We start from the raw sequence: 72089 nt of genomic DNA on the forward strand, positions 1-72089 counted from the left end.
GGTTTAATTGTTCCTTGAGATTTGAATCAATGATAATAATAGGAAAAAGCAATTAATAACAGAATTAAAATAAACCCACCAGAAACTAAAGAAAAACCTGTAGAACTTTCCAGTGATATTTCAAATCAGGAGATATTTAATCTTTCACTAAATTTTTCTAATCTCTCCCTGAACATTGTGTGAAACATTTAGAAACATCTTTTGAAGTTTAAAGAATAGCTTTCTGAGTACAGGTATCATTTTTTCTATTTGGTTTATAGTTATACCCTGAGAACCTAGAACAGCATGTGGCATGTAGTGGATAATTAATGTATTTGTTAAATGAATGAACAAATAGTAATTAATAGAGAAAAAAAAATATTCCACAAGGGACTGGGAATATCTTATTCTTGCAGTAAAACTAAAAATGGCTAACGTCATATATGGTAAACAACATGGCAATAAAATGAAAACGCATTCCGCTGCCAGCAAATACTACTGCAAAACCCAGAAAAAACACTGTTCAATAGCTGAAAAAACAAGTAATAGAATAAATGTAGAATGTTTGTTATCCAGCTGCCTTACAGATCACTTTATCCTGTTTCAGCTTATGGCATTTATTAGTTTAAAAAAATAAAATAAAAATTAAAAGACTATTTTGTGATCCATAAGAATGGATATATCATATATTTCATATAGGTTAACTGGCTTTTTTAAAACAAGTATTTTCTGGAAAAGTTGGGTAAGTACAATTCTTTTGACTAGGGTTTTAATAAAAGGATTCTGGAGGTAAAATCCAGAGAAAGAATTGCCAATGAAATTCATTATCTACAGTATACATAAGCAGAAACATTGCAGCAAAGAAGTTGAATATTGATAGGACTGAAATGTTACATGATGGCTTTTATCTGCTTATTATTTTTTAAAGATTTATTTTTATTTATGCAAGAACTGGGGTACAGGCATGGGAGAGTGAGAGGATTCACTCAGAGACAGCAGGGAGCAGAACAGGCAGGCAGACCGAAAGCACTGCTGAGGGGAGCAGCAGGCGAGACAGCAGAGGTCTGCCACGCCATGTGGGTATCTTCCTGGCCGGCTGGGAATCGAACTCACACTGCAGAAGCTGCGGGCAGCTTCACAGTTCTGTGCTCAACTCACTGTGCCACCAGATAGGCCCTGATCTGCTTTTTTTTTTCCTTCCCTTTTTAAGTAAGAGTTTTACGTATTGCATCTTCATGGTGTTTGCAATGAGAGAGAGAGTGATCATCAAAATAATTTTAACCAAGTGGAAGCTCATTCTCAATCCTGTGAGAAATTACCTTAAAGAGATGTGAATCTAAATGATGAGTTATATTTTACTCTTTTACAATGGAGCACAAATGCTCCAAATTTGCTGACCTTTTATATGGTAACCACTAGCTCCTTCAGTATATTACTTATAGGATATTTAAAAAATATACACTGTAATCAGTTCTTCAACAGAAAGGTGATATTTTAATAGCGAATGAGAAAGTAAATGCTTCTCCAGAGATACCCAAGTTATGGAAAGAGCATTTGGAAAAATGGCATTTGCAAAGTTTATAATTGTTATGTGATTTTCTTGCTATTACTGGTCTAAACAGTCTATTGATGTACTTAAATTAAGAAAGAATGTTTTGTGACTAGAATTATATTATGCATGCTCAAAACAATTAAAAAATAGGAATGCAACACTTTTCAATTTGTTTAGAAAAATGAATGCTTGAATTCAGGTGGGATAAAAATTTACTAGCCGAATGTCTATGTAAATCTTTGCCTAGTTGAAAAATATCAGATTTTAGGAAGCTGAATAGCCTTTCCATTTGGATCTATATGCCTTGTAAATGTAATTTTTTTGAAGGACCAAATATTGAAATAAATGAATTTAGAATCAGATTTTCTAATTGTTGTATCTCAAAAGAGTAAGCTTGGGTTTTCATTGATAATAACTCACATTGCTCTCACTAAAATGACCATTTATGTTATATTTTAGTGAGGGTAAATGTAGTTTTCTATCATTAAAAATAAAATATTGAGGGACTCCCTGGTGGCTCAAGGGGTTAAGATATAACCTGTGAAACTATCTGCAGCCTCTGCAGTATGAGTTCCATCCCCGGTCAGGGAGCAACCCACATGGCGCAGCAGATCTCTCCTATCTTGCCCATTACTCCTCTCGGCAGTGTATTTCAGTCAATCTGCCTGTTCCATTCCCCACTCTGTCTCTGGTGAATCCTCTCACCACCCACACCTCTGGCCTGTACCCTAGTTCTTTTTTTTTTTTTTAAGATTTATTTATTTACTTATACAAGCACTAGGTGCAGTCAGAAGCGCGGGAGGATGAGAGAATTCACCAGAGACAGAGCGGAGAGCAGAGCAGGCCGACTGACGAAGTACACTGCTGAGGGGAGCAGTGGGCGGCAGGAGAGGTCTGTGTGCCATGTAGGACCCTTGCCGGCAACCGGGGATTGGAACTGGCGCTGCAGAGGTTGCGGACAGCTTCGCAGCCTAGCGCTTAACTGCTGCACCACCAGGGGAGGCCCTGTACCCTAGTTTTTGTATGCATAAATAAATGAATTTTAAAAAATAAAATAAAATATTGAAATATGAATACAATTGAAGCATTAAATTATATGAGGCTTTAGTAATTGTAACTCCTGGGGGAGACTCTGTTATATTAGAATAAGAGTAGATAGTTAGCAGAGAAATTGGGAGGAAAACATGGAATAATATAAAATACATGATCAAGCTGAAATAAGGCATGAAGGGAAGAAAGAGGATAATAAAAAAAGTAAGAACAAAGAGAAAGCAAATCGTAAGAAGGTAGATTTAAGCCCAAATACACCAATGATTTTATTAAATGTAAATACATGAAATACTCTTGTGTTGACTGGCAGGATAAAAAACAAAATGTGGTATGAGAACATGCATTTATGGAGGCTAAAGCTATCCCCCAAGGACATGCATGATAACATGTAAGCCATTGTTACGTCAACGAAGATGAAAAAAGCAAATTAAAAATGTGTTATTTTATAAATAATAGATGAGAATACAGGGATACAGAAAGAATGGCACAAAAATGGGACATTCAAAATTTGTATGTAAGTTTTTGTGGCCAAAGTATCTCTGTCTTTGATCTCTATTTTTTCCTCTAATTATCTGTTTTTTGGTCTCTATATTTTCCTGTATGTCTGTCTTTGTTCTCTGTTTCCCTCTCTATATCTCTACACCACCGATCTGTCAATCTATCTACCTACCTGCCTATTTACCAAAGGCACATCCTTAAATGTAGAAAATTTTAGCATACTCTGTCGGAAGTTGAAATAGTAAAAGTTAAAAAATCAACAAATATATGAAAAATTTGAATATGTGTAGCAAATATGACCTAACACACATATATATGACCCTACACCCTGAAGTGACAGAATTTGAATTCTGTATAAGTGCACATGAATCATTTCCTGGGCTATAATCAAGCCTCAACAAATTTTAAAGGATTTAAGACATTTAAATTTCACAGTAAAATTAAACTAGAAATCAATAAAAAATAACTAGAAAATTCCCCATATATTAAATGAATGATTTTCACTATCCATAAATCAAAGAGGAAATCAAAATGTAAGCAAGGCAAGAAAATAGTTTAAATTGAATGATTATAGAACTATAATACCAGAACTTGTGGAACATAGCTATAGCCATATGTGAAAACCACAGTCTTTTTTTTTTTTTTTTTGGTGGGACCCTCACCAGTGGCCGGGGATCAAACTGGCGCTGCGGAGGCTGCAGGCAGCCTCGCAACCCAGCGCTCAACCGTTGCGCCACCAGGGGAGGCCCATCACATAGTCTTAAAGGCTTGTAGTAGAAAAGAACAATGACTGATGGCACAGTAAGCACAGGCACTCAATAAGTGAGGGGAAGAATAGCAAATTAAGCAAAAATTTAGAGTGGAGAAAATAATAGAGATAAAATTACTAATACATGAAATAAGAAAGTGATAATGTAGTTGAGAAGAATCGCAAAGCCAATTGTTTTTTTCGGTGGAATCTAATGAAAGTCATACCTGTCCAACAAACTGTCCAAGAGTCAAAGGACAAAACAAACAATAGCAGGAATGAAAAATGATGCATTCCTGGATACTTATTTAATGTAGTAAATTTGAAAATTGTGATACAATGTTCAGTTTTTTGAAAAACACTGCTCTGACACTAGAGGAAATAGAAAGTTCGGCATTCATCAAATGTTGACAATATCAACAAATGTTGACAATATATGGAAGATTTGTGTATATATATAGTACTATATTGTGCTAGTGATTAGAGGATTCATTATTATAAAGACATCAGTCTCTTCCACTTGATCCACAGACTGAAGATGAAATTTGTCAAGAACCAGAATGTTTTTCCTTTTATTGTGTAATTGTGTGGAAATTAAGAAGCTGATTCTAAACTAACATTTTTATGGAAATGCAAAAGACCTAGAACAGCAGGGACAATGTTGAGTAGACTAGAATAATTTTATTTCATATGGAAACTTATAAAGGTATATGATTATGACAATGTGTGTAGGTATGCCTATATGTAAATACTAATGAATTAGAATACAGTCGAGAAACATACCCACAAATAAATGTTCACTTAATTTATTCAAAGTGTGCACTTAAGGTCTGTGGGGAAAGGACAGTTTTCAATAAATGGGTCCATCAATAAAATATCCACATGCAGGCCTCCCCCGGTGGCGCCAGCGGTTGAACACTGTGCTGTGAAGCTGTCCACAGCTTCTGCAGTGCTGGTTCGATCCTGGCTGGCCGGTGAGGGTCCCACATGGCGGGGCACCCTTCTCTTGTCTGGCCTGCTGCTCGCCTCAGCAGTGTATTTCGTCATTCTGCCTGTTCTGTTTCCCATTCTGTCTCTGGTGAGTCCTCTCATCCTCCCACGCATCTGTCCTGTACCACAATTCTTGTATAAATAATAATAAAAAATATCCACATGCAAAACATAGAATCCTAGCTTCTACTGCACGCAACACAAAATCAATTAGGTGATGGTAGAGTTACATGACAAAACAATAGAAGACAACTTAGAAGAATAACTTCATGACCTGGGAGTACGTGGAGGATTTTAAACAGGATATGAAAAACACGGACTAAAAAAACTCAAGGGACAGTTTGATAATTTAACACAGAGATAACCAAATTAGGGGTTGTAAAGTAAGGTGCTACAATTCAATAAGAAAAAGATCCTATAGCAGACCTTCAAAAAAGATGGCATCAAATGGGCAATAAAAATATAGAAAAGTGCTGAATCCCATTAGTAATTAAGAAAATGTAATTAAAAATTGCAATATCTCAAACATTGTGCATATTTTAACATCATGATTCAAGAAAAATGGTAAATTTAGAAACTAATACCAAAGATAGTTCGAGAGAATGTAGAGCAGTTAGAATTCCTACGGGTTCTGGTAGGCATAACTGAGTTAGTCAACCACTGTGGAAACTATCTGGCAGTGTCTACCAGTTTATACTCCCCACTAACCCAGCAACTTCACAAAAATACATAGGTATGTTCATAAAGTGTTGTATAAAATAAATGTTCATAACAGCATTTTTTTTTGGTAATAAAAACTAGAAAGAGCCCAAATGTTTATTCATAGTGGAATATAAATACACTATTTAAAAAAAAACATTTATTTATGCACACAAGAACTGGGGTACAGGCCAGAGGTATGGGAGCTGAGAGGACTCACCAGAGACAGAGTGGGGAATTGAACAGGCAGTTAGACCTAAGTACACTGCTGAGGGAAGCAGCGGGTGAGACAGGAGAGGTCTGCTGCGCCATGTGGGTTGCCTCCTGGCTGGCCAGGGATCAAACTCGCGCTGCAGAGGCTGCGGACAGCTTCACAGCGCTGCGCCACCAGAGAGGAGAGGCCCTAATATTTTTCTTAAATGGAATTCTGTCCATGTAATTAAAATGAACAAAGTGCTACTACATGAGCTGTGGATTAATCAGAAAGACTTAAGATTTGGCAACAGAAGCTAGACTCAAAGAGCATGTGTTGTATGTTCAAGAAGTGCTAATCTGTGGCATTAATAGGCATCAATTGCTTTTTAACCTGGTCTTAAGCAACACTCAATTCATTTGTTGTGGCTGTCCAGTGTGGATTTGAGTTCTTGGAAAAATGCTGTACATTGGTGGTAGTGGAGGGGCTTCCTCTATGGCCTGATGGAGCCATAGATCCTATAGGAAGATGTGCTGAGACTTCTGTTGGGAGAGAGCAGGAGTATCCACAGAAGGGAGTAAGCTTTACATGAAGCTGGTCTTGGAGGAGCTGCACAGGATTTTGGCATTGTTGCCTAAATAATACCATATGGGGATCGGTACAGCAACTACAGTATTTTTAAAATTTGTCTTGTTCTTGTTCAGGAGTTTTTAATCAGTTTAATGCACATTGTTATTTAAGAAGAAGAAAACAGCTTGCTATAAAACTTGCTGAATAAATCAAAGATGTAAAATTCTTGACAAGCTGAGTGAGCCTTATTAAAAAATGAGTATGTAGCCTGGAATCATCTTTAAATGATGCCAGCCTTGAGATATTGTCATTAAAAACTCCAAGTCTAGGGAAATGTATGAAAACCTAGATATAATCAATTTTGTAATTAAGCATGAGATATACTTCCTTGAAAAAGATTTGAAAAAGAGAAATCCAAATTCTCAGAATGCAATTACAAGCATGAAGGGGACATAAAAGCCATTACTCAATGAATGACTTTCCCAAACAGAGTACTTGGCAGCCAGCACTTTGCCTGTGGTCTCTCCCCAACCCAATGAATGAGTTGATCTTCTGGAAGTAGAGCTTCCCTCTCTTCCATTCAGACTCTCACTATATGTTCACTTGCCTCCCTCCCCAGTATGAGGTCCAGTGATGTCAGTGTATCCAAGGAAACTGGTATAGGGGAGGGGACTTTCTTCTGAGTCCCATCCTCCACCAATATACTCAGATCTGAATTTCCCACAATGCAAAATTACTTCCCATACCTTATCTTACCTTAGCAGTAAGAGCTGACTATCCAACAAGAAGTTTTTCCTCATTGGGCATTTTTTTGACTATTATAATCTAAATTTAGAAATGAATTTCTAGCAGTGTAGATCTAATCTTCAAATGAACTAGTAAGTGTTCACCAGAACTCCAACAAGAAACTTGGCATTTTTTGGTCTTTAATGTTTAAATGATTTCCCTTCAAAAGTGATTTTTCCCTTTTGTCTAAATAAAATACCTAGAATTATAATCTCCAGTGTAGTTATATTTTATATATGCTTTATATATGAATCATATTTTTTTCATACTCTGTATTATATAAATATCTATTTTAACCAATTCACTATAACAAACATTTTGCTATATTTTGTTTGTGTGATGAGAACATTTAAGATTTATTTGCTTAGTAACTTTCAGGTATACAAACAGTATAGTTAACTATAGTTATCATGCTGTTTATTAGATCCCCAGAACTTACTTATCTTTTTTTTTTTAAATTTTTTTTAAAGATTATTTATACAAGGACCGGGGGACAGGCCAGATGTGCGGGAGGGTGAGAGGGTTCACCAGAGACAGAGTGGGGAACAGAACAGGCAGACTGACTGAAATACACTGCTGATACACTGCTGAGGGGAGCAGCGGGTGAGACAGGAGAGGTCTGCCACACCATAGATCTTACTTATCTTATACTGGAAGTTTGTGCCCTTTGACCATTTTCGCCCATGGTGCCCTATCCCCACTACTTCCACTACAATTACCAATATATTCTTTGTTTCTATGAGTTTATTTTTTTTTAGATTCTATATATAAGTGAGAACACATAGGATATATCTTTCTCTGTCTGACTTACTTCACTCAGTATAATTCCCTCAAGTTTCATCCACATTGCAAATAGGATTTCCTTTTTGAATGGCTGAATATTGTTTCATAATATATAGGCTACATTTTCTTTATCCATTTATCCATCCATAGACTTTCAGGCTATTTCTATGACTTGGCTATTATAAGTACAGTCATGGGTTGTTTTATGTTTCAGTCAATGATGGGCTATATATATATGTGGTCCCATTCATCTACCCTATATGGCGAGGTGTGTAGCATGCTTTACCACTTAGGTTTGCTGGATATACTCTAAGATGCTTGCACAATGACAAAGTCATCTACAGCTTTATTTCTCAGTAGATAGTCCAGTGATGTATGAGTCTAACATGGAGGTAACATGAATGTATGAGTGTAACATGCTGCTGTGAACATGGAGGTTCAGATAGCTCTTGTAGATGGCAATTTCATTTCATTCAGATGTGTGATCAGTAGAGCATATGGCAGTTATGGTTTTGTAGGTGTGCTCTGCAATCAGGTATTACCACAAGTTATACCCCAGTGTTGAGTGGACGTCTAGCTATACCCCAGAGTTGGGTGGGGTTGCAGATTTGCTTATTGTCAGGTGTTAAGAATGATGTATGTTGCCATCTGGATGACATTGCTCCAATGTTTAGGAGTTTATCAAGCTTGTTGTTTAATATAGCCATTATTAAAAATTACATTACGTTAACACAGTTAAATGAGTTATATTTAAAATGTAATTAATTTTCAAAACTCATTTTTGTAATTATTTTACTATACTTTATGATTATTTGTGCCCTGTGGTTATTTATACCCATTGTACTGCTATGGTAAATATACTATACATTTTCATGCTGCTCATCCCTTCCCTGCTCTGCATCAGTGATACCTTGCTCATAGTTTGAAATTGAGCATGGGGAGAATATTTACACCATAGGAATCAGAAGATACTATATGTGGGGCTAGATTTATTTTTTTTTTTTTTAATTTTCTAGAGGCATGTCTTATTTATCTATTTGTTTGTTTGTTTGGTTTATACATGCACTGGGTACAGTCAGAAGGGAGGGTGAGAGAATTCACCAGAGCCAGAGCGGGGAGCAGAGCAGGCAGAAGGACCGAAGTACACTGCTGAGGGGAGCAGCGGGTGGCAGGAGAGGTCTGCGCACCATGTGGGATCCTCCTCCGGTGGCTGGGGAGCAGCCGGGGATCGAACCGGCGCCGCAGAGGCCGCGGGCAGCTTCGCAACCCAGCGCTCAACCGCTGCGCCACCTAGGAGGCCCTGGGCTAGATTTATTGTTGTCCTGATTATCTAGACTTAAGAAAGTGAAGGAGGTAATGTTAGTATTGCAAATTAAACTTAAAAGTGTAGATGTTACATTGTGAAAAGCATGACAAATTGAAGAAATAGTATTCCAAGTTCAAAACTATCATCTGACTCAACAGAAATTTTCTAAAAACGTTTTGACATACCACTTGCTTGTTTCAATTTTGTCTTGCTCAAAGAAACAAAATTATCAACAAACATTCAGTTTGGAGTTATATTTGCTCATTATTTGCACCCACAAGTTGCCTACAGGAGTTAGGCAAAAATCAAGGAAAACACTCAGTGAGAATTAATTTGCCATATGTAATTTACAAGAAAGTATGTATGTTTAACTATCACTTGTGTACTGATGTCATTTATGAGAAATTTATGCTTGTACATACATGAATATATGGCTTTCCCCTCAGATTGATGGTTGTTAAAAGTTCGCCAGCACTTCACTTATTAAACATGACTTCTCATTATTTACACACAATAATTGGAATTGCTTTCCATTCTCTACCTTTTTCCTGAAAGGATATATAGAAGTGTCGTGAGGTGTCTTGTTTTAAACATAGGCTATATTTCCAACATGGCCGAGATCATCTTGGAGATTCACAGTAACCATCTAAGAGTCCTTCAGCAAGAAGCCAATTTAGCTTTATATAAGCACAGTGTTTTTTTAAAAAAAAAAAAGTGACCACTGGCTCTTTTCTCTTTCTCTGTAAATAATGATGTGCCAGTTTAGAAAATGCTACTTTAGAGATAGATTAACCAGGCTCATTTGAATGCTATTTTTTTCTTTTATGATCATTCAGCATGGCTTCAAATATAGTCCACTATTAGCTGTGAGGGCAAAGGGAGTATTTTTTATATTTTTATATGTATAAAATGTTTACTATAGAATTTACATCAAGAATTCTCTAAGTAGGCATTTACTGAGTTAAAACTCTTCATGGCAATTTCTTTTGTAGTCCAGAAGTAATATGTTAATCTTAAGCATATCCCAAAGCTTTCTTTTTCCTTTTGCCTTTGTGTGTATGTGCTGTTTCAGTTTTTAATACCACTAATGACTTTGAAATGGGACATTGACTCAGAATTAGTGACAATCAAGTGTTAATGGTCCCTGCCTCTGTGGCCTATCAGCAACTCATCTCAGCCCATCATTAGTTCCCAGAAAATAAGCTGGATCAGGCCTTCCCAAGATGTGGCTGCTTAGAAAAGATTCCTGATTGTCATTGGAAGCTCTCACTCATTTTTCATTGCTATTTCTATTTTTATATCTTCTTGGTTCTGCCTTGGATCGAAGGGGGAGCAATCTATGCCAGTTTACAGTGGGTAGTAAATGAGAAGAACAAAAAAGGGGAAGAGAAATAGAATAAAGTATTGAAACAGAATTCACATACACCATAATAAAATTGTGGAACTTAATTGCCAGAAACGACCTTAGAGATTATCTAATTAAAACCCCTCATTTCTCATTTTATAAATGGGGAAACTGAGACCCAGGAAGGATGAGTGCATTTCCCAAGGTTGGTAACAGAATAAAACAAACCTCATGCAAATACAGTTTGCTTATCTAAGCATTTCTGAATCCTTTCTGTTAGTGGGCCCTTCACCATAGACTTATCTTGATGAATCAATTTGTGAAAAAATGTGGTAGTATGTGAAAGCAATAAAAATTTCATTAGTGTAAAATCACTGGTACACTTTGCACTTCTTGATCTATCACACTCTGGAGAGTGTCATCATCAAAAGACAATAGTAAATAAAGAAAAAATAAGACAGACAAAAAAATTGGAAATGATATGACTGAAACCAGTCAATATATATTTTCTCCTGGAAAGTATTCTGTGAACCTAATTCTGAGTCATCTAATCAGGGTTTAGCCAGAATTCAGTTATAGAGATGCTAAATTCTTTCTTGTAGGAGAGACTTAAGAAATCCTTAATCTGTTTGCCTTGCATTGATTTATAATGTACATTTCTGGATCTGTTTGCCCTCGGCTTCATTCCCTGCTCCTCCCCTGCTATCTTCTGTATCTTAGCAGTTGGACCGCTTTTAAGCAGCTTTTTCTAGTCTCCCTTGTTAGTGAGATAGGGTTTTCTGGATGACTCTTATCAGTGTGTGAGCACTGCTTGTTAAATGTTCAGAATCCCATGAACTGATGATCACGCTCTTTAACGTGATCATTAAACATTAAATGATCAAAACTTAGAGTTAAATATGTCGTATTTAAAAGCAAAATCATCATTTCCTAATTATTTAATTCCCCTTTCTTGACTGTCTCTGATCTTGCGGTGGTTTATGGCATTATATCTACTATGGGGAAGCACTATAGTGTTGTGTGATTGTGCATCTCTGCACAACTTCACCTTCAGTGACGGTATAAGTTGTAGATTTGTGATTACCCAGGTGAGATGTAATTACAATAGGGAAATCAATAAATGCCAAGGGCTTTTTTTTCCTTTTTGAGACTCAGTTCTTAACTGCTGTTTTCCTCCTGACTTTGGCCAGTCGGAGGCACCAAGCCTAGCCTAGAGGGTGGAGAGTAGGGAGAAGTCAGGGTGTCTGTCCCTCCTTCTGTTGCCTGGGGACATCACCTCCTTTACTTTTTGCAGCTGTATTTCTGTTGGAGGATGATAGTGGCTTCCCTTCCTGCTATTGTTAATCTCTGGGGTGTTTCACTTTCTGCCATTCTCCAGTGAGTTTCATGGCTCTTGTATCCCTGGTGTAATCAATTCCCTGTGTTAAATTCCTTCAGCTTGAAATACTTGAATGATTTCCTTTTTTCTGATCAGATCTTGTCTGATCCACATAGCAAATTTATATAAATAGGTGTCTTTTGTTTTCAGTAGCATTTTTATGTTAGAGCTTATTACATAATTAAAGAAAAAACTAGTATTTACATGGAAGCCATTCTCCTTATTCAGGTGAAGAACTAAATGTCCAGAAGGGCTAAATAGTTCATCCAGGGACTCATAGTAAGTCGGTGACTAGCAAGTCATGTATCTCCAGCATATGCTGAGGTTTCTGAGCCACACATAAATGTCTTGAACTTGTGCATATGGAAAATGCATTAGAATTGCTGAATTCTTCTAGGACCTTTGGAGACATGGTCCCTTCCTCCCCATAAAATAAATGCAAATAAACTAATTTCAATTTTTGACTTGCTAGTTCACATACTGACTTTAGTTTTTTATTTGGTTGTTTATTGTACCATGGTGGTTAAATAATGCCTGAATGGAAATTTGGTCAAATCTGCATGATTTTAATATACTAAATTGATTTTTGAAATCTGAACTGACAATCACACAGCTCTTTTGCTGTTTTACAAAATAACCTGTGGATATATGGTTTTATATAATGTCTGGGTTTTATTTTTATTTATGAACATCCATTAACTTGCCTTTTTTTCCTATATTGATGAAAATCCACCCACTTCTTGGGACATAGAAGGAGGCAAATGCCAGGGAAAGACACTTTTATCCTTTCTTTATGGATTTGAAGAATCGAGAGAAAATGGATTTCATTGAGGGAATAACTGAATGGCTTTATATTTCATTTCATAACGAAACAGTGATTTTCAAATTCTATTGAATTGGCTTAGTTTATAAACACTACTCATGTAACTTTATATCTTGTAGGTCTCTTTTAATGCTCTGTTATTAAAATATTATGAAAGAGAAAGAGTGCTGATTAAATTCGCCTACATGGATACATTTACATTAATGCATAATGATTAGTTATAAGTTAATGCGCTTCATTCAAAAAATATTTTAAGGTGGCATAATGATAAGACTGCATCGATAACCTTGCACAGCCCCTTATTAGCTTTATCAAAATCCAGATGTGAGGCTGTGAAATACATTTTGGAGTGGTGAACTGGCAAGCATTCTATAAGTGTCATACTTAACTTTCACCACAAGATGCCGCTCAATAATCCATTATGATTTAGATCTTTTGTTAGGCGTCAAATGACATTTCCATTTATTTTACATGCTATCCAATTACATATTAAAACTCATTGTGGGTGGTTTGAGGGAGGAAGACCCCCCCTCCCCCGGCACTTTTTAACTATGTGTGAGTAATCAATGAATAATTTCCTTAAGATATAGAAATTCAGGCTGAGAACTCAGATCTCATAGATTTGTTGCATCCCTGGTTTCTGTGCTTGTGTGTGTTAACATCTACACCCGCCCTGCCACCCACTCAGCCTTTTCTGTTTAGTCACCAGCACCATCTGCCCCTAAATGAAATAATTTCCTGTTGGCCCCTGCTGACAATACACAAAACAACCTATTTATGTAACTCTTCCAAATGTCAAAGGATTACCTTTAAATGAAAACATAAAACCAGTTTTCTGTGTTTCAGGCAGCAATTAAGTAGTCACAACATGGCAGTCCAGAGATGAAAGCTCCAGAAGTTATTGTTTGCAAAGATAATCACTGGGAGAAAATAATTTTAATTCCCAAGTCTTTGTCTTAAGCTGGGGGAAAATCATGGTATGAAGATTCTGTTTTTTAGGGATGGCTATGTTTAAATTTAGATTTCTTATTTTTTGAGATAAGGAAGCAGAACTCTTCCATCACTACAGTTTTTGTTTTTTTTTTTTTGTAATGACTAGTGTCTATCTTAATAAAGACCCATGATCAGGTTGATCAAAAACATTCTCTGGGCCAGTCTTAGATAAAAAGCAGTTACATAAGGGAATCTCCTCCTTGAGTGTCTGGCAGGAAGGTTACTTTGTCCTTTTTTGGTGTCAACTTGGCAGCAACAGAACTGATCCCGCCCCTAGATCAAGTGGACTGTCTGGGGTCATGCTTTTGGTGGTGTTAAGATATAACCCTCAACATATTAAAATCTTAGCAATCACTTTTATTTTAATATGAGTTGGCTTTCAGATGCTTTGGTTTCAGCTGGCTGAGCGCAGGGTTTAGGAAATGGAGGTTGATGACCCATGGAAATAAAACATATGAGACCCTGGCTGGTAGGGAGAGAAGAGAGAATAAGCAGCAGAAAATAAGGGGATGCTCTAGTTGAAGCCCTACCTACTGCATTGTTTTTCCTGTGATCCATCCTTAGGACTGGATCGACTTGACGGTGAGCATCTAGTTAAGGCAATAAAAAATGAATGGAGAATCTTATTCTCCACTGAATCCTGTAAGCCAGCTTTCCCCTTTTATATCAGCTTTTCCATTTTATTTCATTTATATTAAGGACATCTGGTTGCTTGTAACACTGACAGATTCATTACATTCCTATCTTCATCCTCATTCATTTGTTCTTTTAAATCATCCATTCATCAATTCTTCATCATGTTCTTACCATGTGGCAAATACTGGGTTAGATACTGTAGATATGGAATGAAAAGCTTTCACTTGTTAGATCTAAAGAGAAAATCAGTGGAACTGTTAAGTAGAAAAATTCATTTTTTCCCCTTAAAAAGTCCTAACCCATATAAGTAGAAGTGTTAAATTTCACTTTATTAGGTATACAGTTTATTTGTTATAAAAACATAACAATGAAAAGAAAAAGTTTCTTTAGACCAGTGGTTCTCAGACATTCATGTTCAAATGCAGATTCTGACTGAGTAGGACTAGTGTGGCAGTAGAATCTGCTTTTTTGACAAGCTCTTGGCTGATCTGCTGGTCTGGGGACCCCACTTTGAGTAGTAAGAAGGCTTTACCCAGAACTACTGTCTGTGGATGATTCGATACGAGGAAGAGAGACGTTTCTTATAGTGAAACAAGACTCTTGGACATCAAAGAGGGAGGACATCAAGGTGTTAAGGCAAGCCTCTGTAAGAGAAGGACAGGGAGGATCTTTTTATGATGAATCGTTACCTGCCACCTGACTTTCTGTGTGGTCTTCAGGATCAGACATAAAGTAAGTCCTGCACACCAGGGTGCAGGTTCTCTCCTCAGAGGGGTACAGATCATACCTGCATCGCTGTTTTGAAACATCACAAGTGAAATGGCTTTTATGTTCCTAAAAGAAGAAGAAGAAGAAAAAGGTACCACTTTTGAAGAGAAAAAATAGTTTTCCGATAACCCCCATTAACTATAGGGGTCATTGTGGGCAAAATGAATGGGATTAGAAATCTGCTAAAAGCTGCAGTATATGGTATGCTGTGACTGACAAGGCTTTCGCTGAGTAGTTACAAATGGGACTAATGGTTTAAACTTGTTAGTCATTGTCAGAGGCTCTGATCCTTGAGTCAGCCATGGAAGCTATGGCAGAAATCGATAAGGCACCACTTTATGCAGTGAACTGCTAGACCATATAGATTGCCTGGAGGGAAATGCTGAGTTCCCTCCCAGGCTGCCAGATGAAAGCAGGCTGCTAAATCTGCAGGAAGATTGACCACATTGCTCGGGGCAATTAGGCCTTTGACCACTTTGAACGACGATTATAAATGGGGGAGAGGGCTGGGTGAATGAAGGGAAGACACTGCATGACAAACTGAGAGCCGGAAGCCATTTTGGGGAGCCTCCTCAGTTTCTTGGTCACCGACGGTATTTTTTTCCCTTTCTCTTGTTCAGGTTGTTATACAGTGAAAATTCTGGGGCTGTCACTTTTCTTTCCTTTTTTCTTTTCCTTTATTTTTCTTCAGAAACTGGAGAGGGGAGGACAGGCAGTGAAAGCAACACTTGGTTGATGATAAACTGTAAACTACAGCTGAACTCCATTAATCCGTTCAATCCCTAAAGCCTGGAGCCTGAAAGCTTGTCGGAGGTGGGCTCCCTGTTGGGCGCATTTCAAAACAATCACATCCCATTGTTCAGTGCCTTTTGGGGGAGAACCCTGTGAGGTTGCCAAAATCATCAGCGAAAGAAAGTGCATGTTCGCGCAACAATTACAGACAAGCTGCAGATTATCAGCAGGCTGCACGGGACGAGGTGCTGGGGCCCATTTGGCAGAGAGCTCTGCTTTGGAGAGGAGCCCCATATCTGATACACGCAAAGCTGCACCCAGCATTATTACCATGAGCAGCTAAGTGCTCCATGGCTGCCCAGGCTGCGGGGAGCCCAGATGTGCAAGAGGAAAGGAACTAGAGGAAACGTGCAAATCTTTGCCCTGTTTCTCTGTGGAAAGGCAGGACAGCTCAGCCTCCTCCTGAAGCTTTTCTGGCCTCTTTCTGCTTCCTCAACTTGGCATTTCTGCTCAAATTCCAACAGGAGACCCATCTCCATTCCATTGTACTTGCTGTTGAATTCTATTCCTTTTCTATTATTAGCTCCTTGATTGATTTGTTTAATTTTTTTCCCCTTTTCTTACCAGCCCCTGGCTCCCATTTTACTGTTGACTTGAAGTTATACTGTAAACCATGTTCTGCTAAGTATTGTTTAGCTGTCAAGTGGTTGGAGAGGCAAGATGTTGTGGGAATAATCCCAAATTGCTACTCTGTGGGAGGGCTGTCAATCAGAGGTCCTTGGGTCATTTCATCAACCTGGTAAATCCAGCCTTTGGTGGCGAGGGTTGAAAAGTTTACTTTTTGATGTTTGCTTGGCTGCTGGTTACTGGGGAAAAAAAAGGTTTCAGTCTTAAAGATATCTAGACCAGGATTTGAAATGCTGATGTTCATTAGGAAACAAGAGGACTCTTGGAGGGTGTGAGTTTTAGGTCCTTCATGGAGTTGATGTATTTTTTGGGAGGGTTATTCAGAAGTTGTTTTTGTTGCTATTGAATATTTTCTATTGCATGGAAAAAGGGGCTCTGACATTATGGGGGTAGTTAATAAGACATTTCTTTGCTTACCCTCAATGCATTTACCATCTGTGAGATACCACCATCTGTCAGAGACCTCAGCCTGGTGGTTATCAAGGAGGTGGGAGATGACAGAGTTACCTATTCATGACCCCAAAAAGATGGATTGGCCACAGGAAAACAAAGGGAGAATTATAACCACTACCCAAGTTAGGAAGATTTACTGCAATGGAATACTACTCAGCTATGAAAAATTAAAAACTCTTAAACCATTTGCAGCAACATGGATAGGGCTGGAAAGTTTTTCTGCTAAGTGAAATAAGTCAAAAGGAGAAAGACAAATATCTGATGGTGCCACTTACATGTAGAATACAGAGAAACCAAATAAAGGGTCAGATAAAACCAAAATTATAACATACTCTAGAAAGCTGGCTGTAAAACTAGGCTACCAGTGGGGGAGCAGGAGGTGAAAACAAAGTGGGGTCAGCACAGTGGACTATGGTGGTGGACGATGTGTGTTTTGGTGATGGGTGCCACGTGGTAGCAGCACCCAAGGGAGGAGATCCTATACCTTTACAATACAAACAACAATGTAAACCAATATTACCTCATTAAACATAAAAAATAAATAATATAATATTTGAAAAAGAAATCACTATTCTACTGAGCATGACAGTGTTGTATTTGAGAGTACGAGAGTGCTGAGCTGGAAGGTAGGTGGTGAGGAAACCTAATTCTGATTCTTCCCCAGGGCCTCACATGGGCCTCTATCTCTTTGCTCCTCTTTCCAAGTCCGGCCAATGCAGGACTTCACCAGTCAACCCTAAGGTCCTGTGGTCGATAGAATAATGATATCCCAAAGATTCCACATCCTAATCTCCAGAACCTGTAAATATGCTATGCAAAAGCAGACTCTGCAGATGTAATTAAGTTCAGGATTTTAAAATAGGGAGATTAACCTGGATAATTTGGGTGAGCCCAAGATCATCACAAGAGACCTTAAAAGATGGAGGCAGAAAAGTCAGAGGAGATGTGACAGCAGAGTCAGCCTGGCCTGACGCAATGTGAAGGGCCTAGCCTACCACTGGTGACTGAGAAGAGGGATGGGGTCATGAGCCCTGGACGCTGAGCAGCTTTGGGAAGCTAGAAAAATCCTTCAGGAGGAACACAGCCCAGCTGATGCCATGATTTTATGTCAGTGAGAACCATTTTGTATTCTAACTTCCAGAATTGTAAGATTGTGAATTTGTGTTGCTTTTAAGATACTGAGTGTTCAGTAATTTTCAGCAGCAATAGGAAACTACTGTAGATCCCTTTCAGCAACAACAGATACCTTTCCACACGACTATTAACATGCAGTATAAGGAGGATCACTGGGAAATGCCAAAGTAGGGAGTGATTGGCACAAAAAAGATGGCTGTGAACAATGATTTGAGTGTGAAATTTTTTTTTTAAAGATTTATTTATTTATGTATACAAGAACTGGGGTACCGGTCAGAGGTGTGGAGGGTGAGAGGATTCACCAGAGACAGAGTGGGGAACAGAACAGGCAGATCTACTGAAATTCACTGCTGAGGGGAGCAGCAGGCGATCGGGAGAGGTCTGCTGTGCCATGTGGGTTGCTCCCTGGCTGGCCGGGGTTCGAACTTATGCTGCAGTGATTGTGGAGGGCTTCATAAGTTGCCTCTTAATCCCTTGCGCCACCAGGGAGGACCTGAGTGTGAAATTTAAGGTCATCTAAAGATAAGAGCCTGTAAGAGTAGAACTAGTAAGGAGGGAATTAGGATCTAGAACCCACAAATAAGTGGAAGGATGGAAAATATGTTTACTGAGAAAGAAGCATAGTTAACATCTGCTTGAAGCATTTGAAATAACTCTAAGTATTTTTTTTTCTTTTTATTTGATTGGCAGAATGCAGAATGTTTACAGAGATCTCTTTAGAAGAATCAAAATGTCTTGTTGAGATGGATCTTCTTGTAATGAATAAAAATATGTTAGAATAAGGCTAGAGAGGAGGCCCCACATCACAGGGCAGCCCCTTGTGTTCTCAGGCTGTTCTGTTTCTTAGATAACTTTCCTTACACAAAACTGGTTTTTTTTGTTTTCTCTTCTCATATCATCCGTTCTTTGATCTTGGTTTCATTTTCATGTGGGTTTTTGATATTCAGAAGACTTGAGGATCAACACATCTGTAGGTGAAGAGGGTGTAAACCTGAGTTTTGGGGTGGCATTCAGACTGTGAATCAGTCATTATCAGACCGACTGTGAATTGGTCATTACCAGACTGTGAATTGTCCAAAGAACCAGAGAGATAGGGAGCAAAACCCAAGATCATGGGCATGTAGACATAGGCATTCAGATTTTGTTGGGGGAGGACTTTAAAGTACTAAAATGACAAAAATAGCTGTGAAGTATTTTAGTATTTTTGTTGCTTTACCTTCAGTAGCACAGTGTTAGCTCGTAGAAGTTGCTTAATAATATTTGCTGCCTCAAAGAATATAGACTATTAATATCAAAGATACCAGTAATAAGTACATTAGAAATTATGAAAAAAAATTCTAATCAGTTCAGATTTCATTAAACTGGGAACAAGGGAAACTTTATAAGGATAGCTTTTACTTTTACTTTCTATTTTTTTGTTCTGATTTGAAAATTGGCAAGCCATATCCTGCTAATATCTTTAAAAGGACTTTCTGCTTTCGAACCGTATGTAGGTAACATGCAGAAGTTCTGTATGCTTTCCTTTGAGAACCTGTGTGTCACTGACAACCAGGAGATCTTTACCTATTTTTGAAGAGTATCTAGCACTTTTTCCTCCCAGGCAAATCTAATGAAGTCATGTGGGTATCTGTAAACTCCAGTAGTCCTAGTATACAGAGGTTACACTGGAGCTTGAACAATTAATCAGCATTATGGCATAACAGCTCGAATATGGAAATTCTGAAGGTCCTACATGTTGATAAATGACCAATTTCTGCTAAGATCCATCAAGTGTGTTGGGGCATTTGAAGCTATCACTGCACAATCATGACATGGTCATTATCAGACTGTGAATCGTCCAAAGAAATGACATGCCTCAGGAAGCAAGATTCGCCGGCGGAGTTTACTTCTTTGGAAACTCAGTATGAGGCCAGCTTGCTGTAAACGAAGCCGTACAGCATGTAGATTAGCTCATGTGTGGCAGCTGCATGGCGGAAAGCAATTACAACACAGAGGCAACTCAACACGCAGTAACTAGCACCTCCTGAAATATGATCACCTCCGCTTCACTACAGAGGGAGATGCCAAACTGAAATATACACACAGCAGTAATGGAAGAGTCCTGAATATATTATAGCAGAGAGGAGCTGGGGTTGACGCTAAGCAGTTGGCAGAAGCCATTGCTGAAAAGTCTTTTCACTCCTCTGAATTCTGAAAGAGGATTATCCTAGTGATACCATAGTCTGCTATTTCTTTTGTTTAATGTGGAGGATGTTAATATGAGGGCAGTATTACTTTTATTTTGTGGATTGTGCTAGATAAGGCAATTACTTCCTTCTCGTTGACACACCCTCTTCCTGGATACTCCCTGTTCAGAAATGAGTGAGCATTGTGCCAGGTGAGTAGGCCCAATGTTACAGGGCAGAAGAATGGGTACCCCAGAACCCCCAAACCTGCCTGTTCCAAATGGGTTCTGCCTACTATTGGTTTCTGTACATCCTTTCATAAATGCTCCCTTTCCTTTATTCTACTTTGAGTGACTTTCTGCTCCTGAGACTGATGAAGTATGACACCCCCCTCCGCAACCCCTCTCCCCACACAGATTTGGTTGAGCTCTTATCATGTACAAAAATTTGTTTTGGTAATTTAGGTATATCATATTTTTCAATGCTTTCACAACATTCAAAGGTGGATATGGTTATTTCATTTTATTCATGAGGAAATAGATTCTAAAATGTTAGATAATATCTTCAAAGTCACACAGTTGATAAGTGGGGGAAGTGGTGATTTCTATTGAAGTTACATTTGCATTGAAATTGATTTTACATTTTCTGTGAAATCATTAAACCACCTACTATATAGTAAATGATTTATGCTATAATTTGAGAACAGAATCTATGTTGAATTACTGAATCAACTAGGGAATATGACTAGAAACCAAATCATCTTTATTTAAAAAGCTAACACTACCTGTGTTTACTTGAGAGTTGAAAACTTGCACAAGACTTAAAGAACATAGGTTATGTATAAAGATTTTTCCTAGGCAGAGAGAAGGTGTAGAATTTTAGGAGTGTAGCCAATTTATAGCCTATTCTTACAGTTCGCCTGTGTGTCAACTGTGATACAGAAGAGGTTGAAAGGGCCATTGTATATCTCATGATTACTCATCTTAGCCTCTTATATGGAGAAGATAATCAGATCAACATTATTTTGCCTCAGTCAAGTGTTCTGATACTTCTCTTTCCTGGTTTTATGTTTCTTTTGAGCATAAAAATATGAATACATTCCTTAACTTGAAGCATTTAAGATCTTGGTCCTTTTTAATTTTTATTTTATCTTTTTTTCTTGACTTTTATTTTCATTACCATGACATTTATGACCATTCACGATCTGATCACAATCAGCGTCTCCATGTCCATTGCTGCCTTCCACATAGTCAATATTCCAACAAATGGAATTTCTTATAGTTGCTCATACATCCATGTGCTTTGTCTGCCCTGGCTGGTAACTCCTGTTTCTCAATCTCCCTTCCTACCTCCTTCCCCCCAGTCTCAAAAAATAAATATTACCCATCCTTCAAGACTCTTGCATAAAGAGTTTCCTTGACTACCACAGATTGCATGCAATAGCATATTCATCTGCATGCCCATAATATTCTAACTGCACCACTCTTACCCTAATAATCAAAACCTGGTATTATAGCAATTTCTGCACATGCCTTCCCATTGCTCTACAGCAAGTGACTTGAGGACAGGTTGAATTTGGTCTAATCTGTCCATCCTTCCTAATAGGACAGTACCTTTCATGAAATAAGTTTTTAATTAATATGTTAAATTTAAAAAACACATGAATAAAACAAATCCTTTGGAGTAATTTTACTTTAGTTTTGATCAAATAGTGTACATATTTGTACACCTAGTATATAGTTTTAACCAACAAATATTTAGTGAATGAGGGAGGAAAGAAATAGTCATTAAAGATATTTCTTAATATGACTCATTAAGGAAGAAGAAACACTGAATTGTGTATTTCTCAATATTTTCTTTTTAATTATGTGGAAGCAGCCTTGGTCAAGAAGGCACTAGTGGCTGAGATTGATGGCTACTATATTGATGTGATATCTGGAGTGTATTACATAGGATGCTTTGTTCTACCTAATAGGAGGGCCTGGCTGAAGTGACTTAAACAATAGGGCAAATTGTTTATACACATTATAGGTATTATATTATATAACTATTATATATAGTTATTATATATAGTTAAAACATTATATATTATATATAGTTAAACACATTATTATATATAGTTAAAACATTAACTCTAGGATCAGTTGAATTTATGTCTCAACTCTGTCAGAGACCTAGGTTCTTTACTCTTGACTTGTTGCCTTTATTCCCATGATAGCTAAAGTCTTGATGACTTTTATGATTCTAATATTCATATCCAATGGATTCTAATATCCAATGGAAAAAAGAGGATAGGTCTTCCTTTGACTGTTTTTTGTAGGAATAAAACCTATTGAAGAAGCCTTATTGCGGCCACTCCTTATTTCTTATGAGCCAAAGTTTGAGTCACATGATTGATTATGAATGATTTTTGGTAAAGGTTTTGGGATTGCCATAACTGGATTAGACTGAGGATGTACTACTGATGGGCACGGTCATGTCTGCAAGGTGTTTTGATCAGTGAAATCAGGCTCCTGTTGTCAACGATAAATGTGCAATGGTTTTTGGAAGGTAACATCAGTATTTTCCATAAAGGTAGTGAAAATGTCCTTTGTATAGATCAGTGATCAGTGTGGGAGGTAGGAGATGTGGGCTTTTACCTTTCTACTAACAAGGAACATTTAGCAATATCCCAACTCAGAGTCAGGGGAGAGTTTGCTACTGACTTCTGGTGGGTAGAGATGCATCCTACAATGCCCAGGACATCCTCCTACAACAAAGAATTATCTGTCTCTTCAGTAATACTGAGGTTGAGAATCTTTGACATGGACATAATTGCCTTCTGGGAGATACACATTGTCTAAAAATCTTATTGTTTAGTCAGACATTTTACTCGAGACAGTGAGTGCCATTATTCAGAAATAATTATTTAATTAAGAGGACTATATGCCAGTGTGAATTGTCTATTAAAACAAATAGCAAAGTATTACCTCAAACTGCCTGGTCAGCCACTTAGCAAGACTCTAGGGAAGTGAGTGTGACTTATAACAGTGTGGGCTCTGACAATGAGTCTGAACTCAAATAAAGAATAAAACTAGGAGGCCAACCTGTGGCAGGTACAACCACTATTTCCTTTATTGAAAGTAGTCAAAAAATGACCAAGGGTCAAGAAAAGGGGAGAAATATTGACTGTCTCCTATTTCATTGGGCTACCCAAGGAGGTTTCTAACATGTATTAACTTTCCTGGTGAGAAAACTGAGTTTCAGTGAATGGTTCAAAAATATGTCTAAGAAGAAAAAGTTGTCTTCAATTTTTATAAGAGAATTTTAGTGAATGATTCAAAAATATGTTCAAGAAAAAAAGGTTGCCTTCAAATTTTATAAGAGAATTTTAGTGAATGGTTCAAAAATATGTTCAAGATAAAAAAGTTGCCTTGAAATTTTATAAGGGAATCATTTTCTCTCTTTAGGAAATTTATTTTTCCTTTCTGAGTGAGAATTAGTTGACCTCATGACTTAGGAGGAATTTAAAATGTACCGGTTGGAATTTTGAGACTTTCTAGTTCCATAAACAATACTTGTCATGCTTTTTGTCCATTATTTTATTCCCTTACATTATCCTTGAAATTATAATTCATTCTATACCTTAGTCTCTTGGATTATTAGAATGTCATTTTCCTTCAAATTTATAGTCATAAATTACTTATTTTGTATGCTGTACAGCTTCTAGCACAATGGACTGTACATAGTAAATATCACGAGTATTTCTAAATATTTCTGGCTGTCCAGCTTCCAATTCCCTTTTGTATCAGGGGAGACTCAATCACTGTGTTGAAAAACAACTATACAGATATATCTTCTATCTCCCACCAAGAAAGCATAAAGATTTATACTCTCCCTATCCCTGCCCTCTGGTTACTTACACAATGGACATGTGATGTAAGCACTATGGATGTGATACTTTCCTTTTACCACAGATAACATAGCAGTTGAGGGTTCTCAATGGTGTCCTTACAAGATGGAAGCCACATGGGTCCTTAAGTCACTATTTGGAGAAGAAATTCCTGGGAGAACTGCATGATTCCCACTGAAATGTATGACACATTAAGTCAGTCAGATTTCAGATACTAGTTCCTGTGATGGCACTATCCTGACTAGCACATTGATGAAAAATAATTTGTCAAGAAAAGTGCTTAAGAACCATTACCCAGGGAGGAAGGGTAGTGAAGAATAAAGAAGGAAAGCTTTATAGTTCTACAGAAATATTTGGAACTCCACTTCTGCCACTTACTAATTGAGTGCCTTAGTAGAAGGGAACTTGGAACTAAGTCCCGGGCAATGTTTTTTCACATATGGTAGAAAGAGGAGGCTGTGGGTCCATAATTTGAGTAAGATAATCCCATTAGCGCCTTGCCAGATGCAAGACAACATATTCATCGAGAACCTTCTCATCTCATTTTGTTTTCGTAAAATGGCTTCTCTATTTTCCTCTGAAAAGTATTCCATTGTGTTTCTCACACAAACTAATTGTGATTTTGGATGACATAAGACACTTTTGAAAATAGGGTTTCTTCATGCCTTGATAAGCTGAAATGTCATATTTCATGTCTGACTGCTGGAATTTAAAATTCTATAGTTCATCTGGTAACCTGGAGCCTTTGCTCCCCATTTACTTTCCCCCAATACTTGCTGTAGCATTCCCATGGGGTGGCCTAGTTGGTTATTCAGATTTCCAGCATTATTGACGGTAGCCCCCTCATTTTGCATCCTCAAAACAGCCTAATAGAGGTTCAGTGCTGTGTGACCTGAAACTAGCATTTCACAGATAATATTCTTTTGTGCCAAAGAGCTCACTCTAATATAATGTCCAATCTTCCCACAATTATCACATTTCCTTTCCCTGCTGAGCACTCTAAAGCATTTTTGCTAAGTAGTTACAGAACCGCAGTGGAAAAAGTCCCAGTCTCTGGTGGTCAGACTTGCAAATTTATCCCAAACCATTGTAAATGCTACACACAAGCTTCACGTATGCAGAAAGCCTATGGTGGTGCCAACCAGGTAAGTGGGTTATTCTGGGGTGCCCTCTTTGCCATTAGTCTTGCTGCAATGGGATTGTGGTGCAGTGGACTAGAACTCCCAACAGCTCCAATTGCTGCCTGCTGCCTCAATGAATTTTATATTAGCAGGCAAATGAAACACTCAACCAAGTGAAAGGAATTCATAATGCGGAGTCTTCCCAGGATCAGAATGTGCTGTGCGTTTTGCAAAAAAGGATTGTGGCTATCAGTGTGCGATGACTAATCTAGATAAATTGCCCCTTTACAACACATCTGGCCTCAAGTCATTTAAATTAGGGAGTTCAGCTGTAGAACAGCAGCTGAACTGGAACCTACAAATTCATATGCTTTCTACACTTGCATAAATGTTAAATGATGAGCTTGGTAATGATTGGGAACCCCTCATTTCTGAGAGACTGATAGGTCTGTGCAATGTTTCTTTGCAGAGCATTAACTAGGACAGTGTAATAAAAGTTCAGATGTAGTCTTCCAAGCAAAAGGGTCTGAATTAATGTTTATGAAACCTCTTTATTACCCTGAAAATGCTTGTCAAAGGTAATATGGAGAAAGTTTTCTTTTTTCTTCATATGGCATGTTAGTAAATGCCACCAATCTTTCCAAATTATATCTGCTTTCAGTATAATTATAGTTAAAGACTTTGTCCAGCTTCCAATCCCCCTTTGTACTGGGGGAGAATTCACCATTGTGTTGAGAAACAGAACCTTGTCTTCCAACAAGAAAGCTAAAAGATTCATATTTTCCTTTTCCCTGCCTTCTGGTTTCTAGGATAGGGGGAATGTGACCCAACCATCACCAATGTGCCATCTCCTTTTGAATGTCATACCAAAGATACCACAATAACAACTTAGCCTATATGTTCACCATTATCCCCTTCCATGCCACCCTTAAACAGTGATAAAGCCCTGGAATTTGTTGGTGAAATTTAGAGAATCCTTTTTAACAGACTCATAGAGATTAGAGTTGGAAGGATCTTAGACATCCTCTCCTTTATTTTATTTTGCAAAATAGAAAATTGAGCCCTTTTTAATACAAGTAGAAGTAGCACTCCAATGTGATTGCCAGGGAAGCCCATGCAATATTGTGTTATATTGAATCAGAACATGAGTGACCCAAGTGGTACTGGTTTCACCATGCTCTGAATTCCCAGGTCACTGCTGCAGCATTGTGTTTATTTCTGCGAGCAACCCATTAAGAGGAGTATAGAAAAGGTAAGCTGATTCATGAAAATTTGTCCATGACAATAGAAGATCTTGCAATCATGCTCAAAAACAAAAAGTTGCTGGAACTCTGCACAAAGGAAAGTTCTAGAGGAATTTGAGAACTGCTTTTGAACAAAGAAGAAGAGGTCATATGGAAACTTGGTTTCCAGGAGTTACAGCAGAGCTGGGAAATGCTTGAGGTTACATGGAGTTTGTGTATATGGAAGTGCACATGCTTTGGGGGTAAAGAAGATCCATAGAATTAACTGATTCTCACAGACTAAAACCAATGTACTAACTTATTCTGTTGGCTAAAGGGGAATAGAACCATGAGTGGCAAGGAGGCAAAACTCAGCTATAGCAGGAATAATATATTTAAAACTCAAACTATCTCCATATGGACAGGATTAGTCAAGGTGGAGTGAGTATCTAATCAGTCCACATTTCAAAGTTCCAGGCTTATCAAGAGAATGGTTTACAGAAGATTGGTGCATTAAGACAGGTTTTAGTTAAACTGCTTCTATGGTTCTTGCCAATTATGAATTTCTGGGATCCCATAACTCACAGAGATCAGACAATTCCTATTGGCCATGAACTTAATTTGCAGTGTGGACACCAGGTATCTGTATTTCTTTCTAATGTCTTCCTGTCACTGATATCTCCTGGTTTAAAATAAGCATCATTAAATCAAAGATCCTCAAGAATGTCAATCAAATACTCAGGGATTCCCTAGTTAAATATCTTAGTAAAGGATAGTTTTTATTTTAGTTAATATATCCTAAATGAAAAGTATGAACTTAGGATACCTCCATAGACTCTTGTTCTTCATGAAATATCTAAACATTGGGTGAGAAAATTAATCTTATTGTATAATTTAATGCAAAATTAGAAAGTATCACTGGTATAAGTCGCTTGTATAAGTTGACTTGTTTTAACTTGTATATATAAACTGACCTTAGTCTAGTTCTATCAGTCAATTGGGGTTCATTATTATTCATTTGCTTATTTATACTTTCTAGATTATGAATTCTGAGTGAACTCTGACTAAATGATGCAGGTAGATTGGGGAATGACCTTGATTTGTGCATTAAATCAGACATGTTTCCTTCTATTACTATAGGCCTTATTTCTTGACTCTGGTATTATCTTAAATCTATGAAACTAAATATCTGTTTCTCCATATTTCCACCCCAAGACAAAAGATATATGGGGTGTAACAGAGTGGAAGGATAGTACAGATAGAATTGAATACATCCAACACACAGAAAGCAACCTATAGGGAAGAGGATGTCTTTGCTTTAGAAAAAAGCCTGGAGCGCAGAGTTAGGCTGCCAACGTCAAGTCCTGGTTCTTCTGCTCCTTAACGTGCTGTGTGATGCTGGACAAGTAGTTAACCCTCTCTCAACCTTTCTCCTCATCTACTAAAAAGGATAGTATTAGCATCTTCCTCATAGCATGTGTGAGGACTGAACGAGTTAATTACATATGTGAATGGTATATGCTTTATTTTAGTGTTCGATGTTATATCATTTTATTAGAAGAGAAGGCAATGGTCTGTCTGTTCTTTTGGGGGAGTGATTTAATTTCATCCAACTTGAGGAGTGAAAACCCATGCTAGAGGCCCCACATAGACAATCTCCAGATCCTTCTGATCCCATTGCTCTCCACCCATTACTCATGTCTTTGACTCCATTTTGCCTCTCTTTAAATTGAGTCTTTTTTCTTTCATTTTTCAAAAATTCAGTTTTAACTGAAGCACTTTGGGGTATCCCCACCAATGTGCACCCACCACCAACTCACCCATATTGCACCCCTGTAGACCATAGTGCTTCCTTCCCTCTTTGTTCTTCCCCCTCCCTCCCCCCTCCCCTCTTACTCTCCCAGTTCTGTAGTCAGCTATCAAGTGTTAGTTTTGTAGCTTGTCTGTATCTGACTTGATTTAGTTACTTTATGTTCTACATATGGTGACACCATCTGGTATTTATCTTTCTCCTGACTTATTTCGGTAGCAGTATCCTTTAGGATATAGGTGTGTGAAGAAGACCACACGGGTATGAGGCTAAGAGGCAAAGAAGAAATGAGTTCCAATTAATCTTTCTTTATATCAAGGCTTGTCATAATTTAAAGAGAATTGGGACATGGCATGCTGGGAAAGAATATTGTTGTGACTGAAGGGGACTCAGGTCAGTGGCAGCCCTCACAGTAAGCAGGGTCTCAGTAGAGTTTACAGATTCCACCCTTGTGTGATATGCCCTGAGACATATTAAAAAGGAGGTGGAGGGCCTCCCTGGTGGTACAAGGGGTTAAGTCTTAGCACTATGAAGCTATCTGCAGCCACTGCAGCACAAGTTTGATCCCTAGCCCCGGAGCTAACCCACATGGTGGAGCAGACCTCTCCTGTCTTGCCTGCTGCCCCTCTCAGCAGTGTATCTCAGTTAATCTGCCTGTTCTGCTGCCCACTCTGCCTCTGGTGAATCCTCTCACTATACTGAACCTCTGGCCTGCACCCCAGCTCTTGTATGCAAAAATAAATCTTTAAAAAAATAATAAAGGGCCTCCCCAGTGGTGCAGTGGTTGAGCGCTGGGCTGCGAAGCTGCCCGCAGCCTCTGCAGTGCCGGTTTCTTCCCTGGCTGCCAGCAAGGGTCCCACATGGCGCGCAGACCTCTCTTGCCGCGCCTGCTGCTCCCCTCAGCAGAGCCCTCCCTCTGTCTGCTATTCTGCTCCCCGCTCTGACCCTGGTGAATTCTCTCACCCTTCCTCGCTTCCGACTGTACCCAGTGCTTGTATAAATATATAAATCTTAAAAAAAAAATGACATAGAGTGGTGGTGGAGAGAAATTATCATTCTTATCCCACAACTGAGCTCTATCATCTTCCTTTAAGAATAAGTGGTTTTTTTCCTCATATATTCTAGTACATTTCTCTCTGATCTCCTTGGAACAGCTCACCTTTTCTGTCTCCACAAGATAGGCGAAACCTTTTGAATGCAGCTGCTTGTTTGGGCTCATTCAGGGGCCTGAGCAGACATTTATTCATTCCTTTTAGAAGACAGCCTCTTCCCTTCCCTCTGGAGTTACCTCTTGCCAGAGTGGCTGCTGTCTGGCAACCAGGCTGTCTAGGATGGTCAAGTTTCAAATGTCACCATGCAAATGGCAGTTCCAAGGATTGAAGTTGAGGATGGAATGCCAAACCTTAAATGTCCCTCAAATACATGTTTTCCTAACTAGTGACTTGCCACGGAAATAAACAGCAATTATGCAGAAGTCACCCCCTCCAGCATCTCCATTTTCTGCTTCGTTTCCCAAACCACTACATGAGTGTTTAATCATAGGAAGATGGTGTGGCCCACTTAGGATTTTGAAGCATAGAAATGAAAGGCAATAGGGCATACATGCCACAGAGCCATGAAGTGACAGAATCATCACTGGCCCAGTTTTCTGAGTCACTGTGACAGACACAAGGGGATTACTTTTAAAGCTGCTGATGACATATCAAGAAGAGGAAAGAGGATGTCTCTGCTTTAGAAAAAGACTTAAAGAATCTTACTTTCTGACTTGGAAAGAAGTTTTGAATTCAGACTTCTTTAAGATGGTGCACAGAAAATGAAAGGCAAATGACAGGGTACTTACCTGAAAAATCCCCACGAGAGACACCATAGCCAATAGCCTGTGAATGCACCAGTGGAGAGAATGGGGTACACTTTTTGCTCTTTAGGGTGCAAGGGATGGCATCAGTTACTGCAGGTGAAATTTCGCCACAGAGCAATGAGCCAAAGAAAACATTACTATTTAACTATTATAGGCTGCGGCAATTCTGTCTTCTCTCCATGAACAGCAAATGAGTCAAGCTAACTAATGCACAAGGTTGGACTCGTTTTCTTTGGAAGGGCCCCAGGAGAATTTCCATAGTGTCTTTTTGCTCACACAACCTAGTTCTTTTCTTGCTTGTGCAGTTACTCATCCATTTCTGAATTCGGATGGGACCAGGAGAAAGGAGAGGATGAACTCTCCAAAGAACTAGGGCAGCTTTTGATGATTCTGAGAGACAAGTGTGCTTTGGAGGGGACCTCTGAAGTCTTTAATATTTGCCCTGTGCAGAAAGTGGGTAACTCAAGTTTTATGAAACTTGCACATAACTTCCAAGTGAAAGGAAACCTCCCCAACAATGAACAGAAAAAAACCAACAATGAACAGAAAATAAATCCGTACGGTAGGCCCTGACTGTTGTTGTATTGGTAAGGGTCCTTGAGATAATCCCCTTTTTCAGTTGTTGTTTGATAGCAAAAACTTTTTTTTTTTGTTATTTGACAGTCTGCTAAATTAGTTGAAGTCTGTAGACTTTAATACAAAGTCGACTGATTCAATGCAACACTTTAAATTTTGATGTCATATGGAGTTGGCAGTTCCCATTCAATTTAAATTCCAGATAAACAGTGAAGAGTTTTTTAATATAAGAATGTCCCAAATAATACATGGGTTATATTTATATTAAAAAATTCATTGTTCAACTGAAATACTTATATTTAAAATATTTGTTCTTCTGAAATTCAGGGAATTCAGTATTTCATCTGGCAATCCCAGCTTCATACTTTTAAATTGTTAGAGTGTAATTGATTCTTAGATAAATAATTTTAAGTGATTAGATGATGTATGTGAGGTACACATTTTCTTGTGCCTGGGCAACATGGCTTGTACATACCACAGTGTTTCAGTGAAAAACTAATAGACCTGTCCTCTCTGCCAGTGGATACCCCTCCAGGGCAGCCAGAGGCCTGGGGTGTTGCTGGTACCCCTAAGATCTACTGGTGAGAAGCTGTTTCTCCCCAAGCCCTGGAGAGCTGAAACTGCTACCTCTCCTATCCATCTCCTGTGGATATGCTGGGAGGGGATGACTTTTGTATGCTTGCTATTTATTTCCTAGGCTATAGTTCTGCTGAGAATGATGAGAACTTAGAGTGTTTCATCCCTCTTTAGTTTGGAAACTTCTCTTCTTTTCTCACTTGAATAGAAAAAAGAGAAAGTTATATCAAGAGTTACTTTTGGACGTGTTCACAGTCTATGTTTTCTGTGTAATGACTGTCAAACCACACAACCTGAAAATTCTCTTTCAATTAGATTCATGCAGACACTCTGGCACAGCAGAATGATGTAAATACACTAGTGAGGTATGAAGTTAGACCACAAAAGACTTATCTGATAATGACTTCTGTTGCCTTTGGGGTCATTATTTTATGGAACTCTGAATGAATAAATTAAAAATAATATAACTTGGGAAAGAACACATTTTTGTCAGGTCTCAAAGTGAGAAAATGAAGCTGGAAGTTTTATTTTTTTTTTTTTATTTTTTTTTTTTATTTTTTTTTTTTAGAGAGGCATGTTTTATTTATTTATTTTGTTTGTTTGTTTGTTTTTACATGCACTGGGTACAGTCAGAAGCGCGGGAGGGTGAGAGAATTCACCAGAGCCAGAGCGGGGAGCAGAGCAGGCAGAAGGACCGAAGTACACTGCTGAGGGGAGCAGCGGGCGGCAGGAGAGGTCTGCGCGCCATGTGGGATCCTCCGCCAGTGGCCGGGAAGCAGCCGGGGATCGAACCGGCGCCGCAGAGGCCGCGGGCAGCTTCGCAACCCAGCGCTCAACCGCTGCGCCACTGGGGAGGCCCGAAGCTGGAAGTTTTAACTGTTCTACATTTTCTTCATTTACTAACTCATTGATTCATTTCGAAAGAGTTTACTGAGAAGCTACCTTGTACTACATGTGACTGTTGGCTACTTGCATTTGGTTGAATGCCTGGTAGAAGAGACAGAGTTTAAGGTAATACAGTATAACAAATGCTAAGAGAGGTAAATTTGGGTGGTTTTTGAGTGACAGAGGAGGGGCCAGTCACATGGCCCGAGTAAGGACAGATTTCCTAGAGGAGGTGATGACTGAACTTGGTTACTGAAGGGGAAGAAAAATTTATGCAGATGAAAAATGGAGAAAGCTTATTCCAGATAGAGAAAGTAGCCTTTATGAAGGCCTCAGGGGGAGGGCTCATTGTGTTGGAAGTGCCAATGCTAATGTGCAAGTATTATAACATGTGGTGAGGGATAGGGTAGAAAGATAGGAGGCTGGAAAGGTAAGACAAGGCCAGATCTCTATGGACTGCTTGTAGTGGTAAAGGATTTGAATTTTTATCTAATTGCTGTGGGGAGCCAACCTAGGCTTCCAGGCCTGGGAGCAGCATCACCAGATTTGCATTTTAGAATAATCATCTCTGGCTGTAGGGTGGAGAGAGAGGAGGGAGGCTGGATCTGAGTCAGATGACCAATTTGATGATTGTTTTAGTCATCCAAAATGGTCACCGGGGTGAGAACAGGTGTTGAATGTGGCAGTGGGACTTGGGTTGGGTGATTTAGAACAGACTGTCTTTTAAAGGCTTAAACTGTGGGACCAGTGGAACTACGTGTTAAGAAGTTGAGAGGCCAATGCATTGCTTCAGAACTTTCGTCAAAGCAGGTGGATGGCCACCTACTTTAATTATACCCAACAACCACCTTTTGACAACTTAATGTGGGCCAGACATGAGGGCCATGATGGTGATGTAAGGGCTTTTTCCTGCATGGTAGAAGTTCATGTGAAACCATGGATCTTATGATCTGCTGAGGGAGGGGGACACGCACCCTTCCACACTTATCTGGAGTATAATTGGGTGTGGCCTATGTATTTGTATTGGTTAGAATAATTTTTGGTTGCTTGTAAGAGAAAAGTCAGCTTCATTAGAACTGATCAATAATGGACAACCTTTTTCTACCTCCATCAAGAAAATGTCACAAATATATGCCATCAGGCAAGTCTGTATCTGTGGCCAGAAAGCACAACCTGATGGAGATTTGCATAGTGTTCTGTGATCAGCCATCTCATTTATTGGCTTGCATTGAATGATCACTCCTAGTGAAGAGCTGCAGACATCTGAAGTGAATGAAAATGTTTTACCCAAACTAATTGTGCATTTCTTCAGCTTACTGCTGGTGCACACTCAGACTGATTTCAGTAGCCATATAGGAAGGTGCTGTTGGGAATTTCCTCTGAAATTTTGTGAGAGAGAGCTTGAGCTTGATTTACTATTTTGTAAACTTTGTAGGTATCTGGGATCTGAAGGAATAAAGGGAAGGTTAGGGCCTCCCTGGTGGTGCAGCGGTTGAGCGCTGGGTTACGAAGCTGCCCGCAGCCTCTGCAGTGCCGGTTCGATCCCCGGCTGCTCCCCGGCCACCGGAGGAGGGTCCCACATGGCGCGCAGACCTCTCCTGCTGCCCGCTGCTCCCCTCAGCAGTGTACTTCGGTCCTTCTGCCTGCTCTGCTCCCTGCTCTGGCTCTGGTGAATTCTCTCACCCTCCCGCGCTTCTGACTGTACTCAGTGCTTGTATAAATAAAATAAATAAATAAAAATAAATCTTTAAAAAAAATAAAGGGAAGGTTAGGGAAGCGAGAACTCCAGGTTCCTTCTCCCCTCCCCTCTCTTCCCCTCCCCTCCCAATTTCTCTCCCCCCCCCTTTTCCTCTTTTGTGCATTCATGTATATGCATGTCAGAGTTCCTGGTTGGGGTAAGGGAAGTATCTTTAAAACTATCAAATGAAAGAAGCCAGACAATTCCAAGGTACTCCACTCTTTGATTAAAAAACAAACAAAACAAAACAAACCAGTTCTGGAAAACCCATGACACACTGAAGTAGCTAGAAAAGTAGGTATTCTAGTTACCGTATGTGTGTATGATACATAAGAAGAACTAGATATTAAAAAGGCGTTCTCCAATGTATGGTATTGGTCTTGATGGTAGGAAGATGATAGGGGCACAGTGGGCTTGATTTAGAGTCTCTCTTGAAGTTTGAGGGGCTTCATTCCCTTCGAGACTAATCATCTCTGGGAAACTGTGGCCGAATATTGCATTTGGTTGTCATTCCACTGAGCATTTCCTCTTGGATCCTGTTGGACATTTATTAACCTAAATCTTTCTTGTAAGTTCTTTTGACTGTCAAGCTGTCCAGGCTTTATGAGATCATTTGGGTATCTTCCTTTTCTTCTCTGTCTTTGGCAATTGAGTGCTCCTGAAATTTCCTTTTCATGTATTTCCATCCTGAAAATGCATCCTGGTTGTTCTCTAATTCTTGATGTTTTTGATGCTCATCTTTCCTCCTTCTAGTTTATCTCTCACAACTCTTGCCAACATCTGAAATATTGTGTTTTCTCTTTCCATGTTCATTGTTCTTTCAATAAAACAGAGACCCATATTTTCTTTAGATACTCATATGGACATATGTTTGTGTTAATGACAACTGTTTTCTTACTTGGGTGTGTTCTTTATCATTTTTTTTATGGACTTTTAAGTCCAACGAACCCCAGCCTTTCAGTTTAGCACATTTTGACTTTCTGGGTGCGAACATTTTATTTTCAATACTTTTTTTTTTAAGATTTATTTTTATTTATTTATACAAGCACTGGGTACAGTCAGAAGCGCAGGAGGGTGAGAGAATTCACCAGAGCCAGAGCGGGGAGCAGAGCAGGCAGAAGGACCAAGGTACACTGCTGGGGGGAGCAGCGGGCGGCAGGAGAGGTCTGCGCACCATGTGGGACCCTCCTCCGGTGGCCGGGGAGCAGCCGGGGATCGAACCGGTGCTGCAGAGGCTGCGGGCAGCTTCGCAACCCAGCGCTCAACCGCTACGCTACCAGGGAGGCCCCTTATTTTCAATACTTTTAAGGGGATTGTGGGAGTGCCTTTCAGATTGTCTCCTTTGTCATGAGATGTAGAGTAATGACCTGTGGTTAAGCACCAACTCTAGCACTTTGCCGAAGCTCTTACGATGTCGAACATGCCATTTATTTCCCTCTTCCTTCCAGACACACACCAACCTGTCCACACTGTGCCTTGCTGAGGCTTGGAGTATACAAGCTACAAGACTTCCTTGACAGCTGGCTTCCTATTGGCTTCTACTAGCAGGAAGAACTGGTGAGGGATTAACAGATGGCAAGAGAAAGTGACTTTTGACTTTATGTTCATTCTGTGTGGGAATTACTAGGATGGGTGATTGTCATATCCACGAATAGTAGTAACGCTTCACTGCTACTTGCCTTTGCTGAGAATTCACCTCTTCTGTGGATCTAACAGTGGGATCTGCAACAGTGTAGCTCATAGTCCTGTCTTGAGAGCTCCATTCAACTCTGATATTAGCAATATCTGGACCTAACCTCACCCCTCTTCCTTTTTAAAAAATCAATCCCCTATTCCCTCTGCTTTTGCAACCTGTTGGCAACTTTTAAAGCAGTTCCCTGAATTAAATTATCGGTTTGAAGGACCTAGAGCATTTTCTATTTTCTTGACTGGACATACCTAGATACAACAAGGCCAATCAAAGGCAAAAATAGTACAACTTTTCTTCTTCTTTATAGTAGCTTTCATTAACAACAGAAGGAAACTTTTATAACCTTTCTCTCAAAGCCATACTGCATAATAACATTGTAGATATCATAAATATCAAATAAGCACCAACTTGGGTATCAGAAACAAAATACCATTGGTAGAGGTAAACCATTTACAACAAAAAATCTAAGAGGTCAAAGGAGAAATGCTAATACCGAGTAAAGAACACTATATTTAAAGTGAAAATTACTAGACTTAAAGTCTGCCTTCTTTACATACTGGCCATATACAAATCTTACAATCTTTTTGAACCTCCATTAAAGACATCAACATGACATCTAACCTGACTCATAAAATTACAAAGTCAAATGAGAAATGTGTGTGAAAATGCTACTCAAACTTTGTATTACTATAAAGACACTAGTATAAGAAATATTAAAGAAGAATGGATTACTGTCCTTAGGTTGATGCTCATCTTGTTGATGATTTTATAAACAGTTGTACAATTATAGAAACTTAAATGTTTGAGAGCTCAATACTTGAAAAGTGATTCTTAGCTAAGATCAAGACATCAACTAATTTCAGATACTGCTCTCATTTGGATAAATTGGCTAGAAATGCCTCATCCTTTTGGGACCACACTTTCTTTATCTTTAACTGGGGATCAGACGGCCTCCTGAATGTGTTGTATGTATTAATTAACTGCCTGTGATTGAACAGCATCCTCAAGATGAGCATGTAAATGCCAAGTGTTCTCACTGATAATAAAGCAGATACTTTCTTGATGGGGTTGTCATGAGGATTAATGATTTAATTGCAACAGAGTGTTCTGATATTCTTAGAGAAAAGTACCATATAACTTTGAAGAGGAATATTATCAAACAACTTATGCTTTGGTTCCTGAAAGAGCAACTCACAAAAGGCATGCAGATCTGCACATTCCTATCTGCACACTCCTGCACATTTTCTACCTCCTGTTAGAGTAGTAGGTATTCCGAAAGTTGGAATTTAGAAATGGGGTTCAGAAAGAGACATGTGACAGAATAACTAGGAATTTCTGCTTTTTGTTCTCCAGCAGGCTCATCATGTCCCTTTAATATAATTTTCAAAATTGTCAACAAATGTTTATAACTGGGGATTAACCAGTGCAAACACATTTCTGTTGATGAAGACAATATCAGTTGTCTTTTATAGGCTTGCAGACCTAACTGTCCATGTAATGTATTGTCCATTTCCTGTATTCCAACCATGATTGGCTTCTTTGCTTTTCCTTCTCTGTAAAATTTTTTATTTTGTCTTTTGATTTTTGCATTGTTATTCTTCGCTTCTCAAAGGTTTGGGCAAGGTCACTTTTGTCTTCCCAAATCTCAGATTGTGCCCCCTCTTCAAAGAGTCTGTGTTCCCTTAGAACTACTTCTATTCCCTTAGACCAGTTCCTTTCCATTACATCAACTTTTTGGTTGTCACTAATAATTATATTTTTAGTGATCTAATGATACTAATATACATACTGGCCATATACAAATATACATACTGATATACATACTAATGATATACTGTCTGTCTCCCTCCACTAAAACATAAATGTGTGGAGTTTCATTTATTTCTCCTTTGCTTTTCACTAGTGCCCAGCATATAGTGTTTGTTCAGTAGAATGAGTTTGTTGAATGACTGCATGATTTTTGCCTTTTTAAAAAAGTCTTGACCGAGATTGTCCAACTGGTCATCAGAAATTAACTTTGAGCTATAATAATACCTATGAAAGAGTGATAGGGTAAAAAAGTGAAGCTTCTTCTTGGTAATTAAAAAAAAATCATGGGGCCTCCCTGGTGGCACAAGGGGTTAAGACGCAATCTATGAAGCTATCCACTGCCCCTGCAGCACTAGTTCGATCCCCAGCCAGGGAACAACCCATGCAGCAGACCTCTCCTTTCTTTCCTGCTGCTCTCCTCAGCAGTGTATTTCAGTCAGTCTGCCTGTTCTGTTCCCACCCTGTCTCTGGTGACTCCTCTCTCCCTCCACACCTCTGGCCTGTACCCCAGCTCTTGTATGCATGAATAAATAAATCTTTAAAAAATCATGAATATAAAAACAGAATTAAGAATAATAGATGATACAGAATCCAAGAACCAGAGACTTCAAATCCCTTTGTCTAACCTAATGGGTTATGCTATTGATATTTCCTTTCTCTACACTTGATTTTGTGATGCTGTAGTTGAGGATTTTTGGTCCTTGAGAAATGCAAAATTAAGTTATATTAATGTTTTATATTTGAGTTCAGTCTGCAAACTAAGGCCTGTAGGCAACTACCTTTTATTTTGTGAATCACATTTTATTGGGACACAGTTCTACTCATTCATTCTTTTTTTGTTTTTTATATTTGCTTTTATGCCAGGTCAAAATTGAGCCAGAAAAACCAAAACTATTTACCTTTATAGAGAAATTTGTTCATTTCTGACCTAGAATGTTATTTTCTCAATAGTTTAAAAAATTAAACTATAAATGACATATGGTGTAAATTTAAGGTGCACATGTTAATTCAATAGTTATATATTCAATATATTGCCACTGTAGTGACAATTTTCTAAACTATTTGAGAGCTAGAAAAGTTTCAAGAACTTTCAGGCATGAAATTTGATTCAGAGAATCATTAGTAGCAGGTTCTGTTTGAAGTAGTTTTGTGCTATAGTTTTCTATACTTTTAAGAACAAGGAGGTAAATAGAAAAACAACATAAGCTAGCAAGCTAGAGAAAACCCTTTAAGATATCCTCGGGCAAAACTTGGAGAGTTACATTCCAAAAGGAGCTTTGTAACAGTAAATGAAATATTGTAATTGTTTGTGCTTTATGCCAGCTTTTATTTATAGGAAGGAAGCTATTCTATCAGTATGCAGATCGGAATCTCCCCTTTCAGAATGTAGAATTTGAAAGCTAGAGAGGGCAATAGATTGGCTAGCTTTTAACCAGAAAGAAAGCTGTTAATTATAAGAAAATGATGATCACCATGTCTACCATGTAAGCCATGGATTGTGCCCGGTGCCTTGTACAATGTCTTATTCACACAGTGACCTCCAGAACAGAAACTAGTTCAGTTTTGTAGATGAATGCTTTTGGATCAGAGGGCTGCCATAACTTGTTGGGGGTCCTGCAGGTGATCAGAAATGGGTGGCCTAGAATTAGAATCCACGTCTATTTGCTCTCCCCTTGGAGAGCAGCAGTTAGAGAAACTGGGCTGTACTTTAAATGCAGGAAAGGCACGTTGTATGTGTTAATATACACAATTTTATTTGTCAATTATACTTCAGGAAAGCTGGAGAGAAGAAACAAAGTCAGAAAGGCAGAGCTCTGACAAAGAAAATGTTAATTCTCACATCCTCTCCTTGTGAGTGAGCTCAGACTAGGGGCACCCAGCGGAGTTCAGTGACCAGCAGGCCACTGAGCTGCTGTGACTTCAGAGGGAGGCAAAGCACCTCTCCCACACAGAACCCAGATCTGTCATTTAGAAAGGTAAGATGCTGCTTTGATAGAAGAGGGAAAAGAACCTGAAGAAAGTGCTCTCTCTAGCACTAACCTGTTAATTTGAAATGCCTTTAGCAAAATCGACTACCTGCAAGTTTTTAAGGCGAAACACTTTCCTTTGCATTTTCTTTGCAAAGACAGCTTTTGAGGGAAAAAAAAATCTCCTTTTAAAGATTCCATGACTTTGGTCAAAGAGCGGGGAACCTGGTATTAAAGATTTCAGCACTGTCAGAAGCCTCCACCAATGAGAGTGCTCCTGTCATTCACACCAGGGCTTGCTCAATATTTCTTGTGTTCTTTGCTCTCACCCTGACAGCTTGTAAGTCTCAGGGGACCAGGAGATTTTCCTTTATCTTTTTATTTCCTCTCCAAAGCGTGTATATTTATGGGGAGACCACTGAGTGGAGGTGGGGGCGGGGTGAGGAGCAAGAGTAGAACAATTTTTGTGCCATTTTGGTTACCTTTCACAAAATTTTAAATAAAAATATTGGCAATTTGTTCAGCCTTCCCCCTCTCACTAATATTTAAAAGCATTCAATTAAGATTTTCTAATGTGTCCCATGAGTTAAACTGTCGTATGGTATTAGAAAAATATTACACATATAAATAAAATACGTCAAAGCATTAAAAAGCTATTACACACACTGAACATAAAATGGCAGAATAATGATGGATCCCGCCATGCAGGAAACATATTCAAAAATATTATCTTCCTGGTAATGAAATGCCATCCGTTTCATTTTAAGCTAAATACGTTAGACATATCAGTGGAGTCTGTGCTGACACAGCAGTGAGTTGAAATTGAAAATCTGAAATTATATATATGATTGGACACAGTGTTAAAGTAATTTATAGGAAAAACCACGAATGTGCTGGGTCTGCACCTTCTGGTGAACTCATTTTATAGAATCAGATAGAGGAAAACTCTACCATTTCTAATGTGCAGTTAGAATGGCAGCCCGCCAGGGCCCCGATATATTCAGTACGAAAAGGGAGAAGAAAAACAGAGGCAGGGGGTGGGAGGGGTCTGGAGCGGGGAGCAATGAGGGAACGGGGAGTGGTGACGGGGTGGGGGCAATGGAGACAGGAGAAGAAGCAGGGCCAGGGAGGTTTGCTTCAAATTACAGCAATTCTGCATAAGCCATCAAGAAAATGGCATTCGTTTTCATTGCTCTGACCTAATGGGATATAGCCGCTGTGCTCGCTGTGTCTGCTGTGGAGACAAGTGGGAGATAACAGGTCAGCCCACACAGGGGCGGCTTTCTGCGAGGCTGCAGCCACCACTCAGTGACACCACGGCTCTGAGGTGGTGGCCAAGCCCTTGGAGGAGATCACCTGACCCCCAAAGTGCAGGGGATCCAGAGAGCTGACAGGAGAAGAGGAGAGGGAGAAGATGTGCAGCCACTCTCAAATCTCCTGTCTGACTGGCCGCTGTCTGTCTCTCTGCCCCCTTTTCTTCCTTTATCTTTTTCAATGTTATGCGTGTTTGGCCACAAAGTGCAGTGGGAAGTGGGGTAAGCTGGGGAGGAGGAGAAAAACAAGACTGTGCTTTTGTGTGGAGATGTGTGACGGATTGGTTTCCTGATGTGCTTTTCGTCTTTCATTTATAGCCATAATCCTGCTTGAAATGTGGATTATTTATTCATACCAGGCCGGTCTCCTCATGGAACCAGGGAGCTGCTGCTGTGAATTTTCATTTGGTGGCTGTGCTGACTGAGGCAGTGGTGGTCTAGTTTCTCTAGAAGTGTCCTCTCTAACCTTCTCTGATTTTTAAAGAGAGGAAAGAAAAGTTTGAACATGAAAGACAGAAGGAAGGATGTTTTTCATCTCGTTGAGACATCTACCTGTAAAAAAGGAATTGTAGAGTGAAGGGAGATGTGTTGATGCCCTCAAGTGAGATTGAGATGAAATGCCCACACACCCTCTGGCTATTTTACTCCCACCTCTCTCCAAATAGCCTTGGGAACTTAGAAGCCTGAAACAGCTAGAAGAATAGAAACAACAGTTTTAGACTATATGCGGAATTTATCTTCCTAAGCACTCTGGGTGTTTTCTGTTTATTTTATTTTATTTTTAAAAGGATTTATTTATTTATGCATACAAGAACTGGGGTAGAGGCCAGAGGTGTGGGGGGATGAAAGGATTCACCAGAGACAGAGTGGGGAATAGAACAGGCGGATTGACTGAAATACACTGTTGAGGGGAGTCGTGGGTGAGTCAGGAGAGGTCTGCTGAGCCATGTGGGTAGCTCCCTGGCAGGGGATCGAACTCATGCTGCAGTGGCTGCAGATAGCTTCATAGGTTGCATCTTAACCCATTGCGCCACCAGGGAGGCCCACCTGTTTATTTTAAGAAGCTTGCTTATCAGTTATGGAGGATTCATTCTACGGCAGACCCTGGACTCATAAGCATGATCTTACAAGGTTACAAAGACAACATGTCTCAAATTGCAAACTCTAAGCTTCTTAAAGTCATGATGAGACAAGAATCTTCTGTACTCTCTTTAACTGTAATCATTGTGAATGAGTGGAGGGGTTCAATGCCTTGTGTTAAGGCAGCCATTTTGTAACCCTTCAGCTAACTCTGCTAACTCTTAGAGCATCCTATGTCTTCCTTCATAGCACTTGCTATAGGTAGTAATTTCCATTTATTCTTGATTATTATTGTCTGCACTAGATACTAAGTTCCTGAACACAGCAGTGTGCCTATTTTGCTTACTTCTCTATCTTTGAGACTTAGGGTGGGACCTGTAATATTAAATATTAAATTATCATCAAGTAATATTAAAAATTGATTAGATGAATAAGTGAATGGATAGATGCATTTTCATTGATAATCTGTAATAGAGCTGGAAACTTTAGGTCTTTCCCTAGAGTACTAGTCATTTTACAACCATGCCTGTGGTTATGGTGGTTCTCTCCATAAAAAAGAAGTCAACATTGATAAAATCAGATAATTTTAAAATTTCAGAAAGTCCAAGGGGCCATCTAGTCTACAAAGACAGAATAACACTTAATCATTAAGCTTCTGCTTTGAAACATTCTGAGATCGGATACTCAGTATATCACAAGACAATCTGTTCCATTGCTTAATAGCAGCAGTTCGTAAAGGCATTTTGTATAGAGAATGAGATCTACTCCTGGAATTGTCCTCCACTGGTCCTTGCTTCTCCGGAGCACCACACACAGGCTTTTTTACTCTTACACAGACAGACCTTCAGATGCGTGAAGACTGCTATTATGCTTTACACTTCTCTTTTGCAAGCTGCGTCTACCCAATTCTTTCAGCCTTGCTTTATATGTTTCTGGGCCTCACACCTGGTCATCCTGATGGTTAGTGTCCCTTTAAAATACTTACCACAATTATTCTAAGTGTGAGTGAATGTTTTTGTGATTATCACTTTCAGTCATCTGAATATCTTATACTAAGTAAGTTTTCATAGTGGTAGATCAGAGTACTAAATCATATTAAATTTATAGCCAGATCAAATTGTTTGTTCAGTTCATCCATTTACCCAACATATTTTTTGAACCAATACTGTATACTAGCCACTGGGCAAATGTTGGTGATAAGACAAATGCGACATGATTTCTCCTACTATCTAAGGACCTGTCAATCTAGTGAGAAAGGAATGTAAGTTAACCATTTTTGTGTTATTCAATCACAGTTTGCATATTTTGAAGCATTTTATCAGTTTTAAAATCATTAACTGGTTTATAACCAACATGCAGAACTAGTATAGCAATTGATTGTATATTGTAGTTATAAATCATTAGAAATTTTAAAAATATAGATTAACTGAGGGAATATGGCAATTGTAATATTATTGGGCTGTCAGAAAATCATGACATATTTTTTCTGTTTTTTAAGGAAAAATGTGTCATGACTTTCCCGACACACAATACAAACCTAATATAAACTTGTCTAGTACTAATAATGATGGTTACCTTTGCTTGGAATGGAGAGAAAACATTTCACAGAATAGAAAACATGTGTTTTTAGGCCTTGATGGATGATGACTCATGGCTTTCCACTTTTCTGATAAGAAACTTTCAGAACTAGAGGCAGATGGGACAGTAAGACTAGGCAGAGAGGCTGGACGGTTAGTTCCTTTGTGAGTTGCAGGAAAACTTGCCCTCACTATTTAGAAAGTTTTCCTCTATAAGGAGGAACATGTTGAATGTAATAAATAAGCATTCACAATTGCTATTAGAAAATTCACAAATGAAAAAGGGGACATGTAGTCAGGGTGGTAAGAAGAGAAATCTGGAAAGATGTCATGAATTTGAATCCAAGGGCAACATTTGTAATACGTGTATCAAAGAAGACAGAACCAAGGAAAGAGTTCTGTAGCTCTCAACTAAAGAAAAGATGAGTTTTAATACTGTCAGTGCATTTTGAACGTTCTCATCCACCACAAAATTACCACTGTGGCATTCTTCTCACATGTTTTGGTGATATTGAGACAAAGAATATTCATGATATGCTTCTCAATGCCTTCAAATTTCTATCAGGAAGGAAAAGGGGTTAATGTGAGTTGGAGATATGACTGAAAATTGTTCTTCAGGAATGCTTTGCTTCCAGAAAAACTCTGCTCTTGAATCTAGCTGTAACATCAGTTCCCTTCTGCAAAGCTTCAACACCCTGTTACCCTTCCTCTCTGTGGCTGAACTTTGATGAAAATAACTTAAGGTCTTTGGATGTCCAGGAGGTCATCTGACATTCTGGAAAACCGGAGGGGAACATCCTTCCTGGGAAGGCAGAATCCAGTTTCCACATAAGCTCTGCCCTTCTGTACTCAAGTAACCAAACTCAGTTCTTCACATGCCATGGATTGCTTGAGTGCACCCCACCCCCAAGTTCATATGTTCAAGCCCTAATCCCTAATATAACTGTATTTGGAGATGGAAACTGAGGATTTGAGGAGGTAATTCATTAAATCAGGTCTTAATGATAGGGTCTGAATCCAGCAGGATTTGTATCCCCATAAGAACAGGAAAAGACAGAGATCTCTTTCCTCCATGTGACAACATTTTCCTCCAGGTGCAGGAGAGTGCTAACTGCAAGGGGAAAGACCCCAGGAGATACCAAAGTGGCTGACACTTTGATTTTAGACTTCTAGTCCCCAGAACTGTGAAAAAAATAAATTCCTATTGTTTTAAGTCATCCAGTCTGTGGTATATTGTTATGGTAACCCTTGGAGAAAATGTGCACATGCCATTTTCTTCTTCTGTTAAACTAATCTAACTTAAAAAAATAAAAACTATTTTTTGAAGAGGCAAGCACCTCTATAATGTATCAGACACTGTGCTATACTAGTAAATTGTAGTGAGCAAGTCAGGCCATCAGAGCTGTCGTTTGGATCTTCCATTAGTGGGAAGAGACAGATAAAAATAAATATGATTATAATTATTTTAAGTACTAAGAAAGAACAAAAGCAATAGAATGTGGGGGAGACTCACAGAAAGGACTTTAGAGAAAATAGAGGTTTCTTTGAGGAGGTGACTGATAAAAACCAAGAGAAGGAGCCAGCTATGCTGAAATACTGACTAGGGTGTACTAGTTAGAGGGTAGGGCATGTATAAATGACCCACAATTCACATGGAAACTTATTTAATCCTTTCAACAAGTGTATGTGGTAGGCACTATTATAATTCCTATTTTTCAAAGCAAGCAATGAAACAAAGATTTAGGTCCAAATAATTTATTTGGGAGGTGATCCCAACATGCCATGTAAGGGAGAGAGGAAATGAGGCAAAACAAGGGAACATTTGTGAGCGGGAGATTGTTGTGGGCAGCACTAGCCCCCCTCAGAGATGCCAATTCTGTTGGTTTAGATGAAATCTAGCTTTAAAGAATATTTGTGAGTGTATGATAAAAATTAACTTTAGTTATTTAAGTCACTTTAAATCAGGTGATTTTTTTTTTTTTACTTGAAGCTGAATGCATTTCTAGTGGACATAATTCAATGTTTATCACACTTCTAGCTGATAAACGATTAGTAATGTGGCATGAATACAGTGATGCAGGTGCCCACCTGTTGCCAAGATCATCCTATCAACGTCCTCTCCACATTGCAGACTACAAAGCCTGTAGTGTTTCCCTCAGCAGGCTGTGCCTCATGTAGACTCGAGAGGGATCGTTTTTAACACACATGTCTCACTGTGTCCTTGCCGTGCCCTGATATTAGGGAGTTTGCCTGATATCATCACTAACTAGTTATTCTCATTTTTCACTTGGTCTCTTCCTTCTTATGGTCAAGATCTGTCTCTAATGCCACTTTCTTTGTGAAGCCGCTTTTCACTCTCCCCACACTGTTGGGAGAGTTATCTGAGCTCCCTCCTCTGGGCTCTAGAACCTGGAGCATCAGTTATTTTAAGAATCTGCATAGCTAGGCCTCCCCAGTGGCGCAGCAGTTGAGCGCTGGGTTGAAAAGCTGCCCGCAGCCTCTGCAGCGCCAGTTTGATCCCCAGCTGCTCCCAGACCACCGGAGGAGGGTCCCACATGGCGCGCAGACCTCTCCTGCCGCCCGCTGCTCCCCTCAGCAGTGTGCTTTGGTCCTTCTGCCTGCTCTGCTCCCCGCTCTGGCTCTGGTGAATTCTCTCACCCTCCCGCACTTCTGACTGTACCCAGTGCTTGTATAAATAAATAAAATAAATAAATCTTTAAAAAAAAAAATCTGCATAGCTGATGACAATATGTAGCTTCAGCTAAGAACCAATGAGTTAAAACTACAGAGGGAGATGGTTAGCAAAGGGAAGGAGGAACCCACACAACGTCAGATCTCATTCAACAATGAAAGGAAGACATCAAAGACAAGAGGAGGGAGAACCCATTAAGGATATGTTCTAGCGGGAAGAGTTTCCTCTTCCAAATAGCAAAGAGGGAATTTTCTATCAGTAAGTTATGATTCTAAAGCTTCCAAAATGATCATGGAACTTGTAAACTACTGTTCCAACAAGGAAAGGGACAGTGTTTCTGAAAGGAAAATGAATAAATAAGGTAAGTTCATTATCTAGGCAAGATATGCAACATAAACAAGTAAACATTTCTGGTGACTTGTTTAATTGAGGATTGAATAAAATGAACTAGTAATTTGGTGTTTTATAAAATTTAGAACTGATGTGGGAAGAATTGCAAAGTCAAATGCATATGCTATGGCCAAGATTCTGTAGTGATGCTACCACACAGAGATGGCTATAATTCACTGGCTATCCATCTACTTTTCACTTCCCAGTTCCTTTAAATTAGGTGAGATCATGAGCAAGTATAGACCATGAGCAAGTTTTGCTCTCCTAGCAGTGAGAGCAAAACTTGGTTCATTTCTGTACTGAAGCATTAACATTACAGGCTGAAACACTCCAGGTCTCTCTTTTTCTGCATAGTGTTGAGATAGTGACACGTCGTTTAATTTAGACCCCTGAGGAACCCCTGGAGTAGATACTGTCCCCACCCACCCAATGCAGCCCCAGAAAACCCCATGTGGACAGCAGGAGTGAGAAATAAACATTTTTTGCATTAAACAACTAAGGTTTAGAGGTTAAAACTTGCTAATACAGACAACTCAGTCTATTCTGAAAAACACAGTTTGATGTAAGAGAAAATAATAATCATGTTGGAAGAGGACAGTATGGTTTGATAAAATGGGTTTGAGCTTTATACCTTCTGCAAATAAGATTTTGGCAAGAATCAAATAAATTGCAGAACTGGAACATATTGTTAAGAGGAATTATGATAAAGGAGTCTGAACACTTAGCTGGGTTTTTGAACACCTTTTTGATTACCCTGCAAAGATGAAGGAGATATTAAATCTATCATGTAGTAATTCACATGTACTACAAACTCAAGTATTTTTTTGATCCTTGAAGCAATCACTAAATACATTCATTAAGTGCCTACTGTGTGCAGATCGATGAAGTAGGTACTATAGGAAGATGTAATAACATGATGAAGCATAATATTATTCCTAACCTAGAGTGTTTTTCAGTTCAGAAAGGCAGAATTTCACCTTTGTGTATAGAGTTGTAACTGGGAAGACTTACTAGAAGATGTGAGTTTTTTTTTTTTTAAGATTTATTTTTTATTTATGCAATTGCTGAGGTACTGGCCAGATGCGCGAGAGGGTGAGAGGATTCACCAGAGATAGAGCGGGGAGCAGAACAGGCAGAAGGACCGAAGTACTCTGCTGAGGGGAGCAGCGGGCACTACAGGAGAGGTCTGCCATGCCATGTGGATTCTCGCCAGCTGGCCGGGATCGAACCCGTGCTGCAGAGGCTGGGGACAGCTTCACAGCGCGGTGCTCAACCGCCTGTGCCACCAGGGAGGCCCTAGAAGATATGAGCTTTAAAGTGATATTTTGAATGTATAAAAGCCATGGGGGAAATGGCATAAGTGAAGATAGCCTGAGATTAAGAATAAACAATGTTAAGGTCTTTTTAAGAAGCTTTACAAGTCATGATCTGTAGTATATAAATATTAAATAAAGGACTTTTTCCATGATCACAGTTTGCAACAGAATTCTTTACCAGGTTTTCAAGACAGAAAAAAATAATACTTCTTCATCAAGTTAATACAAACTTAATATTAAGGAAAAATAAGCTAATTTGTAATTCAGCAAAAGTGGAATTCATATATTGAAAAAATACATTCCCTGAAGTTATAATGGATTTATAAATTACTTGGAATATTTATGTCTCACTTTTTTTTTTAATAATAAATTTTATTTTTATATTCCCCATACAATTGCAGCCCCCCCATTCTGACCCCAATCCCTCCCCTCCCACCCCCCCCCCCCTAAAAGTGTCTCTGGTTCGTAGTTTTTTGTTGATTTTGATTTTCACTTTCTTATAGTTATTCGTTTTCCTGGTCCCTTATTTAAGTTTTCTAGATTCCTGCTATGAGTGAGACCATCCGGTATTTTTCTTTTTCTTTTTGGCTTATTTCGCTGAGCATGATCCCTTCCAGTGCCATCCATGTTGCTGCAAATTGCATGTGTTTATCTTTTTTGAATGCTGAGTAATATTCCATGGTATATATGTACCACCTCTTCTGGATCCAGTCATCTATTTTTGGGCATTTGGGTTGTTTCCAAAGCTTAGCTATTGTAAACAGTGCTGCTATAAACATAGGGGTGCAGGTGTTCTTTGGAATTGATGTTTCTGTGTCCTTTGGGTAAATACCTAGGAGTGGAATTGCTGGATCATATGGAAGCTCTATGTTTAGTAGGTCCAGAAATCTCCACACAGCTCTCCACAGTGGTTGGACCAGTTTGCACTCCCACCAACAGTGCAGAAGAGTTCCTTTTTCTCCACACCCTCGCCAACATTTGTTGTTGCTAGTTTTTTTAATATGTGCCATTCTCACTGGTGTAAGATGGTATCTCATGGTAGTTTTGATTTGCATTTCCCTGATGACAAGTGATGTTGAACATTTTTTCATATGCCTGTTGGCCATTTGCATTTCCTCTTCAGAGAAGTTTCTTTTTAACTCTTCTGCCCATTTTTTGACTGGATTATTTTCTTTGTTTTTGTTGAGTATCATTAGCTCTTTGCAGATTTTTGTGATCAGTCCTTTATCATTAGTGTTGGGTGCAAAAATGTTCTCCCAGTTGGTGGGGTTTCTCTTTGTTTTTGTTATTGTCTCTTTTGCTGTGCAGAAGCTCTTTAATTTGATGTAGTCCCAGCTGTTTATCTTCGCCTTCACTATCACTGCTTTGGGTGATGTGTCTGTAAAGATGTCTTTGATGTGCAAATCACGTAGTGTTTCGCCTATATTTCCTTATATATATTTTATGGTTTCAGGTCTTATGTCTAGTTCTTTAATCCATTTTGAGTTGATTTTTGTGTATGGTGTGAGGTAGTGGTCAAGCTTCATTCTTTTGCATGTAGCGACCCAGTTTTCCCAGCACCATTTATTGAACAAACTTTCTTTGCTCCAATGCATAGTCTTTGCTCCTTTGTCAAAGATTAGTTGACCATAAATCTGTGGGTTTATTTCTGGATTTTCTATTCGATTCCATTGGTCTGTATGTCTGTTCTTGTTCCAATACCATGCAGTTTTGATGATTATGGCTTTGTAGTAGAGTTTGAAGTCTGGGAGTGTGATGCCTCCATTCCCTTCTTTTTTTTTTCAGGAGAGCTTTGGCTATTCGGGGTTTTTTGTGATTCCATATGAATTTCATCAATAATTGTTCTATTTCTTTGAAGAATGACATTGAAATTTTGATTGGAATAGCATTGAATCTGTATATTGCTTTTGGAAGGATGGCCATTTTAATAATGTTTATTCTTCCAATCCATGAGCAGGGGATGTCTTTCCATTTCTTTGTGTCTTCTTCTATTTCTTTTAACAGTGTTTTATAGTTTTCTTTGTATAGGTCTTTTACCTCTTTTGTTAGATTTATTCCCAAATATTTGATTTTTTTTTTGTTTCAATAAAAAAAGGGATGGTTTTTTTGATTTCTTCTTCTTCAGATTTATTGTTTGTGTATAGGAAGGCTACTGACTTTTGCGTGTTGATTTTGTATCCTGCCACTTTACTGAACTGATTGATGAGTTGAATTAGTTTTTCTGTGGACTTTTTGGGGTTCTCTATGTATATTATCATATCATCTGCAAATAGTGATAGTTTGACTTCTTCTTTTCCTATTTGGATTCCTTGGATGTCTTTCTCTTGTCTTATTGCTCTGGCTAGGACTTCCAGTATTATATTGAAAAGCAGTGGTGAGAGTGGAATGTCTCACTTTTTGATTTATATTTTGTTTGATCAAAAATATTCCTTAAAATTAATTTGTACATAATTGATTTCTTCTCCATATCATCAGAAAGCACTAAAAACACCCTTTAATCCTCTCCTTAAAATATGATATGGAATGGAAAAATGTTAATGTAGTGACTGAATTAATCCTTCTTATCCTGATGGTCACAAGTGAAGCACCCATTAAATTCCTTAGAACACTTGTTTTGCATAATTACTTTTACTAGGTGATTAGGATGAGAATGAAATTATTAAGTGTACACTTTCAGTAATAGCAATATATTACTATATTTAATTTTATTATTTCTTTAAGAGAGTTTATTTTTCAAGTTTCTGTTATTTTTAAGGAACTTCAATATGAGTATTCTTTAAAATTTACAGTATTTCTTAATGTTAGACTAATTTAACATCCAAAATATATGAAAGTAATGTGTAAATATTAGTGGGAACCTCATTTTAGTTGCTATCATTATTTACACTAACTGACTTTAAAAACCTTACACTGACTTTACACTAACTGACTTTACACTAACTGACTTTACACTAACTGACTTTACACTAACTGACTTTAAAAACCAATATAGCAAAGAATATGCTACTACCATCTTTTCTAAAATATACATATGCATGTGTATATGACATTTACTTTTACTTGTTATATGCAATCAAGCACAATACAGAAGCACCAAAATGCTGACAATGGTGCATTTTTGGAGGTGGGGGTATTATCATTAATATGTTTTTTCTTCTGTCCACCATTCAGAATTTTATAACCTTTCTTCAAGGAGCAGGGATAGCTTTTATAAAAGTTTATTAATCATTTCTTGTTGCCTCAACTTTTTGGGTAAATATGTAAAACATTAAAGACAATTCCTAAAAGTAAAAGCCCAATCATTTTAATAATTACTTAACTGGATGATTGTATTCCATAATTATTATGATTTTTTTATGTAATTGTTTTCCATTTACCACCTAAATGTATATGTATATTTAACAGAAAAAAATTTCTGAGTTTTTTAATGTCATCTATTAATACAATACAAAATCAAAAAGATACAAAGGATTTACAATAAAAACTGTGTATAAGTAATATTGAAAATACTAGTGTTTCTATATCTTAATATAAGACGGCCTCATTTTTGGTGGCTTCATTGTGTTACTAAATTCCCTGCTGATGGGTATTTGAACTGTTTATGACTTTTGTTAATGTTCTGATAACTATTCTAGTGTATTTATTATAGTGCATTTCTGATGATAGCTATGGCTTGATTTCTTAAAGGTGTGATCTCTGAGTCTCAAGTTGTATTCTAACATTTTGATAGATATTGCTAAATTGTCCTCCATGGAAGGCATGGAGGCTGTGCCATGTGCCTGCGATATTAAATCTCTTCAAACTCTTGTAAAGTTATATGCTATCAAACTGATCTGTTAATTTTGAGAGGGCAAGGATTATAGCTACTTTTATTAGTGTTAATATGGTTTATGAATGTATTTTCTTGTTTATTTGTATTATGAGTGAAGTTTAACATCTTTTCATACTTTCAAAAGGTATTTATACTCCCTTTTCTGTGAGAACTGTTTATTAATTTTAGGAACTTTAAAAATATTAAGTATAAATACATTTTACCACTTAAAAATAATTTTTACATTATGCTGAAATGTTTTGTGTATTTTCAAATTAACAGTATTTCTTATGGTGTGTAGGTTTTGTGTTGCACTGAAATACGTTTCTTCTAATTCTGATATTAAAAAATACTGAATGTGCTTTTATTTAATTTTCTTTATTTGCAGTTTTTATAGTTCTGGGATTTATTTTGGGCTAGGGTATAAGAAATGGATATAACTTACTTTTAAAAATTATGGCTACCTAATTCTACTTGGTAATTGAGTACTACTGAGGAATTGTCTTTCCTTTATGAGTTTATCATTCTACTTTTATTGTCATGTAAAATATTTATAGTAAGAAAAATGATAAAAATTCTTGAGAAAATATGAATTAATCATTTCTTTAATCCCTGGAAAAACAACCCTAGTAGTTAATTATAGAATAATTTTTAAACCAATAGACATCATTTTAAGATAAAGAACTGATAAAAAATTTAAACTGAATGCAAATTATTATCAAAAAATGTGTTTTTTTTTTAGTATTTTCCTGGTGATGGTTGCTGATTCATGCTGGGTTTGCTACACAATAATCAGTTGGGGAACTTATAAATAGGACAAGACCATGGATGTTGATGGAAGACTATGGGTACTTTGGTGATGGGTGTGGTGTTGGCACATACATCTGCAGAGGTGTGAATCTATATCCCTAAATCATATACAGTATTGTAAACCAGTGTTACCTCAATTAAAAATTGATAAGGCAGAGAGAGTTCCAGTTTCTAGGGTAGGTTCTTGGCATTTACAGTTTTAGAATTATTCCTATATAATTTTGAGTGTACATGAGATTTAGAAATACTGATTCACATAATCACCCAATCTTATTCATTTTATTTCTGTTATGCTTATATACATATAATTCAAGATTTTTTAAAGGATAAAGCTGTCAGCTTCATATAATTTTCAACTCCAGTATGCATACATGTCTAGAATCCATTCTTAAAAAGCCAGGACTTTCTAAATTCTTCTGTACTCTAAATTCATAGTTGGAAAACTGCCTTAGCAGGTGTGTTTTTATTCCATCCCCCAATCCCCCATCTCATACTTTATGTTGGTATTGATTGGGCTAGGCTTTTGTCCAGTCTTCTCTAGAACCCATATTCCTCCTCTCAGTCTCTTCTTTCTCCAGTGACCAAGAGAAAAATCCAGTTCAGCTGTTGGCTTTTTTCTCAAGAACCTAAAGAGGAATAAATATTAAACTAATTTTTACCATGAGTCTATTAGCTATATTTTCCCCTGTATTTGAAATGATAATTCAGTAAAAAGTAGCTTTTAATCTCATTACAATTTCTTTGCTATAAGTCAAACTTTGCATAAAAAGCTGGATATGTAATCTACTAATCAAGATTTCTTCCTCACTGTTCATAGCTTACATGTTGTCACTGAAGCTGACCTGTCTACCTTCATCCACATGTTACCTCATCCATGTCTCATTCTTCTGTCTTCCAGCTGCCTTTAACACTTCTGCTTGCAGTTGCATTCCTGTCTGTCTTTGATTTGCTCTTCTCCCTGCTTAATGTACTAGCCTTGCTCCCACTTTGATAATTATGAAAATAACTATTTGCAAAATGAATGCTTCTGTAGTGAGATAGATTATAAGATACAATATTTATCTGTATATATCTTCTCATCCACTAGAGTATGAGTAGGCTTTCTCTGGCAGTCAGCAAAGGAATGTCACTCAATGAAGCATGCAGTGAAAAATGGAATCTCCAGGGTAGGGCTAATTCACAGTAAAGTGCACTTTATTTAATGGTGAAATAGAATCCTTTTAGACCCCAAGTGTGTGACACGCTTGTATTAAACCTATACTTTTCCATAATACAAAATTGATAAATTAACATAAAAGTAGTCACTGGGTTAGTGCTATTCCTAGAATACCTGCAAGAAATAAATGCAATCATGTTTAACAGGCCTTTTCCATAATTCATAACACAGGAAAAATACTTTCATTTAAGATGAAGTTATCGTAAAATATCTACAAGCAATTCATCATGAGTTAGAGTGAGCAGACAAAGTTTGCCTTGCCAAATCCTGAGATAAAATGATAATCTGAAGCTTGGTAACTTTAAATGGGTAGCAAAAAGAAGGAACATAAGAAAATAACAAGCAAAATAATGCTAAGTCAGGCTTGAGAAAAAAATAAAATTGAACTACTAGAAATGAAAAATTTTGGGAATTTGAAATTAAAGCTCAACAGTGATGCTACCTATCCAATTAGATACAACTGAAGAGAAAATATGTAAACTAGATGACAAATAAAAGAAAAATACTCAGGCTTTCGCATACAGAGATTGAGAGATAAGACAAATGAGGATAGAAATATATATTCTATATACTCTTGGGAAATGTATTTGAGAAGACCTATAGATTGTATAGAGAAAAAACTGATTAGATATTAGATATTTTATTTTAGTAGCTGGTTTAGCTAAATCGCCATTTCTTTTTTTTTTATTAAAGATATATTTTTATATATGCATACAAGAACTGGTGTGTAGGCCAGAGGTATGGGGTAAGAGGATTCACCAGAGATAAAGTGGGGAGCAGAACAGGCAGATCTACTGAAATTCATTGCTGAGGGGAGCAGTGGGTGATCAGGAGAGGTCTGCTGCCTGCTGTGGGTTAGCTCCCTGGTCAGGGATCACACTCATACTGCAGTGGCTGGTAATAGCTTGATAGTGCTGAGACTTTCACCCCTGTGTCATCAGGGAGGCCCCTAAATCTCCTTGTCTAAAAGTGGCACTGGCTTCTAGATAGATATTCAAAACCTTTATTATTAGACATGGAAATAGTAAGAGGCTTCCTAGAGCAAGCTAGTGTTATAGACATAGGTCCCATTTTCCCCTTGTAAAAAAGCAGTCAAATTTCCCTTTATCAGAATTTATCATTCCAGGCAGTACAAAGCACTGTTTTTTTTTTTTTTTTTTTTTTTTAATAGAGGCATGTTTTATTTATTTATTTATTTGGTTTATACATGCACTGGGTACAGTCAGAAGCGCGGGAGGGTGAGAGAATTCACCAGAGCCAGAGCGGGGAGCAGAGCAGGCAGAAGGACCGAAGTACACTGCTGAGGGGAGCAGCGGGCGGCAGGAGAGGTCTGCGCGCCATGTGGGACCCTCCTCTGGTGGGCGGGGAGCAGCCGGGGATCGAACCAGTGGCGCAGAGGCCGCGGGCAGCTTTGCAACCCAGCGCACAACCGCTGCGCCACCGGGGAGGCCCCAAGGCACTGTGTTTTGAAGGGCTGTTTTCTAAGACCATTCTTGATGATAAATATTCTATTTAGCAGAATGTTGAGTGGAAAGTGGAATGGGAGGAATAAAGAAAATATATAAAACTCGATTATCTAACACAGAGAATGAAAGAAAAAAAATACTTGAAAATATGTAATAAGATGAAAGCACAGCTAATCAAAATATATCTAAAGTAACCAAAAAAGCATGAATATTATTAGTTGAAAGTAGAAACTTCCAGATTGAGAAAGAACAAATTCTACCTCAGTTTTCAAAGAGAAATACCTAAAACATCATGGCTCAGGTTGCAAATAGAAGAAAGGAAATGATGTGTCAGATTAATATCAACTAGACTAATCTGTGTAGCTATAATTTTTTATTCTTATTAGGTAGAGTATCATTATTCAGTGATAAAGGGAGCAATTTATCAGGAAGCTATACCAATTTAGATCAACAAAAGCATTAAAGAATTTTCTTAACTGAAGGACCTGAGTTTCAAAGTATGAAAGAGATATGTCAATATCATGGATAAGGAGCTATTCACACACTATGAAATTTCAAAACATTGAAGCCAAACTGATGATTATTAAGGTTTTAGGTAATGACCATCACATACAAAAGATGGTCACATTCAAAATATCAGGAAACATAGTAGCTTCTTATTTCTGAACATCAATACTAGTAAATTGAAAGCAATGGAGTAATGTTTCAAAATTCTGAAGAAAAATTATTTTCTCAGAATTCTATGTTCAGCTATACTATTTTATTCCCATGCATTCGTTTTTGGAATCTACTGGAAGGTAGGCTTCATAAAACAAAACAAAGAATGAAGGTGTTGGATATTGGATATTGGCATTTAATCACAGGAGAAATGCAAAAGACTAGCTGGCGTGATGGCAAAGTTAGATTGTAAGATATTGGCTGTGCATCAGGCACAGTGGGCTGCTGTTCAGATCAGAGGACTTGAAAATATCATGTTCACAATGATAAAGTTGATAGACTACCTGATAGACCATTTTATCTGTTGTGCAACCACCCCAGTTCAGGCAGGCTCGCTGTTGATTTGGACAGACGGAAAAACAATCTTGGAATCAAAGGTATATCTGACCTGACTTAATGTTGAAGCAGGGGCCTGGATATGCAGACAGGCACGCAGGCAGGGAGACAGACAGAAAGACCAAAAGATGGAAGAGCAACTGAACCTCTTAGCCCCCTTTTTATCGTTGTGTGCCCATAGTCACATAGCTGCTATGTTGTTGTGAGTGCAAGGCACTTTAGGGTCATCTATTGTTTATGGGATATTTAGAAGGTGGGAAAGAGCCTGAGTTATTCCATGTTCCTTAGTCCTTAAAAGGAATTTTAGACCATGGAATATTACTCAGCATTCAAAAAAGATAAACACATGCAATTTGCAGCAACATGGATGGCGCTGGAAGGGATCATGCTCAGCGAAATAAGCCAAAAAGAAAAAGAAAAATACCGGATGGTCTCACTCATAACAGGAATCTAGAAAACTTAAATAAGGGACCAGGAAAATGAATAACTTTAAGAAAGTGAAAATCAAAATCAACAAAAAACTATGAACCAGAGACACTTTTAGTGGGGCGGGGGCGGGAGGGGAGGGATTGGGGTCAGAATGGGGGGGCAGCAATTGTATGGGGAATATAACAATAAAATTTATTATTAAAAAAAATAAAATAAAATGTATAAGAAATAAAAAAAAAAGGAATTTTAGACACTTGAGAAATTTAGTGTTGAATTAACTGTAAATGTATACAAAATTTAGCAAATAAAACCAAGGCGGTATATGCTAAGAAAGTAGTTATTAGAATATGTAAACTAATCATAGTTTACTACATGTTTCAGCTGTGACTAGTGTTTACATATTGCATATAAAATAAGTTTATAACTAGTTGGATGATAGAGGAAAGGGAGAGTATAATTGTGAGTTGGAAGTTAGGAGTAAACGATGGTTATGATGTGAAAGTTAGTAGAGGATTAAAAGTCTGAAAATTGAGATATATCTCTGCAAGCATTTTATTTAGAGATATGGAAACAAGCACTGAAAGAATCAGTTAAATGACACAAAACTCATTGCCTTTGTGCCTAAGAAAATGGTGAGGGGTGGTGTCTGCTCTGTTTCAAAACAAACAAGTAGAATAATTTGATTTTTAAAAATTTATTCACATATAACTGACAAAAATGGTCATAAAAATCAGTGTAATTTATTGCATTAACAACTTCAATGGAAAAATTACCCAATAAATGTAAAGAAATGCAAGATACACATTTAATTAAATTCAACATTTATCCATGAAAATTTCTCTTAGCTAAATTTCTACATCTGATAGGTGGTATTTAAAAAAGCTATAGCAAATATTATACATAGTGGTGACATGGCAAAATAAATATTTTCAAAACCAGGGACAAGATAAAGACTCCTACTACCAGCTGCTCTCCTTCCTATAGTACTAGAAAACTAGTTGGCATGATGAAATCACAAATTTTGAGAGTGGAAAAGAAACATGTGTCATTATTGGTGAATGATAATATTGCCTCCCTAGAAAAATCCATCTGAACCTGCAAATTATTTGAACTATTCAGGGATTCAGTAATACTGTTGGATACAATATCCACATACACACAGGATTAGCATTCTATACAAAAGAAATAATTAGAAATACAATTAAATCTCATTAAAATATCATGCTATAGTAAGGAAATTAAAGCTGTGTAAAAATATGCTGAACATATTTACAGACAAGTGAAAATTATTTTTTATTTTTCCCAACACCCTTCCTCATAGCCCTTTTACCTTCCCTCTCTCCCCTTAATCTCAGAAAATCCACTTTGTTTACTGTTATCTACTAATTTTTGTAAGTATTTTGCTTTGTTGAATCATCCTCTGCAAATGTCCAGTAACTGTCTTTGTCGTTCTAACTTGCTTTACTACACATAATTCCCTAGAAATCCTTCCATTTTGTCTTTCCATATGACTGAACAGCATTTCATCATGTGGATATACCAACTGAACAGCATTTCATCAGTGGATATACCAACAATATTGATATAATGGTCCAACAATATTGATATACCAACAATATTGATATAATAGTCGATCAGCGGGTACTCCTGTTGTTTCCATGTTCTAGCTATTGTAAACAATGCTGTAATAAATTGCAGTAGACCTCTCATGCTTCACCCGCTGCTCCCCTTAGCAGTGTATTTCAGTAAAATCCACCTGTTCTGTACCCTACTCTGTCTCTGGTGAATTTTCACACCCCCACACCTCTGGTTCTAACACCCCAGTTCTTCTATGCAAAAATAAAAAAAGTACATTCAAAATTTTGGGGGGTAGAATGTTCTATAGATGTCTATTATACCTATTCAGTCTATCTCTTCATTTAAGGCTATTGTTTCTTATTTTCTGTCTTGTTTATCTGTCAGTTAAACGCTCTGGTATTATTGTGTGGTTGTCAACCTCTCCCTTTTGTTAACAATTGTCATGTATCTCAGTGGTCATTTGTTGCATCAGTGGTCATTTGTTGCATTTGTCATCATTTGTTGCATGTATTTTAGTGATATTTCCTCTTGTATTAGACCCTTAATCATGATGTAATATTGATTTTTTATTATCTTTTAAAATTGGAAATCTATTTTATCTGATATTCACAGAGCTTTTCCTGACTTTTTTGTTTGCCATTTGCTTGTAGGATTGTTTTTCAACCTTAACTCTAAGTCTGTGATAGTCTTTGTTGGTAAGATGGACTTCCTTTCTTCTTAATTTTTAAGATTTTATTTTATTTTTGCATAGAAGATCTGGGGTGTAGGCTAGACGTGGGGAGGGGGAGGGGATGAGACGATTCACCAGAGACAGATTGGGGAGCAGAACAGGCGGAGCTACTGAAATATACTGCTAAGGGAAGCAGCAGAAAAAATAGGAGAGGTACGCTGTGCCATGCGGGTTAGGTACCTGGCCTGGGATTGAACTCAAGCAGTCTCAGCGGGCCATCCCAGTGGTAGTGCTGAAACTTAACCCCTAGGCCATGAGGGAGGCCCCCAGTAAGATGTGCTTTCTATAAATAGGAGAAGATTGAACTTTGTTTTGAAATCCATTCAGCCACTGTATAACTTTTAATTGGTGAGTTCAAGTCATTCACATTTAATGTGGTTAGGAGACATAAGTGCTTATTGCCATTTTTCTATTAAAAATTTCAATTTTTTGTTTTTTTTTGACACTTTCCATCAATTTATGTGTTAATTCTATTGATTTTTGTTTTCACGTTCTGTTGAGGTTTGTATATGATGGACTATTTTTGTGGCCCATTGGAATGTCTCATCTCAAATTCATTCTGATAAACCGCAATGTTTCTCTCCTCCACTTTCAGGTTGTATAATTTAGGTGTCTGTTATGCTACATTTGTTGTTTTGTTGCTTTTAATAACTATTTAGTGCTTCTTTCATGTGTGGCTTAATGCTGATAAATTAATTTTGTATTTGCTTTTCATGAAACTCCTTACTCTTCCTTCTGTTTTTAATGTTAATCTCAGAGAAAAGGATTCTAGACTGGCATTCTTTTCTTTGAATATCTCCTGTCATTCCCTTCTTGCCTGTAAGGTTTCCATTGAAAATTCGGCATTCTGGAAGGGATCATGCTCAGCGAAATAAGCCAAAAAGAAAAAGAAAAATACCGGATGGTCTCACTCATAGCAGGAATCTAGAAAACTTAAATAAGGGACCAGGAAAATGAATAACTATAAGAAAGTGAAAATCAAAATCAACAAAAAACTATGAACCAGAGACACTTTTAGGGGGCAGGGGCGGGAGGGGAGGGATTGGGGTCAGAATGGGGGCGCTGCAATTGTATGGGGAATATAACAATAAAATTTATTATCTAATAAAAAAAATAAAATAATAAAAAAAAAAAAGAAAATTAGGCATTCTAAATGTTGTTTCCTTGTAAGTTAAGCTTTTTTCTCTAGATGCTTTTAATATTCTTTCCTTGTCATTGGTTTTTAAAAGTTTAATTCTAATGTGTTTTATAGTGTGTTTGTATGGTATTATTTTGTTTGAAACTCTTTGAACCTCTTTTGGATCAGGATGTCCGGTTCATTTCTCAGATTAGAATTAGTTTTTTCTTTTCTTTTCTTTTCTTTTCTTTTCTTTTCTTTTCTTTTCTTTTCTTTTCTTTTCTTTTCTTTTCTTTTCTTTTCTTTTCTTTTCTTTTCTTTTCTTTTCTTTTCTTTTCTTTTTAAAAAGATTTATTTATTTATTTATACAAGCACTGGGTATAGTTAGAAGCATGGGAGGGTGAGAGGATTCACCAGAGCCAGAGCGGGGAACAGAACAGGCAGACTGATGAAGAAATACACTGCTGAGGGGAGCAGCAGGTGCAGCAGGAGAGGTGTGCACCCCATGTGGGACCCTCGCTGGTGGCTGGGGATCGAACCAGTGCTGCAGAGGCTGCAGGCAGCTTCGCAGCCTAGTGCTCAACCACTGCTCCACCAGGGGAAGGAGGCCCTAGAAGTAGTTTTTTCAATAAATTTTCTCTCTTTTACTTCTTGGACTCCCAAGACATGGGTGTTATTTCTCTTTAGGTTATTCCATAGAATTCTTTGTTCACATTTTTTTATTCCTGTTTTTCTTTGTTGTTCTATTTCTGTGTTCTTTCACAGTGTGCTTTCAGGTTCACCACTTGCACTTGTTTACTGTCAAGGCCCTCTTATTTTATTTTTTAATTTGGTTGTAGTATTTTTGAGATTCATTCATTCTAGTTATAGGCATGTTTATAACTGTTACTTTGAACTCCTTCAGGAGTTCTGGATAGAGACATTTCTTGGTTTCTTTTGTTTTCATTTTCAGCATTTGTGATATGTAATTCTGTCTCTTCATTTTTTTAGTTTTTAATGGTTGTAACAGGAAGTTTCCTTTTCTTTTGTCGTTTTATCAAAAGAAGCTACAAACAAATTCAAAAGACAAGAAACATATCTTGAAAAGACACTGTCAATGTATACAATTGATGAAAATATAGTGTCTGGGGTAGAAAAAGCATCCCTACAAATAACTCACTAGGAAAACAGATAACAAATCTAAACTGGAAACACAGTCTAGGAACCCCAAATGGCTAATAATTTTATGAAAGTATGTGTGACATTGTCAATGTAGGAGATACAAAAATAATAAACTATGGGATGCCACTCTATTCTCTCACTTTTATAAAAGATTAGTCTCTCCATACTAATTATTGGTTAGATTGAATTAATTCATTCCCTGAGGGTGGAATGAAATTGCTAATCACTGCTGTAGCAATTCAATAATACCTGAAAATTGTACTTAGAAAATAATACTTGTAGTTATTTATCTAGAACACTGGTTCTCAGATGGTGGTTCCCAGGCCAGCAGCTCAATATTACCTGGGAATTTGTTAAAAATTCAATATTTTTGCACCTACTCCAGATCTACTAAATCAGATATTCTGGACATGTTGTCCAAAGATCTGTGTTTGAAGGGGATCTCCAAATGATTCTAATCAAGTGAAAGTCTGAGAGCCATTGTCCAGATATAAAGTCTTTCCAAGTATGCTTATAAGTAGATGTTCAGATTTTTATTTATATTGGATCAAAATATTTAAAGTTTTTATTCATTTGATAGAATTTTATGGGACAGTTAAAATTAATGAACTAAGTCTTAATGTTTTGACATGTATAATTCTCAAATGTAAAGTAGAGTGAAATGCCCAAGTAATAAAATAGAGAACAGTGACTTTTAACTTCAGTGATTTTTCCTATTAGGTGACACCTGACAATGTTTGGAGGTATTTGGGATTGCTAAAATTTAAGGGGTGTTATTGGCATCCAGTGGATAGAGTCCAGGGATGTAGCCAGACATCCTACAGTGCACAGGACAGGCCCCAAGACACAAATAATTGTCTTGTATTCTACTCAGCAATGGTCCCCAAAGATGTCTTTAACCTAATCCCTGGAAATCTCTAAATACTATGTTCTGTTGCAAAAAGTACCTTGCTGATGTGATCAGGATAAGGAGGTTATTCTGGACCCTATGTAAGTGTAATTATAAGTGTCCTAAGAAGAAGGAAGGAGGCAATGTAGTGATGGGAGCTTGGAGGTAGGGAAGAAAAAGCTTTGTGATACAAGGCTACAAATGAAAGCATGAGGAAAACCTTTGTATTATGGGTGAGACAAGGAAATGAAATCTCTTCTAGAGTCTCCAGAAAGAACCAGGCCTGCTGATTTCTTAATTTTAACCCAGTAAGACTCTAGGTTGCAGTAACCTTTGGAGAGGTAGACGGAGAGGAACTTGGGGTTATGATTGACTTTTAGCTGTGCCTGTAAAGAACAAAAAGGAAAGCTGTAACAATGATAACAAGATGTTCAAAAGCACTAACTCTGGGTTGTGGGTCCACATGCTCTTGTTTTATATATATATGTATTTTTTTTTAAGACTGATTTTATTTATTTATGCATACCAAAACTGGGGTGTAGGCCAGAGGTGGGGGGGTGAGAGGATTCATCAGAGACAGAGTGGGGAGCTGAACAGATAGACTGACTGAAACATACTGCCGAGGGGAGCAGCAGGTGAGACAGGAGAGGTCTACTGTGCCATGTGGGTCACCTCCCTGGCCGGGGATGGAACTCATGCTGCAGTGGCTGCAGATAGCTTTGTAGTGCTGCGATTTAACCCCTTGTGCCACCAGGGAGGCCCTTTTGTTATATTTTTCAAAATTAGAAATAATTTTTTAAAATGTTTTACTTGCAATCCTTTTAGTTGCCTCCCAGTAGCTAAGACTGATAACGCTTATCTAGAGTGGAGTTTGGGGTTGCACTTCAAGGGAAGATTGTCGTCTGTTGTTAGGTGCTGAATTCTATATTATATTTGGCCTTTTCACAGTTGTTCTCATTGCTGGCAGAGCTCATCTTGTGTTACATGGTAAAAGAGATTAAAGCCCATTTTGGGGATCTTTCTGTGCCTGGTCACAGTGACATTGCTTCTCAGTAACATTACTCTTTCTCAAGCTTCCTCCCTAGTTCAGAAACCAAGATTATATATTCTGTTCTTATCCTAAAATCCTACACTTGGCAGAATCTGTGGAGGAGGCTTGTCTTTCGTCTTCTAGAACCTGTCTGTTTTGTACCTCGATGTCTGTGAAGTCCCCTGGGTTAGGGCCAGGGGAAGGTCTTGATTTTCATGGACCATATTATTGTCATTTTCTTAGATGGCAGAGGTCTATTTTGAGTTCAAGATGATCTATCCCTAAGACCAGTCAGGCTGTTCTAAATGACTCCTAAGACCCTCAAGACTCACATATTTTTAATAACTGCCTGTCAAACAATGTAAAATCAATGTCATTTCAGTTCTATTAGGGTTGGTTCCCAGTTACATTAAAAAATTCATAGTGGGACGTTCTGAAGCCTTAGTGACCATTTCCTATATACCTACAGACAGAAATTTATTCCAATTGCAGTGAGGTTTCCAGAAGGTAAAAATGAATGGATGTGGTCTCATAGGAACTTCAATTCTTTTGGAATTTGTTCCTAATCTACGTTCCTCAAGAGAATTTTTAGTTAAACTCATTCACTGTTGTAAGGGATTGATCATTATTGGAAAAAATCTTAGATTTTGAGTTACCAGTTAACAACAATCTGTCTTAAAATTGTGACTTGTATTTTTGTTATTTATTTTCACTAGAGGATAGAAAAGAATTGATTTTTTTCTGGAAGATTTTCATGTATTTATATGCTGCTGGATGGAGTTTGGTCTGGTTTCAACCAGCTAGACTTAAAGTATTTTTTCAGACAAAACACTAACTTCAAAATGGTACAAATTATTATAACCTCATGGGGATATTTAGTGCTTTTCTAGGATTTTGGAGAGATCCCAAGAAGAAATCTGTAGCTTTGTGTTCCAAGATTCCCATGGCTTAATCCTTCAAGAGTAATGAAGGAAAAGGGGGTAATCTTAATCAGCAAGTTATATTTCACCCGTTACAGATAATTCCCATTTCTAGTCAATCTCATCTTAGAAAATAAATACTTTCCTCTGGAAACTGAGAATGAATCAGAATGACTTATTGATTCCTGCAGAAGCCCACTACAGATAAATTCGTTCAAATGTCGCTTTGGGTTTAAGTTTGCTGGAAACTATTAGCAGAATCATTGGAAGGGATTTTCCTAATAGTACTTCCAGCTGAAGTGTTGGAAGAGACTTGAATTATGCCAGAAAGGACCCTTATACTGCACGAATAACAAAATAGAGTTTTTACCTTGGGAAAAAGGATGAGCGAGAGAGTGAGAAAGAGAGAGAAATCTTAAGTCCTAATACTGGCTTACAAGTTCTAGATCCTTGTGTCATTGGCTAATGAAAGTGGACCTAAATTTACTCATATTTGGAGTATGAGTGGTAGAAAGGCACAGAATTTACAGATAGAAACTCCCAATACAGGGAATTGGCATTAATTGACATAACCTTTGAGGTTTTTTTTTCACATATAATTGGCCCCAATAATCTTTAAATTTATTTCCATTTCAGAAATTCTGTTCCCAGACCAACTGTACTTTTTAAATTATGAGCCCAAAGACTTCTGAGCTAAATTCCTAATGGGGAAAAAGCACTTAGTAAACTCCTAAACCTTAGAGAACAGATGTTTCTAGCATAAGCAATGATCACAGTGCAGCATTTAAACTTTTGGATTGGTCATGTTCTCAGGGTGTGAGTCCCACTTCACTACTCACTAAGGAGTGTGACACAAGGCAGGTTCTTTGGTCTTGGTTAGTCCAGTTTTTTTCTGCTCCGATGTGAATAATAATCGTACCTGCTTCAGCGTCACTATGTGGATTAAATAGGATAATCTTGGAAAACCCTTAGTAGCTTAGTAGTATGCATTTTCCTTAGAGAGTGTGCAACATGTGTCTAAAGAATTAGGACTTTAGAAATGATAAGAATATGGGATTTATCAAAGGGGATTGATTTAATACAATTTATGAATTGCTGTGTCTTATTTGATGTTGGACATCAAGTCATCAGGAAAAAATATATTAGGAAAAAAAATGGATGAGCAAGGACAAAGGGCAATGCGCAGGAGTTCCTGGGACCTGTGTTGGAATCTCCCTGCCTTCAAGCCTCCCACTACAATGATGGTGATATCTGCAGAAGTGAAAGGAGCAGCATCCCAGATTGACTTATCAAGTGCAGCTTTTCTGACCTTAGAAATGAACAAATTGAAGATGTAGTAAAAGTGAAATCCCGAGATGAAAATTTTTTTTTTCTGCAATGAGAGAATATGGCACTTTATTCTGGAAGTGATGGTGAAATAGAAAAGGCTAAATGAATTAGGAAAAGCTATACTGATGGATGAGTCATAAAAATCACTCAGGAGAAAGCAAACCTTTGATACTCATTAAAATTATGCCAGAACCTTTTATCTTATGGAGTTTATTGTTGGACTAATAGTAATGTTAATTTACCAGAAAAGTTGATTTTTACACTGATGCTGTGTGGCATAGTAGTTGGGTGCAGGTGAGATGAAATCTTGGTTTAGATTCTAGTGCTACCTCTGGTTACCTATACATCCTTGAGGAAGAAGCTGTCTCGCTAAGCATTAAGTTACTCATTCTAAGTGGGTAATGGAGGGGTTGGGCTGATTAAATCCAATCATATTTTATAGCCCTCATTATAGTCTTCCACACCTAATACATACTCAATAATTGATAACTGTGAATTTACTCTTTCTCTTAACCCAGTATCATGTGAAAAGTTGGTCTGAATTAAATAATGTGAATCCAAGCTCCATAAAATACCCTGCTTTCTGGAATATTTATCATTGTTCAAATATGGAATTATTTTATGTATTTATTTTTAAGATAATTTTTAAAAGATTTATTTATGTATTTATACAAGCACTGGGTACAGTCAGAAGCATGGGAGGGTGAGAGAATTCCCCAGAGCCAGAGTGGGAAGCAGAACAGGCAGACTGACGAAATACACTGCTAAGGGGAGCAGCGGGCAAGACAGGAGAGGTCTGCGCGCCATGTGGAACCCTTGCCTGTGGCCGGGGATCGAACCGGTGCTGCAAAGGCTGTGGGTAGCATCACAGCCCAGCGCTCAACTGCTGCGCCACTGTGGAGGCTCCAAATACTAAATTATTGATATAGCTTATCTATCATGATTTTGATCATTCTCAGGACTCTGCATCTTCTTTGTCAGGTTCTATTTACATCACTGTTCTCCTCTCTTTGTTTTCAATGACACTAGAAACCTCCCTCATGGGGGTGGGATGGGATGGCGGTGGTCCTGAGGAACTTGTCTCATAGGTAGGACAAACTAAATGTCCCCTGTAAGTGTCTTGAGTCAGAATCTTGAGGATGGCTTAGTGGCTAGGAAGTCATAAGGCATAAATAAAATTCTCTTGTTTTTATTTCTGTCTCATTGGCCAAAAGATTCCTGTGTATTGCAAGCCAAGAGGATGTCTTACTGCAAAATTTCTCCTTTGCAAATGCTGAACCAAAATTGTGATAACCAAAGATCATAATAATTATTGGTCATTATTCTTTCCAAATCTCTCTCATTTTTGCACTTCTAACCATTAGACGCCTATTCCCTTACCTTAAAGCTAACACATCACCATTGAATTAAAATACAGCAATTATTTATGACCTTTCACTGTCTTTTTTTCTTTAAAGCCTTCCCTAGGCCTGATATTATAACTTAGATAGTTAGGCCATTAAATGAGAAAGACAATCTTCTGTATCAAGATTTAGACGGAAACAACTTACATTCTTAATGGTGTAAGCAGTTTTGTCTGGTACTAGTAGAATAGATACATATCAGGGCTGTTAATTTAGTTCTAATGTGGGCTGCATGGGAAAAGCTATAGGGGTTCTATTTAGTTGGTAGTAAACAACTTCGGAATCAATGTGTTTTTCTTTACTGAACACTTGCTTAGTGCATCGGAGAAAAATTCTATTAGTTTGCCTCATTTAGTAGTCACCACGCAGCCTGATGCGTGAGCCAGTGGCACCCATTAAGGCCGGCATGACTGTTTGTAGCAAAATGAACTGAGCCATCTGAATTCAGTCCCAGTGTCATCGTTCAGCATGCCAGACAGAGCCATGATTTAGGATTTTACCAACATTTTATGGCAATTTGTTTCATTTGCCACAGACCCATAATGATGCAAATTGCCATAAAGTGGGATAATCAGGCAGTAGAAGTGTCATAAAACTGCAGGAGAAACAAATTTCCATCTTGGAACTTTGCATGCCAATGAATGTGGGGGAGAGTCAACGTGGACCTGGTTTTGCTGGTGTTATCTGGTTGCCAAGCACTGTGCCAAGCAGAAATGATTCCATTTTGTCAGTTTGTACTCAGTTTGAAGCCAAAGGATGAACATGAAAGAGGACTTGAAAATAGGAAGAAGCACTGATCCAGTCTTTCCTCAGGTACCTGGGCGGTGATCCTGGGAGTTGTGGGCCAGCAGGTAGGCGGTCAAGTACGTGCCGTTAGAGAGACAGATTAAAGCACTGTTAGGGCTTGGAATGCTTCGGTCTTCTGAAATGTCATGGAACTTCTCCTGATATGTTTTTGGGATCTCTGCCTGCCTTGAACAGCCCTGCCTCTCCTCTGCCATGAACAGCCTGTCCCACCATGGGAACCAACAGACTGGAAATGGCATTGCTAGATCCCAGCTCCTGGGCCCTGCAGAGAGCTGGGACACGGTAAAGATAAAAGAGTCCCTTCCCACATATTTATTGTTGCCTTTGGAAGCAAAAATGGAATTTTTTAATGCCTGAGAAGCAGACTCCCTTTGTTTTTCTGCTTTTTTTTTTTTTTAAATTTTCTTCTCTGGCTACATTTCTACCCCATGGATCATTCACATGTTTCAGGTTCTGTGAGTCAACCCTTGAAGAATCAGATAGGCTGAAATTTCTGAATTTTCACACCACAGCTGATAATGGGGTTGTTTGGCTTCACACTTCTACTTGTGTGTTGTCCATTTTGTTTCCTGTATTGTAATATTACATTAATGGCAATGGTTTAAATGTCCCCTACGGACACATTCCATCTCTTCACTCTTGCTAACTGAACTGTGTTTGATAGATATTTTAATGACATACTAACTCATTGCCAAGGTGCTCGGGCTAAGAGTTACAATTATTCATTTATCTTTAAGAAAAGAAATATATCCCAGAAAGAGCTTCTTTAGAATTTTTCTGATTTTACTTTATAAACTGAATTTATTACGGACTCCCCAATGAACCATGGACTCCAATTTTGAGGTTGATGCATCCTAAAGTTCAGATAATAAGGAAAATGATGAAAAAATGGACTCTTCAGACTCTCACAATGTTGATATTTTATCTGTAGCTTTCACATATAGTCACTTTAACATTATTATTATTTTAAGTTAATTTAGAATATGTTCTGTGATGCTCTTTTTAATTTATATAGAATGTAAAGGATACTGTTTTTAAACAAATGATTTTCTGGTCTCTGTTAGTAAAGCTAGTGTTGATCAAAAACATTTGCTGGATGTACATGATACACTTTTCATTGTAGTATCCCTTTATATTATATTATTTAATCTTGATACAAACATAAGATTTACCTTTGAAAACATTCCCCTTTTTGGTGGTTTTTTTTTTCAGTTTTAAGTAATGAAATGTGAACAGAAGAATTATATAGAACATTGAGTGGATTGATTCCCCTTGTAGTAGAGGGCAAGCTCTGTTGAGTTCTGCCTTAAAGATGATGTTTTACAGGATACACAGTCATACTTGATAATTGTGCATCTGAGTACAAAGTAGAAATTGACATTTAGAAATTGGAAAAGGTTGAGCAAATGAAAATTACATGATATTGGGATATCTGAAAAATTAATTCATTGGAAATGTGTATGAAATGACTCAATAGCTAGTAGCTGTTGGATGCAGGATTTTTCTTGACTGATCTGGTTCACTGTCTCCCCTATAGTTAAAGTTACAGAGTCAACATTTGCTTTGGTACTTTTCACACTTCTTTCAAAGCTGCCTTCTTACATGCTGTACTTCATCTTTCAAAATATTTACTATTCTTTGTGTCCCTAAAGGTTTTCTCCAGGTCTTGCTTGAGAGCCAACAGAACCTCCTTCATGCTATTCTTCCCATAAAGACTTACTCAATTCATGACCCTGATAAATGTCGTCCAATTAGATAAACTCAGGTATTTTAAAGGTAAATGGAATTGCAGGGAAATAATACACCTCAATAAAATTCTAAAAATAAATAATAGGGAGGATGGCTTCTGATATACAGATAAAAAAATACATGAACAGATATTCTTGTTATCTAGAAGAGAAAAGAACTTGAAAACCGATGTAAGATATTAATTTGTAATTCAGTTGTCCGTTAGTGAGGAGATGGTTTTGAGATTTTAACATCAAGAGGTAAATAGAGCTTTGTTGTTATTTAAGACATCCGTTTAAAAAATTAACAATAACAATAGGATTGAGTTGTCGGTGGCAAGCCAATGTAGTTGGAAAGCAGTCTCACAGAAGGCCAGTAGAAAAGCAATCTCAGTCAAGAAGATTCCCATTTATAAGAAAAATTGGGGCAACCCATAAATCCAAAGACTGGACTTCATTTCAGAGTATCTAAGTAAGATAAAAGGAGCAAGGATCAAGTGGTGGAACAATCTGAAAGTATAATTCATTTACTTAGCTGTTGTGTACTACAAATTGAATGTGATAGGACATGAAAATGATGCAAACATGTTTTTAGGGACATAGGGGGAGAGGATCCTAAATATAAGCAGTGTCACTTTTAGAACTAAGGAGAAAATGGTAAAAGGGTAGAAACTTGCAGCTGAATGATGAAAGTCTGAGTATCTGGTGCATATTAGCATTTTCACTCATTCATTCATTTAGTATGTACTAAATTCCTAGCATGATAAAATCATGTTTTTGGTCATGGAGATATAGCAGATATACCGATTAAGTTCTTGAGTTGATGGGAGGAATAGAGACAGACAAATACAAAAATGCATGAAAGTAATTTCAGATGCTTTTAAGTGCTGTGAAGTTACAAAAGCAGAGATACATTATTGGCTGTCACTTTGGTAGAGGTATGTGATCCAGTAATTCTCTCCAAGTTTCTATTTGAAGAATATGAAACACTAATGCCAATGTTTCTATTTGAAGAATATGAAACATTAATTCCTGTGTTCATTACAACATTATTTGCTGTAGTCAAGCTATGTGAACAAACTGAATGCTCAACAACAGATGAGTAGATGTATTTATACAGGGTGGAATACAACTCAGGTATAAAAAAGAGAAATGGTTACCATTTATGATAGCATGGATGGAATGGAGGGGATCAGGATAACAGAAATAAATCAGAATGAAAAAGACAAATACTGGATTGATTTCACTTATGTGGAACACAAAGAAAGCAAAGGAACAGACAAAACTAAACCAAAACAAACCCAAGAAATAAGCCTGCAGAATTGAGGCTATCAGAGGACAGGACAAAGACTGGGAATGGCCCCAATGGACTATCGAGAAGGATTATGGGTGCTCTCGTTATGGGTGTAGTGTGGCAACATACATCTGAAAAGATGTGAACCAGGACTCTAAATTATATACAGTGCTGAGAACCACAATTTCTTCAATAAATAATAATACAGTTTAAAAAATTAACAATAACAAAAGGATTCATAGACCTTGGCATGAGATTAGGGTTTCATCTCATCTGTATTATAATGAATGACATCACTGGCTGATTCTAGTGGGGAGTATATTAGAGGGGGAAGAAAGGGAGCAGCAAGACCAAATGGAAGATTATTGTAGATGTCTCCAGATGAAAAAAAAATTGTGATCTGCGCTATGGTGGTGGCAATGATGATGAAGAATAGGTGATGTTTTGGGGCAGAGGGGTCAAGCCAAGAGAAATTGCTATGGAGTCGATATGGGAGGTGAGGGAAAAAATAAACCAGAATCAGGTCTTGCTTTTGCTCTTAACTAAATGTGCCATTATTTGGGAATAGGAGAGGAAAATAGTAAGACGTGAAAGTCAGAGTTCTGTTTTATACATACTAACTTTGAGATGCTTGTCATGTGAAGATGGTAAGGCACTTGGATACATGAATCTGAAGCTCAGAGTGCAAACCTGCAGATACAAATGGGAGTTGTTGGTATTAAATGCATGATGGTTAAGAATAGTAGCTGCTTTTAAGGTGTTTGTTCACTTGGCCAATGATGCTATTTCTACTAACTCACTTTACCATGGTGCTTGGCCTTGGGAGGTACTCAATAATGGCTTATTTCCCTGAATTATATTAGGTGCTCTAGAGTACTAAAGAATAGTGCATAACATCTAAGCATTTTGGTTGATTCTTACCAAAAAAAGTACATTTGTCTTTAATGTTAAACTCTGGGAGGATGTACAGATAAGATGGAAAGAAGAAGCTTCTCCATTTTGTGTTGGTGAACATGACTTCTTGGGCCCCCAGAGACAGAATGTTATTTTTTTCTCCCTTCTGTATTTAGATCTTGACTTCTAAAGAAAATTTAAGTATTGAGTCTGTAGTCCTATTGGAGGACTTTAAAGGTATTTTAAAATGAAATTTTAAACCATATAAATATTTCTCTCTTTTGTAACAAAGCACTCTCAGAATCTACACCTAAAATTGTATCTTAAGGGAGTAACACAGAATTTCAGTGACTTGAACTTTCATCCATTATCCTTTCCTTTTTTTCACCCTAGAAATTTTCATCTCTGCCTCAATCAGATAATATCTGTAGTTTAAAGTATGATTTAGGATTGGTCAGTCATCTGAACTTTAGTTTGCTATCTTGGAAATAAAATTACAAATAGCTCAAATAAGATATGAGAAAGTTGGAAGAACTTTTAAGTTCATTCCATAAATGGGAAGACTGGGGTGGAAAAGAGCTCCTCTCTGTATCTAAATGGCTTTGTCATGCTGCTCTTATCCTTACAGAGTGAGTTTTACAACA

The sequence above is a fragment of the Talpa occidentalis genome, unplaced genomic scaffold, assembly GCF_014898055.3.
Source record: "Talpa occidentalis isolate TD23 unplaced genomic scaffold, MPIMG_talOcc4v2.1 talOcc4.7, whole genome shotgun sequence".
NCBI lineage: Eukaryota > Metazoa > Chordata > Mammalia > Eulipotyphla > Talpidae > Talpa > Talpa occidentalis.